The sequence below is a fragment of the Cervus elaphus genome, chromosome 6 (genome assembly GCF_910594005.1).
Source record: "Cervus elaphus chromosome 6, mCerEla1.1, whole genome shotgun sequence".
Classification (NCBI taxonomy): Eukaryota; Metazoa; Chordata; class Mammalia; order Artiodactyla; family Cervidae; genus Cervus; species Cervus elaphus.
The window spans coordinates 6,536,741-6,590,050 of NC_057820.1; the positions used below are offsets into that span (position 1 = coordinate 6,536,741).

General features: G+C 44.3%; 2 protein-coding genes across 3 annotated transcripts in view; both read right to left on the reverse strand.

Moving 5' to 3' along the window:
- Positions 1–4,562: 4,562 nt before the first annotated feature.
- Positions 4,563–35,127, reverse strand: BST1 (bone marrow stromal cell antigen 1). Of its 2 annotated transcripts, none has more exons than XM_043906148.1 (9): positions 34,766–35,127; positions 33,344–33,470; positions 30,484–30,619; positions 24,932–25,014; positions 20,723–20,799; positions 20,098–20,190; positions 18,261–18,347; positions 14,067–14,126; positions 4,563–5,729 (listed from the first exon to the last, which is right to left on the reverse strand). In XM_043906148.1, exons 1-9 carry the CDS (start codon positions 35,110–35,112, stop codon positions 5,630–5,632), a joined length of 1,110 nt encoding a protein of 369 aa, XP_043762083.1. In that variant the 5' UTR covers positions 35,113–35,127; the 3' UTR covers positions 4,563–5,629. The 2 variants fall into 2 exon arrangements, with proteins under 2 accessions (XP_043762083.1, XP_043762084.1); XM_043906149.1 differs by lacking the exon at positions 4,563–5,729 and adding an exon at positions 9,075–9,216.
- A 12,337-nt stretch (positions 35,128–47,464) lies between these two features.
- The window catches only part of FAM200B (family with sequence similarity 200 member B), a 7,743-nt gene continuing 1,897 nt past the window's right edge, over positions 47,465–53,310 (reverse strand). The window contains 3 exon segments of the mRNA XM_043906150.1: positions 47,465–47,686; positions 47,689–48,290; positions 48,292–51,770. Coding sequence (XP_043762085.1) covers positions 47,607–47,686; positions 47,689–48,290; positions 48,292–49,580 — 1,971 coding nt within the window. The 5' untranslated portion in view covers positions 49,581–51,770 and the 3' untranslated portion in view covers positions 47,465–47,606.

The window sequence follows — 53,310 nt, forward strand, 5'->3', positions numbered from 1 at the left end:
TTCACTTAAGAAGAGATGGTGGTTCAAAGCACAAGCAGATGAAGTGTAAAGTGATGGATTTAACACTGTGGTCCACCACCTCAGGTTAGAAAGAAAGCGTACAGCAAGAGGCAGCAGGAAGTTGCCTAGGCCAGACAAGGCAGTCCATCCAACACCGACCATGTTGGCGAGAGCTGCCGTTTCACATGAGAATCCCCTCCTTCATCACCGAGACACCTCATAAGGAGGGGATTCTAGAGGAGAAAGGATACAGGTATATGAATGTCTAAGTCCCTACACTGTTTACCTGAAACTATCATAACATTGTTAACCAGCTGTACCCCAATTCAAAATAAAAGGTTAAAAAATAACAACAATAACAACCTCATAAGCTTCCCAAATGTGCAGACGTGGTGAGCCAAGGCATCCCTCCCCTTCGCCTTTGGCTGGAGAGGGCTTCAGTTAGAGTTGGGAGCTTGTCAGTCAGGATTCTCAGCTGCAAACAACAGAATCCACTCCAGCTTAAGCAGAAAGCACTCATATTAATAGAGTCTCCAGGAAAGCCAGGGAATGGAGCTTCCAGACTATGCCACCCTGGTGGTGGTGATGGTTTGGCCGCTAGGTAGTGTCCGACTCTTTGAGACTCCAAGGACTGTAGCTTGCCAGGCTCCTCTGTCCATGGGATTCTCCAGGCAAGAATACTGGAGTGGGTTGCCAATTCCCTCTCCAGGGGATCTTCCCGACCCAGGAATCAAACCCAGGTCTCCTGCATTGCAGGCAGATTCTTTCCCAACTGAACTACCATGGAAGCAACCTGGAGCCACACCCAAATTAGCAATGTCTATCCCTCCAGCAGAGCCATTGAGCTCAGTCACAGCAACCTGCATCACCTGAGACACCAGTATCGCCCCACCCTTGATGCCTTTCCCCTCTAATCAGGCTAAATCTCCAGCCACATCTCCACGTTCACCTCTCTTTCCCCTGAAGAACAGTCTCATGCATGAGTACCTGGCCAGTGAGTACAAGTCACGTGTCTGCACCCTGGCTTCAAGGGAGACTGGGAAACCCTGCTACTAGCTTCTTTCTTGGGGACGTGGGACTTAGAAGGTAAAAAATTTCCCAGGCACATGAAATATGATCAGGAGGTGCCAACAGGGGTGTTTTCAGCTCCCATTAAACACTGGAATGTATATGTTCAGTCACTCAGTCGTGTCCGACTCTTTGCAACCTCATGGACTGTAGCCTGCCAGGCTCCTCTGTCCATGGATTCTCCAGGCAAGAATGCTGCAGTGGGTTGCCATTTTCTACTCCAAGCCCTGGAAGCCTGTAGCCAAGTCTGCTTTGCTTTCCAAGACTGAATACGGTCAGAGCCTCTATCACCTGTTTCTTACATATTAACAGGGCCACTTTAGACAGACCAAGACCCGCTCTGTCTCGGAATGCTTTCCTTCCACTCAGGACCAGCTACATAATTCGCAGGTCCCAGTGAAAAATTAAAGTGCTGAGTTCCTTATCCAAAAATTAAGGATTTAAAGACAGAGCCGTTAGACTAAGCATGGGCCTCTCTGAGCATGCGTCCTTGTGTAACTGCGTGGATCACAATGTCTGTCTTTCCTTCTGGTTGACCAGATTTATGTTGTTTGGACACTTGTCTAACCTACTGTTGCTGGACATGGTGAGAAGAGGTGGTAACTCAAGTGATAATCCTCAGTACTAAGATAACTGGTAAGGTCTGGTTCCATCTGGAAACCTACCAGAGCTCATTGGGTAGGGAAGCGAGGTATCATAAAATTCAGGGACCTACACAAAGAAGGACAAAGGATGAATGCCAAAGCTGAACTAGGAACAAAAGTCGCTTTGGCAAGCTTGCTCTCTTCATAATGCTGTACTTCTTGTCACGGGATGTGGGTTGTTATGGTGAGTGAACTGGGACAGAAGTGTGAAACACTACACAGAAGGTTTTCTTTCTTCCTTCTTTCTTTCTTTCCTTTTGTCTCTTTCTTCTATAAAACTTTGGTCAGATGTATTCTCTGGAGCTAAAGTAAGACATCCATAACCTGGTATTTCATGACAAAGGATACATGCATTCAACATTTCTATAAAAAGAAAAAAACACCCCAAGATTCAACCATCCATACCAGGCTTCTCCAAAACCCACGGAGCCTCAGCTATGGAAAGCAAGAAAACACCTTGATGCTGGTAATTCCACACGCTCACCTGCAAACCTGGAAGGATTCGAGCTGTAAGTCTAATTCCCACCTACAGGGCTCAGGTGGTCTGAATAGTGGTCCAACAATGTCTGCTCTGGGAAGGAGTGATAGAAGGCGTGTTACCCTGAAAAGTGTCCTTAAGTGTGCTGAGGTGAGGAGGACAGATGCAAGTGTAGAAAAAAGGGGAGCCCAGTTTAAGACAAGAGAGATTATTTCTCGTGTCAAAGTATAAGGGAGAAGCAAAAACATAAACAGTAGGTGGAATGTAGGGCTGGAGATCTAAGAAGACTAAGAAAGTGGAAACAAGAAGGGAGAGTGAGTTCAGAGGTTTCTGGAACAGAATCCAAGATTTTGGTTTGTTTGTTTTGCTTTTTAACATTCCTGGGGACTCATTTAGTGCAGCAGATGGGAAGGCACACCAACTCGAGTCAGTCCACCTAGCTGTAACACTTCCCCTCCATGACTAGCTGGGCGACCTTGAAAAAAGTGATTTAACCTTATCAAGCCTTGATTTTTCCATCTGCAAAGATTAGACAGTAATGGGGATGAGATACTATGAGAGAGTAATGAGGAGAGTAGTGAGAATTATATGAATTATTAAAGTAGATAACAATTGTGAGGCTATCACAGCTAATGCCATGGCAGGCAGCCTAGATTAGGAGTAGGCCTGGTTTCCCAGGGTAACATAATAATCAGGCCTCCTGGAGCCAGCCAATCAACATATGCCTAGCCAGAGAAAAGGGAACCTATCAGGGGAAAGCTGAAAGCCCCACGTTGGGCCAACAAAAATCACCTTGCAACTGTGTAACCAATCAGCTTGCGCCAACTACCCACTGTGTAACCAATCCGATTGCACCAACTACCTGCTGCTTATTTTGAGCTAATAAATACCCGAGAGAACTGGGGCTCTTGGCCTTTCGTCCTCACACACCTGGTGAGGGCGGGAGGCCCTGGCTCCAGTCAGTAATAAATTCCCCTATTGCGAGTTGCATTGTTTCGAGGAGTCTTCTTTCCCGACCGGGGACTCGGACTACGGGCAGAACAACAATGACTGGTTTTTGGTAAGAATTCAAGAAATACTAGGCATGGTGATGGTGGTGATATTGAAGCTTACGAAGACGGTGATGATGATGGTGATAAAGCTGACTGATATTGATCGTCAAGGAACCTGGCCTCTCCTGAACCCTGGAGAGAGCACAATGGGGAGGGGTGGATGAGGGTGTGGACCCCACGAGAGAGGGGTAGTGGTGGGCGATGAGGAGGAGCCAGGGGAGAAAGAGACGGGCAGCACAGGGAGCTGACTAGGAGACCTGCGATCATTGCCAGTGAGACAGGCCCGGGGCAGCATCTCAGCTGCTCTCTAGAGACGCACGAGGTTGAACTGTAAACACATGTTATACACCATGACCGTCAGACTCTGGGCAAGGGTTTACAAAAAACTGGAGTGGAGTCAGGAGGAAGAGAGAGCCCTGCTCTCAGATGAGCACATTCGAGGACCAGCTCTGCCTGCGATGGGCAGTTCTTTTTCTCTCCGCAGGGTTACAGGAAATGACAGAAAGTGAAAGCTCCCGTTACCACTTGCGGGCACCGGGGCATCAAATTACGCTGGTTCTCACATCTGAACCTCCCACACCCGATCTCTGCGAAAAAAATAAGGAGCAAGAACAGAGAAGTGTTCGTGACAACTTCTGGTTTTGTTTTCCTCTTCTGGAAATGTGTTTTGCGTTAAATGACCAGACACACAAGCGGGTTTATTTTTCTTTTCCTGATTAGAAAAGGGATGTGAGCTTATTAGAGAAAATTTGGAAAACACAAAAGGTCAAAGGTCAAGAATAGGAATCACTGAAAAGACCATTCTGCAGCGGTTACTGCTCTGCATTTGGGCTTCTTTTCGATCCTTGGGTCGGGAAGATCCTCTGGAGAAGGAAATGGCAACCCACTCCAGTGTTCTTGCGTGGAGAATTCCACGGACAGAGGAGCCTGACAGGCTACAGTCCATGGGGTTGCAAAGAGTCAGACACGACTGAGCGACTAACGCTTCCTTTCGTTCATCTTGCTGTTCGGTTCCTAAGTCGTGCCTATTTGTGACCACGGACTGCAGACACCAGGCTCCCCTGCCTCTCACCATCTCCAGGAGTTTGCTCAAATTCATGTCGAGGCGGTGACGCCATCCAACCATCTCATCCTCCGTCGCCCCCTTCTCCTCCTGCCTTCAATCTTTCCCAGCATCAGGGTCTTTTCCAGTGAGTCGGCTCTTTGCATCAGGTGGCCAAAGTATTGGAGCTTCAGCTTCTGCATCAGTCCTTCTAGTGAATATTCAGGATTGATTGGTCTGATTCACTCATTTAAGTATGAATAGGTAATACACAGACATTGATGTGTTACATTTGTATTTTATTTGACAAATGGATCATATGAGAAACAATTTTATGTCCTACGTCTTACACTTATCATTGACATTTTTTATATGGCATGAAATGTTCTTTGAAAATAATTTATATACAATGAAATGACTCCTTTGCAGGCAATTCTGAAAAAAACTGGAAGGAGAGTTGACAAACACATAGATTCCTGTTACCACCACCACCACAGGCAAGACCCAGAACCATCTGTCACTCCCACTAAAGCCCCTGCAGGGCTCCTTTTTAGTTAGTGCCCTCTCAGGTCTTAACGCTGAGGCTGAAAAGTACTCCATTCCTATAATTTTGTTTTTTTCAGAATGTCCTGTAAATAGAATTATATAGTACGTAGCCTTTTGGTCTGGCTTCTTTCGCTTGGCACAATGCAATTGAGACTCACTCACACAGCTTCATTTATCCATAGCTGGTCACTTTTACTGCTGCGTAGTATTCCACCGTACCAAGGTTAGCACCTCCATTCACTGGATGAAGGACAGCTGGACTGATAAGTGTAACTTTTCTTATTTGAATGATAGCCCATCCTACAGATATAGTAAACCATATGCAAAGAGTTCCCTATTATTAGAATTTTTAGTTCCCCCTCATTATAAATAACCATTAAATGGACATCTTCATACATAGCTCTTTGCCTGCCAAACATCTTTGAATATGAAGATTCAACAAACAGGCAGTATGCCCTGCTGGTGGTATAAGAATATATGAAAATATGTACACAGTTGTACTAAAATTTTCTTAAAATGTTTGCTTACGTAAAAGACAGTCTGTGTCTCAGTGCGTTGTATTATGAAAATAAGAAAATAATAACTAACTTTGTTCTAATGCAGTTGTTTTTAACCAGCTAAATAGAACTAGATATTGCTGAAATCCTGAGCATGTATATCACTCACAATCATTTCAGAACATTGCTCTCCCAGCAGGAAGCTTCTTTAGACAACGGAACCACTTGATGTATACAGAACAAGGATGACTGGGCAAGGGCAGGTCTGCGGGCCACTTAGGGCAGCAAAACTGAGTTTCTAGTTACATCTGAGCAACTGAAGTGAACACTGCTAAGAGAGGAAAGATGAAGTAGGCACCTTGTTCTGCATAAAAGGCTTCCCTTTGAGTAGATGCTGCTGCCCTGCAAATTAAAAAGAAAACAGAAAAAAAAAAAAGTCAGTATTGATGGGTGACACCTACTTTTGAAAATACACGTGCACCCTACAGGAAACTCTAAATAGTACAGAAAGGGACTGCCCCGGTGGTCCAGTGGTTAAGAATCCGCCTGCCAGCGCAGGGGACACAGGTTGGATCCCTGCTCCGGGAAGATCCCACATGCCGTGGGGCAGCTATGACCGTGAGCCACAACCACTGAAGCCTGAGCGCCACAGCTGGAGAGTGATCCCCCTTCTCCACAACTAGGGAAAGCCCACGCACAGCAGGAAGACCCAGCAGAGCCAAAAATAATAAACAAATTCAAGATAAATAAATAGCACAGAAATTCACAAAGTGAAAAGTAAAAGCTCCTTTGTTGTTCAGTCCCTAAGTCATGTCCGACTCTTTGCGACCCCATGGACTGGGGCCCGCCAGGCTCCTCTGTCCAGCGGATTCTCCAGGCAAGAATCCTGGAGTGGGTTGCCATGCCCTCCTCCAGGGGATCTTCCCCACCCAGGCCTCCCTATTCCCACTTTGCATAGAGATAATTCTTGATAGTTTGAGCTGTCCTCTCAGGACACTCCCACATGCATGCACATATATTAACACATCCTTTCATCTAAGCACAAATGGAATCTACAGTTTGCTTCTTCACCCAACACGACATCTTGGACATGCTTCCATACTGGTACCTATGGAAGTACTCATCCTTCCTCCTGGGTGAATTCTGACTGTACGGATGCACCATAAAGTTACCCAAGTTCAGTAATATCTACTGATGGGTATTACTCCATTAGAGTTTAACTGGTGATGAAAAACCAGTTATGACGTAAAGACATTGAGAGAGGCTCTGGCCAAAATCAGGATTGTGGCCATAGTGATTAGGATCTGACCTCCAGATTTTTAAAAACAGAACTAATGAATTCCTTGAAAGCAATCAAAGATAACGTTTTTAAAATTATGAGACAATCTGACGTCTTTATTCCCTGGCTCTACTACTAGTGGCTTACTGTTGCTTACTCCACGTGAGGGCTGACCACCCCTTTTTCCGCTGAAGGAATCTCCAGCAGTCCACAAAAGAGTACTATGGCTCCGCCTGCTGGACATTTTCTATAACTGCAACCTGATTCAGTTCCTCTTCTAGACTTCGTTCATTCAAAACTGATTAGTTTTTGCTTTTAAATAATTAACCTATTAAGACAGAGATAAACTTATTCTTACTTTTTAAGAAAATAAAATAATACAGAACTAAGCACAGTAGTAGTGGGTCTCCTGTCACCTTTTCCCAGTTCTCACTCCCTTCCCTAGAAGGAATAATCACTGTTAGTTTATCATCTCAGATCCATTTCTACCATTTACATTCTATATCATGCACAAACAGAAATATAGTTTTGTTTTCTTTCACTTTACATGTTTGGGTCCACGTTCTCCGCACTGACTTGTCACACGTTTAGCTTAAGCTTTTCAGGCCAAAGTGGGGTTGTGCTTGAGGACAGCATTTATGCAGAGGGAAAAACACATTACTTGCAGTTACTTTGGTTTTAAAAATTAATTCTAGCTATTAAATTAATAAATTCAAAATCTTGACTTTCCCATACACTTTTTCTATTTAATTTATGAATAGTCTTGTTCTAATTTAAAAGCCAAATGAACTCTGATAATAACTTCTAAGGGGACTTCAAAAATTATTCTAATTCCCAGGACATTTTAAGCTCAAGTTATTTTAGGTTAGATTATTTTAAACTTACATTTTAAAATATTACATTTTCTTTATAAAATATTGTTAAGTGACTTCAAGTGAGCATAATCTTCTCAAATACTTGATGCTAGTAAATTTAACAAATGTATAAACTTTAATCTTAATTCTCTTAAACATTCCAGTACTGATTTAAAGAAGGGGGGAGCCTGGCATGCTGCAGTCCATGGGGCCACAAAGAGTCAGAGACAACTTAGCAAATGAAAAGAAACAACGACTGATTTAAAAAAGTAAAAGTCTCTTATAACTTTCAACTAAAAATCCTAGGTCTACGCCCAGGTGGGATGCATGAGACAAGTGCTCAGGGCTGGTGCACTGGGAAGACCCAGAGGGATGGGATGGAGAGGGAGGTGGGAGGGGGGATCAGGATGGGGAACACGTGTAAATCCATGGCTGATTCATGTCAGTGTATGGCAAAAACCACTACAATATTGTAAAGTAATTAGCCTCCAACTAATAAAAATAAATGAAAAAAAAGGGAAAAAAAAATCAGTTATTTAAAAGTTAAATTTATATTGATATCGCAGGGCTATTCCAAGAGTTATTCTTACATGCCAAATCCTCTAAAATGTTATAAATAAGTTAAATATCAGAAAAATACAGATTGTTACTAAACTTACCACAAAAGTAATATAAGTTGGCTTTATATCAACAACTGCTCGTTAGATTCTGAATTTCTTCAGATGAAAAGTCCTTTTCTCCACTATTCCTAAGCAAGTGAAATTTGCTCTCCTACCTCTGTGACCTAGGGCCAGGCCAGAGTAGGGGAATACATTTTGAACAGTAAACTGGGGCCAAGATGAGAAATCTGATTTTCTCCTTCAAACCCTGCCTGACACAGCACGCCCTTATGTCAGTAACACGAATATGTCTGCTTCCTCGTAGCCTCACCAATCCTGCAGATTATCCACTATCCACTGAATTTTTGGCCATTAACTTATAAGTCAATAAGATTGTTTACTCCACATTTCTTACTTTAGTTGTTTGTGAGAATTTTTCCGTATTGTTACACGGTTTTCCACCACCCCCAGCTTTATGGAGGTATAACTGACATAAACCATCTACTCTTTCTCTAACTTGTTTTTTAAACAGACGCCCGCGTGTGTTACAGACTTTGCTGCAGCACCTCTACTGCGCCCATGCGCCCAGGGCGCGTGCTCCTCGGCAAGAAGAGCCCCACAGCAAGTCCTGCTCGCCGCAACCAGAGCAGCCCAGGCGCAGTGACAAAGACCCAGTGCAGCCAAGAAGCTGGTTAATTAATTAAAAATATATTTTTAAAGTGCACCACTGGGAAGATCCCCTGGAGAAGGAAATGGTAACCCACTCCAGCACTCTTGCCTGGGAAATCCCAAGGACAGAGAAGCCTGGTGGGCTACAGTCCATGGGGCTGAGGACAGCTGGACACGGGCTGTCTGTGCTAGGATTCCAGTCTCTGCTTCCGTGACCACAAGGCCTTCGGCTCCTCTTGAACCAAGCCTCCTCTGACTCCCTCTTGTCAGGACACTTACATTACACACAAGGCCCACCGGGACAGTTCAGAACTATCTCCCCATCTCCAGATCCTTACGTTCTTACATCTGCAAAGCCCCTTTTGTAACATAAAGTAAAATCCACTCATTCCAGGGATTAGGACCTACACATCTTTAGATGCATGACTCGGCCCAACACAGTGCGTAGATTCAGGAGTCCAGTTTGGGATGCGCTGCCTTTGAGATAGCTATTAAGCAGAGAAAGGAGGGTGGATTTCATTCTCAGGAGAGGAAAGTGAAGACCCAGGCCCTCGTTTATTCTTTCCCTTCCTGTGAGAGGCCTCAAAAACACGCATGCCTAATTCCCAGGGAGTGACGAGCAGAGCACTGCAGGGTGGGCCTTAACCTCGCCAGCCACGCCAGGGACACGTGCAGGTTCTGATCATGTGAAACTCCTGTTTCCTCCATTGCCGTTCCATTCACGGTAGTGTGTATACAACTCAATCCCAATTTCCCCATTCATTCCCCCCGCCTTCCCCCACCATGTCCACACACGTCCATTCTCTGCATCTGTGTCTCTAATCCTGCCCTGCAAAGGGGTTCATCTGTACTGTTTTTCTAGATTCCACAATATATGCACTAAAATACGATATTTGTTTTTCTCTTTTTGACTTATGGTCAAGAAGTACATGAAAACATGCTCAACATCACTGATTGTTAGAGAAATGCAGATCAAAACTACAATGAGGTATCACTTCACACCAGTCAGAAGGGCCATCATCAAAAAACCTACAAACAATAAATGCTGGCAAGGGTGTGGAGAAAAGGGAACCCTCTTGCACTGTTGGTGGGAATGCAAACGAGTACAGCCACTATGGAAGATGGTATGAAGATTCCTTTAAAAACTAGGAATAAAACTACCAGATGATCCAGCAAGCCCACTATTGGGCACATACCACAATTCTAAAAGACACATGCAACCCAATGGTCACTACAGCACTATTTACAATAGCTAGGCCATGGAAGCAACCTAGACACCCATTGACAGATGAATAGAAAAAGAAGTTCTGTTACATATATACAATAAAATATTACTCAGTCATGAAAAAGAAGGCATTTGAGTCAGTTCTAATGAGGTGGATGAACCTAGAGCCTATTACACAGAGTGAAGTAAGTCAGAAAGAGAAAAATGACTATCATATATTAACACATATGTATGAAATTTAGAAAGATGGTACTGAGGAACCTATTTGCAGGACAGCATGGATATGCAGACACAGTGAAGAGACTTGTGGTATGACAAAACCCACTGAAAAAATAAATAAATAAATAAAGACTATAAATAAAAAAAAAAAAAAAGGAAGGAAAAAAAAAAAAAAGAGACTTGTGGACACAGCAGGGAAGGGGAGGGGGGACGAACCGGGAGGGTGGCACGGAAACAGATGCATCAGCAGAGGTAAGACAGACAGCCAGCAGGAACTTACTATATGAGGAGCTCACATCCGGGGCTCTGCGACCACCTGGAGGTGTGCGATGGGGTGGGAGGTGGGACGGAGGCTCAAGAGGGCGGGGACATACGTATATCTATGGCTGATTCACACTGACGTACGGCAGGAATCAACGCAATATTGTAAAGCAATTATCTTCCAATTAAAAATAAGTAACTTTTCTGAAAAGGCAAGTAAATAAATGAAAATAAGACCGAATAAAAAACAAACAGATGAACAAACTCACATCTGTGTCTGGTAACATAGGTGTGTACTGAGATGTTTGGGCAGAAATGGACCAAAATGCTGACAGAAATTACTTAGAGGAAATGGGAGTAGAGGAAAAGAAATCATCTTGTCCATTAGCAGATGAATGGATAAGGAAGTTGTGGTACATATACACAATGGAATATTACTCAGCTATAAAAAAAGAATGCATTTGAGTCAGTTCCAGTGAGGTGGATGAAACTGGAGCCTATTATACAGAGTGAAGTAAGTCAGAAAGAGAAACACCAATACAATATATTAATGCATACATATGGAATTTAGAAAGACGGCAACGACAACCCTGTATTCAAGACAGCAAGAGACACAGATGTAAAGAACAGACTTTTGGACTCTGGGAGAAGGCGAGGGTGGGACAATATGGGAGAAGAGCACTGAAACATGTGTATTACCATATGTAAAATAGATGCCCAGTGCAAGTTCATGGCATGAAGGAGGGCACTCAAAGCTGGTGCTCTGGGACAACCCAGAGGGATGGGGTGCGGAGGGAGGTGGGAGGCAGGTCAGGACACCTGTACACCCACGGCTGATTCATGTTGATGTATGGCAAAATGACCACAATATTGTAATTAGCCTCCAATTAAAATAAATTGTGAGAGTTGGACTGTGAAGAATGCTGAGCGCCAAAGAATTGATGCTTTTGAACTGTGGTGTTGGAGATGACTCTTGAGAGTCTCTTGGACTGCAAGGAGATCCAACCAGTCCATCCTAAAGGAAATCAGTCCTGGGTGTTCACTGGAAAGACTGATGCTGAGGCTGAAACTCCAATACTTTGGCCACCTCATGCGAAGAGTTGACTCATTGAAAAAGACCCTGATGCTGGGAGGGATTGGGGGCAGGAGGAGAAGGAGATGACACAGGATGAGATGGCTGGATGGCATCACCAACTCAATGGACATGAGTTTGGGTGGACTCCAGGAGTTGGTGATGGACAGGGAGGCCTGGCGTGCTGCGATTCATGGGGTTGGAAAGAGTCAGACACGACTAAGCAACTGAACTGAACTGAAAATAAATTAATTTTAAAAAAAGAAATCATCATCTTCACTGTTAATAATAGACTTCCCTGGTGGCTCAGACGGTAAAGCGGGAGATCCGGGTTCGATCCCTAGGTCGGGAAGATCTCCTGGAGAAGGAAATGGCAACCCACTCCAGTATTCTTGCCTGGGAAATCCCATGGACAGAGGGGCCTCTCAGACTGCAATCCATGGGGTTGCAAAGAGTCGGACACGACAGAGCGACTTCACTTTCACTTTTGGAAGCGGTCTACTTGGCCACCCATGGGTAATGGGCTAAATCATGATATGTGCCACTGCTATATTTAAAGTGGAACCAAAAAAAAAAAAAAGTGGAACCAACAAAGACCTGCTGAATAGCACATGGAACTCTACTCAGCTTTATGTGGCAGCCGGGATGGGAGGGGGGCTTGGGGGAGAATGGATACATGCATCTGTGAGGTCGAGTCCCTTTGGTGTCCCCCCGAAACTATCACAACGTTGTTAATAGGCTATACTCCAAACAAAGAGAGAGTATCTCCCGTGTTAAAAAGAAAAAAAAGAATCATGACATACATACAATAGAATACTACAGGAAGGGGGATGACATTAAGATACCAATATGTGAAAACAGCAAGCTGCAGGGTCCTGTGTCTACCATCATTTGTATGAAATGAAAAAGAGAAACGTGTCTGTATCTGTGTGTTTGTGTGTTCTAACAAACACAGAATATTCTAGAAGGGCACAAAAGAAACTAGAAACAGTAATTGCCTCTGGGTAAGGAAATTGGGCTTCCCAGCTGGCGCAGTGGTAAAGAATCCGGCTGCCGATGCAAGAGACGCAAGCGATGCGGGTTCCATGCCTGGGTCAGGAAGCTCCCCTGGAGAAGGAAATAGCAACCCACTCCAGTATTCTTGCCTGGGAAATCCCATGGACAGAGGAGCCTGGTGGGCTACATAGGGTCGTGAAGAGTCGGACCCAACTGAGCACACACACCCACACACAGAAACTGAGTAACCAGAAACAGAGGAAGAAAGAGTTTTCACTTTTTCTGCCCTTTTGTAATTTTGAATTTCATCCTATGCACATGCATCATCGTTTCAAAAAGTCTAATATTTTTTGTGTGTGTGTATTTTTTTTAAATTTTTTCATTTATTTTTATTAGTTGAAGGCTAATTACTTTACAAATTGTAGTGGTTTTTGCCATACATTGACATGAATCAATATGATTTTAAAACATATCAGGATTAAGAAACGTGAAACTTTGTCAAGGGAAACCTCACCCCTAAAATGGAGTCAGGAGGCCAGAAGGGGGCGCTCTCAGGCAGGGCCAGGCACAACAATTACAGAAGAATTGTCAACTACAGACCTCAAAAGAAGAACCATGGACAGGAGCAAAACAGTTAGAGGCCACAGCAGGAAAGACGTGCACACCGTCTTCTGTAAGGAACTGACTACCCCGGCAACTCAGCCAAAGAGAGACTGTCATCACCTTTTCTCTGACGGACCCTCATTCAAAACACCCCTTCCCAGCTTCCTCCTTCTCTATAAAATAACACCCCTCTCCTTCATTTGCTGGGCCTCCCTTGCGGCTCAGCTGGTAAAGAATCCGCCTGCAATGTGGGAGACCTGGGTTCGATCCCTGGGTTGGGAAGATCCCCTGGAGAAGGGAAAGGCTACCACTCTAGTATTGCCTGTAGTTTTTGCTATAGCTTGCTTGTCCCAAACTGCAATTCTTCTACTAGTCCCAAATAAATGCACTTTCTTTAAAAAAAAAAAAAAAAAAGGTTTTTTTGGTGTGGACCATTTTTCAAGTCTTTATTGAATTTGTTATAACATTGCTTCGGTTGCACGTTTTGGTTTTTAAGCCACGAAGCAAGGGGGGACTCTTAACCCCCCAGCCAAGGATCGAACCCACACCTTTTGCATTGGAAGCCAAAGTCTTAACCACTGGACCACCAGGGAGGTCCCCCCAAATAAACCCACTTTTGCTGGTAAAATAGCTTTCATTTCTGAGGTCCACAGAAGTAAATATTAAAAGGTGGTCCTGCCACCCCAGGTCCAGCCTTCGTGCTGCAGCTGGTGCAGCCGGACTGGACTTGCTCCCATGGGACATGCGGGGGTCAGCTGAGCTGCACGGATGCTCAGCAAACCTTCACTGACCCAGCAGCGCAGAGATGGACAGCAGGGCAGTGCACAAGTTCCAACCTTACTCTGCAGCCGGGCATTTCAGGGAGTGGGCATAAAATGACACTGTGATCCACCAGCGTCCTTTGAATAGCAAGGGCTGGCTATCTTCAGGAAGCAAGGAAGTTAGGTTAAACATTTACTTACGAACTTAAGGCACAGTCAGGATGAGTGCTGTGTTCCAGACACTGTAAGAGCTTCACTGGTCTGCAAAATGAAAAGAAGTAATATTTAAGGGATGAGTCAAGTGACTTTCCTTCATCATACGTTTATGAGGAACCTGCAACGTACTGGAGATACAAAGTCTCTGACCTTGAAGGACACAGTTTCTTTTCAAAAATATTAGCTGGCATTTGTTGAGCACTTACTATGTACCAGAAAATCTGATTATGTATTAAATATCTCACATAGATGATGTCATTCCCTCCTTACAACAACTGACCAAAGCAGGTACTAAGGAGATCAAACCAATCAATCCTAAAGCAAATTAATCCTGAATATTCACTGGAAGGACTGATGCTGAAGCTGAAGCTCCAATGCTTTGACCACCTGATACGAAGAGCCAACTCATTGGAAAAGACCCTGATGCTGGGAAAGACTGCAGGCAGGAGGAGAAGAGGGTGGCAGGGGATGAGATAGTTAGACAGCATCACAGACTCAGGGGATATGAATTTGTGCGAACTTTGGGAGATGGTGATGGACAGGGAAGCCTGGCGTGGTGCAGTCCGTGGGGCTGCAAAGAGTCCAACACACCTGAGCAGCTGGACTGCAACAAATTGTTATCTGCGATCTACAGCCGAGAAGGCCGTCCAGGGGAACGTGCCCAAGTTCTTCTCACAGTGTGAGTTGAGGAGCTGAACTTGAACCTCCCCTCCAAAGCCTGGGCATGGACCACTTCTGTAAAGACGTACAACTTTGCTTGGAAAATCTGTCGATAAGAACTTTAGGCAGAAGGTTGAACTTGAAGCATGTGGGTGATGGCTCGTGCCTCAGCTTCAGGGAAGAAAGCTAACTGCTTGCACCGTATGGCTGAAGGAGGAAACAGAACAGGCTCTATCTTGAAAGCAGGACTCCATCCTGGGCCGGACTGTGGACTTGGAGCTCTATGCCCTGAATCTATGGAAATGAGAGACCAACTGGAAAACCAGGCCCCCAGAAGGAAGAGCCCCAGGGCTCTCCGTCACCTAGAAGAATACCCTGATTGTCTGCCTAACGGAATAGAACCATACATTCTATTATGCTTATTGGGTATGACCACAGGCCTATAGATAATTGTCCACTGTTAACTAACTAGACTTAAGGCACATGAATCACGGGTTAACTTTGATTGTATCTTTCTTTTCCTTTGTTCAGACGAGCTTCAGGGAATTTGGGGAGGTGGGTCTGTGCACGTACACTTAGGGTGTGTAAGGTTTTCACAGAACTGGTCGGGGTCCCTGGCTGAGAGGAGACCCTGCCTGGGGCCCGCGGTGTAATAACTGCACTCCACCGTCTGCACCGTCCTCCTGAGTGAGTTTGTTTCCCAGACCGCGTGGCTACCACCAGGCGAGAGGATGTGGGTTCCAGGAGAGCCAGGAGGAAGGGAACAGTAGCGGTGAAGACGGGAGCCTGGTGGCAGTGAGAGGCAGCGAGGAGAGGCTGTCAGCCATCACAGGGCGCCTGGACGGCACTTGGGAAGAACAGGAATGCATTCTGTCTATGGCATGCTACGTGACCCACCCCAGGACTCTCTAGGCCTCAGTGGACACCGTTCAGATACATTTTACTTTTTAAACAAGAGTAGTCTATTATTGGATTTCCCTGGCAGGCCACTGGTTGCAAATCCGCCTGCCAATGCAGGGGGCATGGGTTCGATCCCTGGTCTCAGAAGATTCCACATGGTGCAGGGCTACTAAGCCAGAGCACCCCAACTGCTGAGCCTGCGCTCTGGAGCCCGTGTTTGACAAAGGAAGCCCCAGCACCGCAACTAGAGAGCAATGCCCTGCTGGCTGCAACGAGAGAAAGCCGCCTCACAGCAGCAAAGATCCAGCACTGCCAAAAAATAATTAATAATTTTTAAAAAGTAGCTTGGTATTGCTGTCATGCCTCCCCGCTTCTCCCACCAGAATGCACTGAGTTTCACGGAGTGTGGGTCAATACAGTGCAAAGCAGAAAACAGGAGACGAGAGGCTGTGAACAAAGACCTTGCCGAAATCTGCAAGACTTGGGGAGAAAGTTCGACCACCGTGGCACAGAGGTCAGTGTCCCCTGAAATTTAACGGGCAGGGGATTCTCACTTACATCTGAGCTTGAGTCTGATCTGTTAACCCTGGTTGTTCACCCTGTGTTAAGCCTGTTGTTATCTCCTCCGAGCTCCCAGGAGCAATAAAACCCCAAAACACAGACAGCCCACGGGTGGTACAGAAATGCTAAGCCAGGCATGCAAGGGCAGAGCCTGGGGCCAGCTTTGGTGGGGCAACGTGACTCAGGAAAAGCAGGTTGAGACCTTGAGGCTCACAGCTGTGAGTTGGAAGGCAACCCTGGGCCCCTACTTGACCTGATGACTTGTAAAAAGACAGCCTCCTCAGGGAAGTCCCTGGGCCAAAGCAAAAGGTCATAACTGTGGGATTTTTAGCCATGCTTTTTTTTTTCCCCTATCCCTGAGCTATTTTAAATCAGAATTGCCTTTTATTTAATTTACAAAAAGCTGATGCTGTAAGAAAGGAGGAATATTAGAGTAGAAAGAAAAGGGGAAGCTTCAGGGTCACACAGTGATGGGTTCAAAACTCAGCTGTGTCAGGGAGTGGTGACCTTGGGAAACTCGCTTAACCTCTCTGATCTTTCATTTACCCATTCATGAAAAGGGGATATTTATAGAAAGCAGATATGTATTTATATAAAACAGACAAAACGAATCTATGATCTTACAAGTCCAGAGTGGTTCCTACTACAGGCAGATGGGGAGCCTGAAAGGGAGACCAAGGAGAGACCGGAGATGCTGGTAACACTCTGCCTCTTAATCCCGGTACACGTGTACAGTGACCTGGGGAAAATTCATCCAACTGGATCCTTACAGTTTCTGCTTTTTTCTGAACACAGATTATATTTCCAAAACAAGAGTATGTGCTTTGCATTGTGTTCAAAACAGGGTGATGACAACACCTAATTAACTTCAGAGTCTTCTGAGAGCGTTAGCAATAATAGACGAGGAAAACAGTCCAGCTTCAAGCTGTGGGAAAAGAATAGGCCTGTTCTCCTGGGGGGAGGCCTGAGGAGGGGGAGACCCACACTTCTGGGGGCTTTGCTCAGGTGGGAAGGTCACCAGGTCCCTTTTGAGAAGGCCAGAGGGCGGCAGGGCCAGCTGGACAGTCACCGGCGCTGGTAAAGGCTGCAGATGTAACGCGCACCCTGCCGCACTCACAAACCTTTGGGAAAGCCCCTGAGTCACTGAAGTGTTGGACTCCAACCCCTGGGGAAACAAACAGGACTGCAAACTCAGGTGCTGATACATAGGAGAAGCAGGAAGCAATAGGTAAGGAATTCCCAGGCCGGGTGAGGGCTTTCAGTCGTCCCAGAATTTGAGCCAAACTTACTTACATTTCCAAGAATCAGGAGTACCTTGAAATGATCTCTGACTACATGTATATGAAGTACCTGGCCCATAAAGTCCGTGATAAATGGTAGCTATGATGACTTTTCAGTTGGTCCACAGCCACCAAGCATCTCTCTGTAAGTATCTCAAACTCCCCTTAACACAAATCACAGGTAGTGTGGCATCCAGAGAAGCAAGGGTCACAGTCCCGGGGGGAGGTGACTCCCCATGCAGGGAAGCGAGTGAGGAGGAAACCAGACACTCACAAATGATAAAGGGCTGCGGTCCATCCTGTAAGCATCCTTAAAAACAGCTGTGGACAGTGGGGTGGGGCGGGGGGCGGGTCAGGGGGAACTCTAGCCGGAAAGCACCACCAGCACCCAGATCCAGCGACAACAGGAAGGCACAGTTCCGTGGCCTCTGGGGCTGACCTCTGAAACACTTTTCCAACAGCCCCCTGCTTCTTCTTTCAATCTACGCACTGATAACCGTTGCCGAAGGTGAAGCTCCAATACTCTGGCCACCTGATGTGAAGAGCCGACTCTTTGGAAAAGACCCTGATGCTGGGAAAGATGGAAGGCAAACAGAGAAGGGTGCGGCAGAGGATGAGAGGGTTAGACAGTGCCACAGACTTGAGGGGCGTGCATCTGAACAAGCTCCAGGAGACAGTGAAGGACACGGAAGCCTGGCCTGCTGCAGTCAGTCCATGGGGCTGCAAAGCGTCTGACACGACTGAGTGACCGAACAACGGATTACAATCCGCCACCTACGGGTAGTCATTGATACAGCTGTACTGGAAACCCATCTTGTCCAGCCTCTCTTCCAGGAGCTTCACGCTGCCTTCTCCACAGGATTCCCTGAAACGCAAACACAGACACACACACATAAAAGAAGCTGTTTCCGTGTTAATGAAAAGTTATCCTGGCCACGCGCTACTGAGATCTACTCCTCCCTGGAGAAATACGTGGCAGATTCTCTGAACCCAGCCGTGTTGCGGGCACTCGAGCCGCCGCTCCCACGTGGAGATGCTCTGAACCTTCAGTCCAGTCCAGTTCAGTTCAGTTCAGTTCAGTTCAGTTCAGTTCAGTTCAGTCGCTCAGTCGTGTCCGATTCTTTGCGATCCCATGAATCGCAGCACGCCAGACCTCCCTGTCCATCACAAACTCCCGGCGTTTACTCAAACTCATGCCCATCGAGTCGGTGATGCCATCCAGCCGTCTCATCCTCTGTCGTCCCCTTCTCCTCCTGCCCCCAATCCCTCCCAGCATCAGGGTCTTTTCCAATGTGTCAACTCTTCGCATGAGGTGGCCAAAGTATTGGAGTTTCAGCTTCAGCATCAGCCCTTCCAATGGACACCAGGTCCTTCAGGATGGACTGGTTGGATCTCCTTGCAGTCCAAGGGACTCTCAAGAGTCTTCTCCAACACCACAGTTCAAAAGCATCCATTTTTCGGTGCTCAGCTTTCTTCCAAAGCCTGCGACTCACGCACATCCATCCCCAGGCCCGCGCCAGCGCATGCGCGGTGGACTGCAGGGCGCAGCCCAGCCGCAGCGTACACGCCGCGCTGGGCTCGGGCTCCGAGCAAGCTGACTGCCCCCTTATCCAACCCACAGTGAATTAAGTCAATCTTCAGATGGAAATAGAAAATACATACAAAGTCAAAAAATATTAGAAAACTCAAATAAACAAAAGGGGGGCCTAAATCTCACATCACTGGCGATAACCGCTGCTAACATGATGATGTACATCACTTTAGACTTTTTAAACCTATTTATTCCGATGAGACTGAAAACGGAACAATCCATTTCTGCTGCTCAATGCGTGTTTAATCTGCGTTTGCCCAGGTCTGTGTGTCCACGTATGTACCTCTTTGCCATTATTTTTTTAAATTCCTGCTTGGGCTCCTTTTTACAGTCGGACCATAATTCATAAAAAGCAGTCCCCTGTTGTTAAAGGTTCAGCCCTACATTTCAGTGTCATTGACACTACATGGATACATGTACATGTATGGCTGAGCCCCTTCGCTGTTCAGCTGAAACTATCACAACACGTAATCGGCTATGTACCCCAATACAAAATAAAAAGTTTAAAAAAAAAAAGGATGACTTCAAGCTTGCACTGATATCTGAGCTGATGCAACCATTGAGCCAGTGGTTTCCCAGAAAAGTATGGATCTTAAAAGCTTTCTCAGCCAGTTATCTGAGACCCAGTTATGAAATTGGTTGTTCTCTGAAAAGAATGTCTTCATTACATAGTCCATGAGTCCATTCTGAGAACTCCTGGTGAGGTTTTCGGACTTCCAATGACAGAGAGAAAAAACTGGCTTTGTCTCACACCAATGCATGAGGCCCTCTCCTATCCGACACTGCCCTGGTCACTCAGAAAGCCTAAGAGGAGTCTCTGGATAAAGGAGGCTTTCTCTCTGGGCTCCGGACTGACTCGTGGCATTTCCAGAAAGTCAAGCCTTTGCCTTTCTCTGCCCACCACACTATAAACAGAGAAGACAGTGGCTTCCCCAGAAACATACATGTAACTCAGACCAGATCATATCACATCCAAGAAAAGCATGTTTGTACCATGACCATCACCGGTAGCACTATAACTTACACCTTGGGTCCTCTGATTTCATGCATCACCCAGATCTCAATTCGTGTGATTTTATCCTTCTGTAGGTAGGGAATTTCAAAATCTGCAAAAAAACTGAGAAACATGTTTTGTCAAGTCCTAAAGCAATATGACACTGTTCCTATATCATTGTTAGTTGATTTACACATTACTTTTAACACTCTTGGGGGTTGTTGTTGTTGGTGATTTTGTTGCTACATCTTGCAACCTCATGCACTGTAGCCCACCAGGCTCCTGTGTCCATGGGATTCTCCAGGCAAGAATACTGGAGTGGATTGCCATTTCCTTCTCCAGGGGATCTTCCTGACTCAAGGATCAAACCTGCGTCTCCTTCATTGGCAGGTGGATTTTTTACCACAGAGCCGCTAAGGAAGCCCTTTGGGGGTTACTTTTTAGCTTTAATTTTTAGGTTACTTATTGCATTCATGCATTCAGCTGTTAGTGGTATAAAGGTATGGACATGGCTCTGATGTCCAGGTCATTCAATGGTTGTGCTCCAGCTGAACTTACAAAAGCACTAGGTTGGAATATGGGGATGATCCTCTTAAGCCTCAATTAAAAGACATCTTGGCATCTTTGTCATATATGCTAGGGCTCGAATTCTTACCCTTTTACAGGATAGGCTCCTGCTGGCTCTGAGCCATTTAGCATGATGTTGATCACCCCAGAACTATCTCTTGCATACTGCAAAAAAGAAACAAACATTTTGAGTTAGCCAAGACACCATTTTTCACCTATGAAATAGTCAACCGTTTTTTTCAATTGACAATCCTCAATACTGACGAGGGTGTGATAAATATGGTATTCCACAGAGCTAGAAGGGATGTAAATGGGCATATCTTGGGAAGCAAATTGCTTTGAAATGTGCAAACCTCATGCCTGTGATCTACCATCATAAAACAATACAGGACTTCCCTGCTGGTCCAGTGTTAAGAATCTGCCTGCAGATACAGGGGACATGGGTCCTGGTCTGGGAAGATCCCACAGGCCACCGAGCAACTAAGTCCATGAGCCCCAACTACTGAACCCACGCTCTAGAGCCTGGGCTCTGCAGTAAGAGAAACCACTGCAAAGAGAACTCCCACACCGCCACTAAAGAAAAGCCCCTTCAAGCAGCAACAAAGACCCAGCAGAGTCAAAATAAATAAAGAACTATTTTTTAAAAAATAAAATAATGCAAAAACACTATCAGATTCCAACCCTGGATCAACCAGTGTACACTATCTTATGCTGCTGCCATTACAAACAGCCTCACAAATCCCAGTGGCTTTAAACAAGAAAGGTTTATTTCATGCATATGTTACATGTGTATCACCGGTTTTCGGATTTGGGGTTTGGGTTTTCCTACATATGCTCCTGCTCTGGGACCCAACTTGAAGTCTCCATATCTGCAGATGTGGATAGTTTATCAGTGAAGGGAGAGAAAAAGTGGCAAGCCACAGACCAGTTCTTCAAGCCTTGCCCAGTGGCTCAGTGATAAAGAATCTGCCTGTAATGGGGAAGCCACAGAAGATTCATGTTTGATCCTGGAGGCGGGAAGATGCCCTGGAGGAGGAAATGGCAACCCACTCCAGTATCCTTGCCTGGAGAATCCCATGGACAGAAGAGCCTAGCGGGTACAGTCCGTGGGGTCGCAAAAAATCGGACACAGCTGAAGAGACTTGGCACGCACCCAGGCACCCAGAAGTCACGCAGTCACTCCTACTCACATCCTATTAGCCAGTGCAAGTCTCACAGAAGTAACTTCAAGAGACAGAATGAATGCAAAACACATGCCCGGAAGATGAGCCAGAAATACTCAGGAAACATCAGGAAGGATCCCCTGGAGCACAGAGAGTTATTCCACAGCACGGTTTGTAACCAATCTGAAACAGTCAGCCAGAGGGAAGGGTAAGTTCATCATGGCGCTCACACGTCTGAAATACGACCCAGCCGCCAGTAAAAGCCTACAGAAGGTTGGCCATAGCCCCAGAAGCGCTTACACCCAGAGCAAAGTGTGAGACAGATGGACAGGGCATGGCTTGCGCTCAACTCCGTTCAAAATGAATGGGCGGGGATTTCCCTGGTGGTCCAGCGGCTAAGCCTCTTGCGCCGTCAGTGCAGGGGGCCAGGGTTCGATCCCGGGTCCGGGACCTGGCTCCCGTGTGCTGCAACTTGAAAATATCCTGCCTGTCACAACTGAGACTCAGGGGAGTCAAATAAATAAAGAAAAACACGAAGATGAATGGGCAGAAGTGTGGGAATGAGTCAACCCCCGAAATTCCGAAGGCAGAGACAGGGCCAGAGAAATTCCCCAATCTGCTGCTCAGCACACTACTGGAGCATATGATTTCCCTGATAAAATGCTTCTTCCAGATGAAGGTGGAGCAGGGCGGGGCCGTCGCGCAGATCTGAGATACGCAAGGCTGGGCTTGTTCTCTGGCAGTGTTAAGTTGTAAGCGTTGGTTGCTCAGCCGTGTCAACTCTGTGATTCCATGGACTGTAGCCTGCCCGGCTGCTCTGTCCATGGAACTCTCCAGGCAAGAACACTGGAGTGGGTTGCCATTTCCTTCTCCAGGGGATCTTCCTGACTCGGGGGTCGAACCCTGGTCTCCTGCATCACAGGTGGATTCTTTACCGTCTGAGCCACCAGGAGAGCCTGGCCGCCCAATACCGGCCACAACACTGCTCCATGCCACCACGCCTGTCTCAGACTGCTTCCAAATATGCGAACATTCGAGGTTAAACCTGCAGATGCCAAGGTCTGACGACCAACGATTTGCTCTTAGGTAGCAGGAATGTGAATGATTAGTTTTTTTCTTTATATATTTTATAATTTGTCATTCTTTATCATGAGCAGCTATTAAACTAGTGATAATTTTTTTTTCATTAAAACAAAGCATGCCAGGACTTCCTTGGTGGTCCAGTGGTTAAGACAGCATTCTTCCATTGCAGGGGGCACAGGTTCAATACCTGGTCGGGGAACTAGGGTCCTGAATGCCGCATGACACAGTCAAAAAAAAAGAAAAAGGCAGATACAGTGAGGCTGTATGAAGTCATGGTCTCCGGTTGCTGCACTTATTAGCTCAGTAATTAGTCTGATTAAGTTTATTGGCCTCGTTTCCCTATCTGTAAAACAAGGGTAGTAAGAGTCTCTACTCATAGGAGTGCTGTGATGATCAAATTATTTAAAATGATATTACTATTTATGGCATATTTCTCTGCCATGGTTCAGATCCTCTCCTCATCAGTATATCAATGTTATACTATCTCTTTTCATGTTCAGACTCCCCAGCATGTTCTGAGGATAATGTGAGGATTATCTGAGGATAATTGTAAAATGTCTGTGTGTGTGTTAGTCACTCAGTCATGTCCCACTCTTTGCAACCCCATGGACGGCAGCCCGCCAGGCTCCTCTGTCCATGGGATTCTCCAGGCAAGAACACTAGGGTTGCCAATTCCTTCTCCAGCCATAAAGGGTGAGCATGGTTATGAGACTCCCATTTTAAATCAGAGGTGGCTTGGAGCACACTTTGAAATGGGGAAGGTCCACTGGGTAGCACGTGGGTTTCTCTGCATACGATGCTGACGTCACCCCTGCGTGGTCATTAGGACCCCACGTTCAGGTGATGATGTGGCCACACGCAGTCCCCCACTCCTCAATGAGGGGCTCAGGCAGCCCACCCCTTGGAGTCTGCACTCCAGGCAGAACCTGTGGGGAGTGAGCACAGACCGAGGGCTCCCCGAAGCTGGCAGGAGAGAGAGGAAGAAGAACTCCTTTGTCGGGAGCCACCCTCTGCTTAGTTCCAAACTCTCCCTGTAGCGGAAGATTTGACCAAAGTGCCTCTTGCCCTGATTAACAGTGGCCCTGGTAGACACCTGGTGATCCAGGATAGGAAATGAGACCAAAAGGGACATAGATAATCCTGAAAGGGGCTCGGTGGCAGGACCGGACATCACCAGACTCCTAGCCAATGCAGCTAACAGTTGACTGATCTTTGTCGGGCATTGATCTAAAAATGTCACCCTCTTATTTGGAATCTTTGGTCTAATGCTGGTGACAGCAAATGTAAGCTGCAGTCACTGGTGTTTTCTAGCTATTGATCACTATCGAATCTGCTTATGATATTCTCTAAGAAACAGACTGGCCTTTAGGGGACCATGGGACCTCCCTGGTGATTCAGACGGTAAAGTGTCTGCCTACAATGTGGGAGACCCGGGTTCGATCCCTGGGTCGGGAAGATCTGCTGTAGAAGGAAATGGCAACCCACTCCAGTACTCTTGCCTGGAAAATCCCATGGGTGGAGGAGCCTAATAGGCTACAGTCCATGGGGTCGCAAAGAGTCGGACATGACTGAGCGACTTCACTTTCACTTTCTGCGCCTCGAGTTTATCTCTGGTCTCCTATCATCTCCTTCCCCAAGAATATCAGCCTTCTGGATGCTTCTGACCCCACATATAAATCTCAGGCATCCCAGGTTCTCCCATAAAGCAGGGGTTACACCACTTCACATCACAACCAACATCACATTGGTTTGAAATACTAACAACCGCGACACAACAGTAATAATAACGACTGTTTAAGATCCCCATCTGAAGCTACCATTCAGAATATTTTCTCTGCCCCAGGCACTGCATTAAGCATTTCAGCTTCTTAAATCCTCACGCCTTTATGGAGCAGAGAGGCTGAATCAGAACGTGGCAGAAAGTGAGACTCGTGGAAATTAAGGAATGAGGCGATGGCCCATTCCTCCTCAGTGATGCCTCTGAACACTCCGGCCCCCTCTTCCCAGGTTCCACACCTGCTCTGCCACCCAGCAGCGCATCCTAGGATTACCTGGACGGATGCGCTTCTCCAGAAAGAATCCACAGGGTTGTTTTCACAATCTTCTGATGTTGGACAGGATTGGTAGTCGAGTCCTACAGGGAAAACAGACAGACACATTTCATTTCAAGGATTATAACAGGAAGGGGAAAAAAAAAAAAAAACAGGAAGGGATTTATTGAAAATATTTGCTGGGTCCACTATAGGTACACATATAAAGATTTTTTTTAATGTGGATTTTTTTTTAATCTTTATTGAATTTGTTACACTATTGCTTCTGGTTTACATTTTGGCTTTACGGCCAAAAGGCACGTGGGATCTTGAGCCTTCCCCAGCCAGGGCTCAAGCCCACATCCCCTGCATTGGAAGGTAAAATCTTAACCACTGGGCCACCAGGGAAGTCCCTCCACAAAATATATTGAACTGCTTTCTATAGAATGTGTATGGGCTTACAATTCATAGCTCTGTCTACCTAGACCACAAGAAGCCTGGTGAGGAACATCCAACCCCTGATAAGAAGATATTTGTCATTCTGCTCCACACAAATGTGAAGAAGGTGGAGAATTGAACAGTTGGGGTATTTCTCTGCTGGGGCTCTAGTCAGTGGTGCATATACTGATGTGGGTGTGTGTGCTCAGTCACTCAGTGGTGTCTGACTCTTTGTGACCCCATGGATTGTAGCCTGCCAGTCTCCTTTGTCCATGGAATTTTCCAGGCAAGAATACTAGAGTGTGTTACCATTTCCTACTCCAACATATATATATATATATATATCCAAAAGTTATATAATATTATAAATTATACACATACTAAAATTATAAATATTTTAAATGTATATGCATAACATGTATATATATATATATATATATATATATATATTTTTTTTTTTTGCTTTATTGGGAGAAATGTCTTCTGCAAGTAGCACAAGTCTTGGAAGTAAATACAAGAAAAACAGACCAAGAAAATAACAGTCCTTAGCCAGAAAGCAGAAATTTTATAACATTTAAAATATTCAAAATGTTAAAATGTACCACATTTAAAAATTTTAAGTGTGAAATTCAGCAGCTATAAAATGGGATTTGTCCCCCATTTACTCTATTAAAAAAAAAAAAAGGAGAAAGTGCTCACTGACAATTCATTCCAGGGAGAACCAAGCAGGGCACCGTGTGAACATCTTGAAGGGAAAGGCACGGCGTTTCCTCATCCCCTCTGGGTGCACCAGCATCTTAAGGTGCTCACCAATTTGGAGGCTTCCCGAACCCCATCAGACAGGGGTCTTTATGGAGATTTCATGATGTAGGTGTCACTGAGTCAATCGTGGGTGATTAGCCCAATCTCCAGTCCTGCTCCCCTTCCCAGAGGACAGAGGATGGGGTTGAAAGTTCCAGCTTTCTAATGATGCCTCTGTGTTTTTGGCAAGCAGCCCCCAGCAAAAGTTACTTAGCAGCTCCCAACCACTGTCATCGCATTACCATACAAGACACTCATCACTCCTGAAGCCAAGGTTTTCAAGAGCCTTGCCAGAAACCAGGGGACCAAGACCAAATATTCATTTCTATTATACCACAGTCTCCCTCTCTTCCATCTAGTCAAAGCTATGGCTTTTCCAGTCGTCATGTACAGATGAGAGAGTTAGACCATAAAGAAGGCTGAGTGCCGAAGAATTGATGCTTTCAAACTGTGGTGCTGGAGAAGACTCTTGAGAGTCCCTTGGACTGCAAGGAGATCACACCAGTCAATCCTAAAGAAAATTAACCCCGAATATTCATTGGAAGGACTGATGCTGAAGCTGAAGCTCCAATACCTTAGCCACCTGATGCAAAGAGCCAACTCATTAGAAAAGAACCTGATGCTGGGAAAGATCGAAGGCAGAAGGAGGAGAGAGCAGCAGAGGATGAGATGGTTGGATGGCATCACTGACTCAATGGACATGAATTTGAGCAAACTCCGGGAGATGGCGAAGGACAGGGAAGCCTGACGTGCTGCAGTCCATGGGGTCGAAAAGAATAGGACACGACTGAGTGACTCAGTAACAGCTCCCTCTCTTCAGTGTTTCCATCACGCTCCCCCTTCAGCCTCCCCCACCCTCTGCAGGATAATCAAACTGCAGCCTCCTGATCACAGTCCACTGGAAGAATGGCCACAGACATTTGATCTGTACCCTGCCATGCTTCCCATTTCACTCAAAGTGAAAGCCAGTGTCCTGAGCCATCATGCCCTTTATTCCCCTAGCCTAGTAGCTGACGACTTGCCTCTTCACTCACTGCCTGCCTTTCTGTTCCTTGAATCTGCCAGACAGACTCCCATCTCAGGGCCTTTGCACTTACAGTTCCCTGCATGAGGAAATGTTCTTCATCTCCTTCAGGCCTCTACTCAAATACCAGCCTCTCAGTGAGGCCTTTTCTGGGCCCAAGTAAAACTGCATGTCCCTTTCCCCACCAGCCAGCACTCCCTACCCTCTTTTCCCTGTTTCATTTCTCTCCATAGCCTTCAATTGTTTGGCAGACTATAAATTATCACTTGCCTATTTATGATCTTATCTTCACCCCTGTAAGGGTGAGGTGTTATTTTGCTGGTTTTATTCTGTCTTGTGTTCCTAGTGCTTAGAAGAGCAAACACTGGCGTGGAGCAAGTACTCTACGAACTTCATGGATGGATGAATGAATGGAGGACAAACAGAACTGAGCTTAGGTTAACATTTCTTTTAAATTTTCTTGAGAAATCTTATTGGCGTATAGTTTCCTTAACGATGTTGTGTTAGTTTCTGCAGCAAAGTGAACCAGCTATGTGTGTGTGAGTGGCTCAGTCGCGTCTGACTCTTTGTGACCCCAAGGACTGTAGGAAGTAGGCTCCTCTGTCCATGGGATTTCCCAGGCAAGAATACTGGAGTGGGTTGCTGTTTCCTTCTCTAGGGAATGTTCCCAACCCAGGAATTGAACCTGGGCCTCCTACATTGCAGGTGAATTCTTTACTAAATCAGCTACATGTATACATATATCTACGCTCTTGGATTTCGTTCCATTGGGGTCACCAGAGAGCACTGAGCAGAGGTCCCTGAGCTATACAGTATGTTCCCGTTAGTTGTCTATTTTATACACAGTAAGCTAACTCTTATATATAGTAAGTTAACCCATAAGTTATACACAGTAAGTTAACCCATCAGTAAGGACTGATGCTGAAGCTGAAACTCAAATACTTTGGCCACCTGATGTGAAGAACTGACTCCTTGGAAAAAAAACCCTGATGCTGGGAAAGACTGAAGGCGAGAGGAGAAGGGGACGACAGAGGATGAGATGGTTGGATGGCATCACCAACTCGATGGACATGAGTTTGAGCAAGCTCTGGGAGCTGGTGACAGACAGGGAGGCCTGGGGTGATGTAGTCCATGGGGTCGTGAAGAGTCAGGCATGACTAAGCAACTGAACTGAACTGAAGTTAACTTTTAAAGTGACTCCAATACCCAGGGAGGAAGAATCTCCAGTCTTCACGAAGGGACCACCTCCCTGCACCCACTTCCTTGCTGGCCTTGGTCCTGCTCAGTGTATAAGATTCACAGAGAGCTAAGAGCCTCTGGGAAGCTTTTGGAGTCTCTGATCCATGCTGGTGTCTCTCTCTGCTTACTCCTGAGTGGCCAGTCCTTCCTGCCTCAGAGCACATCTCTCTGGACTAAATGCCCCGCCCCTGCGTACCACCAAGGCTACAACCTCCCACCGACCACCAAGGCTACAAGCTCCCTGAGGGCAGAGACCACTGTATTGCCAGCAGGAGTCAATGAATAAGAAGTATCTGCATTACCATCAGGTTGGCTTCTGTGACTTTAACTTTCATTGCGATTTCTCCAACTACAAGTTGGCACTTGCCATCCACCTCTACAAGGATAAATCATGAGCCACTGCAGTTGCTGCCCTTCAACACCTCTTGAAAAGAGTTTAGGGTGGAGATCAAAAATGAGGCGCTCTGTGCTCTGGGAAAAACCGGCAGAACAGGTCTTCAGACAGATATTTTCAAGAGATTTTACGAACCCAATTCTTGCATCTCCTCGTACCTAGAAAAGCACTAAAATCCTTTGTGGTGATGTCTGCTCCTTGTGACTAGCAGCCAGTCTTTGCTAAAGTGAGTGCCTGACTGTACACACCCCCTTCACCAAAATCATACGTAACACTGACCTTCCCCACTGCCTCTTTAGAGCAGTTTCTCAGCGCTATCTGAAATGCTGTCTCCCAGACTATAGTCTTCATGCTGCCCTACAGGAAACTGACTTGCCGCTCTAACACTGTGCATTTTCTTTTTCAGTTGACAATTTGAATCTCAAAATATCTGCTAGTGGTCTGGAGTGGTTTCAGAACCAGTGGGAAGAGGGGTGAATCTTGGCCCCAGTTCCTCAAGTCATTTAACTGCCTTCAGCTTCAGTTTACCTCTCTGAGTATAGTGAGATAGAGTCACGCAGGACTGAAATCAGACGGTCTAACTTTGCTGCTAACAATGCTGCGCACTCCCGAGCTAGCGTCTCAGCCTTGCTGTGCCTCAGTCTCCTCGTTTGTCAGAACAGGAATCAGGAGAGGACTATCCCACGGGGCCATTGCAGGGATTCAATGAGTTAATACAGTAACTCCCCTACTACAAAGCTTCAAGTTGCGAACTTTCAAAGATGTGGGTGTGCATCTGGTTCCAGCAAGGAGCCAGAACCTGCACCGTCAACAACGGGCGCGAGTGAATCTCAGCTCGCCCTCTGTCTCCGACTGTTGACAACCTTTCAGCTCTACCATCTCCCACTTCCTCCCCCTCCTCTGGTCAGTAACTCTTCTTGCCTGTTCACTGGATGCCAGCCCCTGTATGCCAGCTGTTGTCCTGTACTTTTCAAGGTACTGTAGTATAAGGTTAAAAATGTTTTCTTTATTCTTGTGTTTGTTTTTTATGTATTGTTTGTGTGAAAAGTACAGTGCTATGTAGCTGATTGTGTTAGTCGGGTACCTAGCTTACCTTATTGGACTTACGAACACACTCTTGAAATGCAACTCGTTCATATGTAGGGAACATACTGCATATGTAAAGTGCTTAGAACAGCACCTAGCAAAGATGGATGCTCTCTATTACTGTTATTAATTATTATGATGATGACGACCACTTTACCTGGGAGGGAGGATTTGAGGGCAATCAGATGAGATAAATGCATATGAAAGCATTTAACAAAAACGGCAAGTGCATTGAAAGTCACTCAGTCGTATCCGACTCTTTGCAATCTCATGGATTATACAGTCCATGGAATTCTCCAGGCCAGAATACTGGAGTGGGTAGCCTTTCCCTTCTCCAGGGGATCTTCCTGACCCAGGGATCAAACCCAGGTCTCCTGCACGACAGGTGCATTCTTTACCAGCTGAGCCACCAGGGAAGCCCAAGAATACTGGTGTGGGCAGCCTGTCCCTTCTCCAGCAGATCTTCCCAACCCAGGAATAGAACCAGGGTCCCCTGCATTACAGGCAGTTTCTTTACCAGCTGAGCCACCAGGGAAGCCCCACAGTAGATAGGAACACTGACTTTTCCTGTGATACATGCAGAAGTCTCACCTGAGGCATTTGTCTGTCGACACCAGTTCAAGAAATCTCCGAGCCTGCCGTACAGAACGTTGCAGAGCGGCACAACGCGGTGGCCGTTCTCTGCGTAGCTGGTGACGAGGAGGTGGTTGTTTTCCCAGAACAGGGACTGAGGAAAAATCAACACAAAATGAAAACATTAAAAAAATCACAACAGATTCCTTCAGGCACAGCATCATGAAGACAACTCAGGACAATCAGTTCTCATTCAACTGAGACTTGCCTTATGACAGGCAAATATTGTCTTTGTCTTTACTGACCCCCTTGGGGAGGGCTGCCCACTCTCTTCTGTTTATTGCAGGTGCGTGTTAGTTGCTTGGTCGTGTCTGACTCTTCGTGACCCTATGGGCTGTAGCCCGCCAGGCTCCTCTGTCCATCGGATTCTCCAGGCAAGAATACTGTAGTGGATTGCCATTTCTTTCTCCAGGGGAATTTCCCTATCCAGGAATTGAATCCAGGTCCCCCACACTGCAGGCAGATACTTTACCGACTGAGCTACGTGGGAAGCCCAACCCAGGGATCAAATCTGGGTCTTCCACATGGCAGACTCTTTACCATCTGAGCCACCAGCAAACATCTTTATTGCAAGGGTATCATGCAAATGCTAATGAAATATTTTCCCAGCAGTGACAAAAAGTAGATAGGTATTCCCTGATGGCTTAGATGGTGGCTCAGACGATGGTAATGCAAGAGATCTGGGTTCAATCCCTGGGTCAGGAAGATCCCCTGGAGAAGTGATTGGCTACCTACTCTAGTATTCTTGACTGGAGAACCCGTGGACAGAGGAGCCTGGTGGGCTATAGTCCATGGGGTCGCAAAGAGTTGGACGTGGCTGAGTGATTAATGCACACCAGCTCTCTTCCCTTTATTGCAAGGGTAACATGTAAATGTTAAGAAATATTTTCCCAGCAGTAAAAACAAAGTAGATAAGTAGATACATATATATAGGCTTCCCTGGTGGGCCAGTGGTAAAGAATCCGCCTGCCAATGCAAAAGACACAGTTCAATCCCTGGGTTGGGAAGATTCCCCTGGAGGAGGAAATGGTAACCCACTCCAATATTCTTGCCTGGGAAATCCCATGGACAGAGGAGCCTGGTGGGCTACAGTCCATGGGGTCACAAAGATTTGGACATGACTTAGTGACTAAGCGTGCGCGCACACACACACACACACACGTACTTACATTTTCTAGTACTTAAAAAATGATAGATTTTTTTAAAATCAAGGGACCTGGGTTTGAATCTTGGGTCTGTAACACCCTAAATGTGTGATCATGAACACGCTAAGTCATCTCCCTGTGCCTCAGTTTCCACACATGGAAAATGGGGAGTATGAACCCTTTCTCTTCTCTCACAGTTGTGACTAAGATGACGTATAATCACAGATGGATTCCTAAAGGGTAAGGTGCCTCAAAAACACATTGCTTTTAGATTATACTTTATAGTTTTCTCCTATAAAGTTACAGTGTTTTCAGACACTAATAACACAAATGACAATATTCCCCTCATCACGCCATCATATCCTTAGTATCCCAACCAGGGTCTCGGTCTAGACTGGATGGTACCCAAGGGCAGACTGTGTTCCCTATTGCATCTGAAACCCTGAGAACAATGCCTGGTACATAAGAGTAGCTCAGTGTTCATGAGTCTCAAAGTCTATGAGAAAGGAGAACAAATATAGCTGCTCCCAGGCACTCCCCTGAGCCTTCCCAGGTGATGCTAGTGGTAAAGAACCCAGCTGCCAATGCACCTAAGAGATGCAGGCTCCATCCCTGGGTCAGGAAGATCCCCTAGAGAAGGCATGACAACCCACTCCAGTGTTCTTGCCTGGAGAATCCCATGGACAGAGGAAGCTGGTGGGCTACAGTCCATGGGGTCACAAAGAGTCAGCCATGACCGAAGCGACTTAGCACGCATGCATGCAGGCACTTTTCTGGCCGTCCCATGGCTACGACGCTGCACTTCTATTGCAGGGGTTGCAGGTTTGATTCCTAGTCAGGGAACTGAGACCCTTCATGCTGCACAGTGCAGCCAAAAAGAAAGAAAAAACAGTAACAGCTCCTCTTTTCACTGACAGAATGACTGCAAGATTCAAATGGCAGCATATATTCAAAAAGCATGTTTTCAGCCTATTATACATTTGAACCTCCCAGTTCCATTCACCTGACTCTACCTAAAATAAAAAAACAAAAAAACAGTCAGATGTTTTCATTTGTAAACATCAGTACTACATGACTTTACAATGAAAAAAATCAAGTTTTTATGTCAAAAATAAATATGCCCTTCATTAAGAAAAAAAGAATTTATGTCAGAGAAATAAAAATGGTATCTAGCATTCTCTAAATTCAAGGAGTTGTTCTAAACAAGCAGTTTACAAGGATGTTTTCATTTACTTCCACTGTATTAGGGATTCAAGTGCAGACAGGATACACACATGTAAACCACTTGTGTACATGTTAACCAGTTTCTTAAAGAAACTGGTCCTGAATGGACATCATCTTAAGGCCTGATGAGAGGAGGGACTGGTCTCCTGGAAGAATATTGAGAGGGGGTGTTTCTGAAGTCTTCAAGGTTCAAGCCTCTGGGGTAGATTAGGATGGAGACTATTCAGAACTGGCCAGGTGTAGCGGTCCCGCAGGAAATGTGTGGTGACACCCTGATGTTCTAGTGGTTCCTACACTGAATTCTTGACTTAAGAAAGCTCCTTCTGCCCACGACAGGGAGGGGACGCAGGGGCACGAGTGAAGACAGAGTCGCCTTCCCACCAGCCGACTGGCACTCCTTGGGAGTTGGCTGCTTGATGAAGCAGAGCAGAGTCCGAAGGCAGGGTTACCTTGTCTCTGGGAATGGAGTGTCTGGAGAGGTTAATAAAAAGGTCATAATCCGAGGGGCGCACAGAACAGGGATCCTTATCCAGCACCACTTTAAAGGCTTCCCAGATGGCTGTGCAGTTCTTGTCCCTGCAGAAAAGCACATGTTTGTTTGGGGTTTTTTTGGTTTTTGTTTTTTTTTTTTAAAGACTACATTCCAGTGTGATACATTTCCTCTTCTCTCTCCAAGTTTTTTTATGAGCGATTTTGTCAAATATCAGCACTGCAGAAGTGGGCATACAAAAAAGACAGGAAATTGCCATGACTCATGCGTTGACCCCAGTTCAGAAGAGGAAGAAAAATAACTTTGGTGATGGATTTAGAAATCTGACAGTGGAAGTGTCTTTCAGAGGTGCCACATACATCTCGTGGAACTTAGAACAGGCTCACAGAGATGGCAGAAAATGCAGGTAGCTAGAAGGAGACAATTCTGATAAATCACATGGGCTCCTGGCTTTAGGTGCCCCTTCACTTAGACACAGGTCCATCTTGCGCTTGGAGGCCAGGTGAGATCAGGCGGACAGGCAGGACCTCATGTTAATAAAATCAGGAGTGAGGACCAAGTGTGGAAAAATTCCACCTCCCACTAAGGCAGGAAGCATGACCTACAGAGCCTGCAGCAACTCCTAAGTCCCGCCTGGCTTTCCAAAAACACTTTCCACCCTTTTCCTACCTTGGTATTTCTCATGCTGGGCAGTGAATAACATGGGTGTTCCCTGTGTTACTCTCTGTTCTTTTTTATTTGCCTAAAATGCGTCTCAATAAAAACAAATGGCACAAGAAAGGGGCCTTGTGAAAACTGAAAAGGTGTCTCCCAAGAAGGAACAAAAATTACTACGAACCACAGTGCTGGCAAGAGAGACTCAGACTTTTAAACGGCCTGTAAATGAGGAGATGTGAAATGTGAACTCCCAAAGGAGTCGGGCTCCGGGAATTCCAGCTGGAGACCACGTTCCTGGGTCTGAGCATTCTGCTTAAATTTTAAGCTGGTTGCGATCCAAACACACCGCTGCCTCATCCTCATCCACCAGCCCCCAAACACACCCTCCTCTTCATCTTTACACACACACACACACACACACACACACACACACACACACACACACACACACGACTCACCTCCAGACCCCAACAGCGCACTCAGGCACCCAGTAGATTCCCCACCTCCTCCCTCTTCACCCCACACCCCTCCCCATTTGTCTCACCCCCTCCCCCCTTTGTCCCACCCCTCCCCCCTGTATCCCACCCCTCCCCCCTTTATCCCACCCCTGCCCCTTTATCCCACCCCTCCCCCCTTTATCCCACCCCTCCCCCTGTGTCCCACCCCCTACCCCTTTCCCCCACCCCCCTCCCCCTCCGGTTCCCCAGCCCCCTGCCGCGCTCACCGCAGCTCCGGGTTCTGCAGCACGGTCTGCTCGGCGCAGCGGCCCAGGAAGATGCTCTGCAGGTGCGGGGTGGTACCCGGCCCGCTCCAGCGCGCGCCCGCGGCGCCGGCGACCGGGGGCCACCGCAGATGCAGCAGCAGCAGCAGCAGCGCCGGCCGCGGGCGGCCCCCGCGTGCGCTCCCCGGGCCAGCCATCGCTGGCTCTTCGGGCGACTCTGCTCCGGGACCCGCCCCTCCCCTCCCAGCCCGGTTGAGCGGCCCCCGCGCCGCGCTCTTAGCCCAATCGGCACCCGCGCTCACTTCCTGTCCCCCCCTTTCTGCTTCAGCTCCGGGACCGAGTTGGGACATCACCCCGGGCAGGACTACTGCCCTCAGCTAACCGTGGCCAGAGTCCACCGGGAGGGAGCTCCCAGGAAGCAAGCAGGTTGGAGAAGGGGTGGGACGAGTTCAGTCCCCCAAGGGAAGATTTTTCCAAGTTTCACACCGACAGCTTTCAAAGACGTCCTCTTTCTCGACGGCCCAATAATAAGTGAATGATATTTGCTTTCAGGAAATAATTATTATTTATTACAAAGTGCCAAGCGCTCTGAGTGCATATTTTTCATTGCCTTATCACAATGCCTCTCTGGGCTATATTTATCACTCCCATTCACAGGTGAGTAGCTTCAGGGAAATTAAGTAACTTGTCCAATGTTACAGACTCCTTTCCAGATAGGTGCAGAATTCCTGAGATATCAGTGCAGGGAGCTAAGATTAGCAGAACTCCACGTGGAGGGCCAAGTCCTCAGTCCCTCGGTGATGATAGCTTTGAACGGAGTGTCTGGCAGACATGTAATAAACGTGGGAGGTCTGTGAGAGGTAGGGTGGGAGGATTCTAGAATTTACATTATTAAATTTAGATTTAATAAATTTAACTTTTAATGTAAATAATTTACATTATTAAATTTACATTTAATAATTTACAGCATTTACATTATTAAAGTTTTATTTTAATCTCTTTTTTTTGTTTTTGAAGTTTTAATCAAAACCCTCATTCTCCTGTCCAGTCCCTTCCTAACTGAACTCCACTTTCCAGAAATAAGCATTTAAAATTTTTTCAGCAGGTTTTTTTTTATTCCCCTGGTATTGACTTCCACATTTCCAAATAATAAACCTATATGCTGTTCTTGATGTTTCCGTCTTGGATAGTATCTTTGACTTCCCACTGTGGAAAAGGAAATTTGAACTTTAACTCCACATATCCTCAAAAGGCAGCCTTAGGACTTCCCTGGAGGTTCAGCAGCTAAGACTTCATGCTCCCAATGCAGGGAACCTGGGTTTGATCCCTGGTCAGGGAACTAGATCCCACAAGCTGCAACTAAAAGTTTGCATGCCACAGCTAAAGATCTCCCACGCTGCAACTAAAGATCTCTCATGCTGCAATAAAGACCTACTGCAGCCAAATACACTGGGAGGAAAAATACAGCCTTCTGTATCTTTCTTTAGGCAAGTCTTTTTTTTTTTTATTTTTAAGATTTATTTATTTTTATTATGGCTTCCCTTGTAGCTCAGTCGGTAAAGAATCTGCCTGCAGTGCAGGAAACCCAGGTTCAATCCTTGGAGAAGGAAATGGCAACCCACCCCAGCATCCTTGCCTAGAAAATCTCATGGACACAGGAACCTGGTGGGCTGTAGTCCATGGGGTTGCAAAGAGTCGGGCACGACTGAGCGACTAACACTTACGTACCTACTGTTACGGCTACACTGGGTCTTGGTTGCTGCCTGCAGTCTTTCTCCCACCATTCCCCACCACTGGCTTATTTGTTTACTTGGTGTAATATGTACACTTATGATTATGGTCAAATTCTCTACCAGACTTTTAAATCCCTCAATGCATTTTAAAGCATCAGTCAATATTTCAGGTGTCTCATGCTCTCTTTCTTTTTGCTTCTTGGAAACATCCTTTCTTGTCCAGTTTACTGTCCCAATCTGAGCTCACTGCTCTCAAGTTGCTGCATAGTTGTCTTGCAGTGGTCCAGGAAGATGCTGGTTCTCCTCTGTCTTGAGTTGATGTCCTGTTTCCTAGATCTCCTGTCTTCTTTCTTGTTCTTTAGATCGCATCTTCCAATAGCATCTTCAGAAGATGCCATAGGGGCTAAATTTTTTGACTTTTGCATAATAATGTAAAATGGCATTATTCTACCCTCACACTTCACTGAGAGTTTGGTTGGAGAGAATTTTAAGTTGAAAATCATTTTCCCTCAAAATTTTGAAGGTAGTGCGCCATTGTTTTCTGATGTCTATATTATTGTTGAAAGAGCCAAGGCCATTTTCCTAATCCTGTTTATTTGACTTTCTCTCTGGAAGTCTTTAGGATAAATCTCAAGAGTATGAAATTTCAGAGATGAACTTGAGAGCAAGCCATTTCCATTCATTGTGCTGACAGCTCTAGGAAGGATGTTTCCAAGAAAAAAAAAAAAACAAAAACAGAGAAAACGACAGACAGTGCGAAAGAAATCACCTGAAGTATTGACTAATGCTTCTGAATGCATTGAGAGATTTATACATCTTGCAGATAATTTAACCATGATTACAAATGTATGTGTTAACAGAATACGAACCAAATAAACTTGGGAGAAGGGAGACAATTATTATCTCTCAGTTAAGTAAGTTTACAAGAAAAAAACATAATCACAGAATACTCTAAGCTCAGCTATGAATAATATTCATGAGACACAATAATGTAAATGCTGACTACTGCTTTAACACTTACATCCAGAAATTAGAAAGAATTCAACAACTCAAAAATAATAAAAACCACCCAAATTTTAAAATGGTATCTGCTTTTAAAATATGAGCAGACAGCTCACCAAGGAAGATATTCTACTACTAGGTATTTGCCAAAGGAAAAAATGAAAATATGTCTGGAGTAACAGGCAAATTTGGCCATGGAGTACAAAGTGAAGCAGGGCAAAGGCTAACAGGGTTTTACCAAGAGAATGCACTGGTCATAGCAAACACCCTCTCCCAACAACACAAGAGAAGACTCTGTGCATGGACACCACCAGATGTCAAAATCAGATTGATTGTATTCTTTGAAGCCAAAGATGGAGAAACTCTATAAAGTCAGGAAAAACAAGACCAGGAGCTGACTGTGGCTCAGATTATGAACTCCTTATTCCAAAATTCAGACTTAAATTGAAGAAAGCAGGGAAAACCACTAGACCATTCAGGTATGACCTAAATCAAATCCCTTATGATTATACAGTGGAAGTGACAAATAGATTCAAAGGATTAGATCTGATAGACAAGAGTGCCTGATGAACTATGGATGGAAGTTCCTGACATGATACACGAGGCAGTGATCAAGACCAGCCCCAAGAAAAAAAAATGTAAAAAGGAAAAGTGGTTGTCTGAGGAGGCCTTACGAATAGTTGAGAAAAGAAGAGAAGCTAAAGGCAAGGGAGATAAGGAAATATATACCCATTTGAATGCAGAGTTCCAAAGAATAGCAAGGAGAGATAAGAAAGCCTTACTCAGTGATCAATGCAAAGAAATAAAAGAAAACACTAGAATGAGAAAAACTAGAGATCTCTTCAAGAAAATTAGAGATACCAAGGGAACATTTCATGCAAAGATGGGCTCAATAAAGGACAGAAATGGTATGGATATAAAAGAAGCAAAAGATATTAAGAAGAGGTGGCAAGAATACACAGAAGAACTATGCAAAAAAGATCTTCATGAGCCAGAAAACCACAATAGTGTGATCACTCATCTAGAACCAGACATCCTGGAATGTGAAGTCAAGTGGGCCTAAGGAAGAATCACTATGAACAAAGCTAGTGGAGGTGATAGAATTCCAGCTGAGCTATTTCAAATCCTAAAAGATGATGATGTGGAAGTGCTGCACTCAATATGTCAGCAAATTTTTAAAAGTTAGCAGTGGCCACAGGACTGGAAAAGATCAGTGTTCATTCCAATCCCAAAGAAAGGCAATGCCAAAGAATGTTCAAACAAACATACAATTGTACTCATCTCACATGCTAGCAAAGTAACGCTCAAAAGTCTCCAAGCCAGGTTTCAACAGTATGTGAACCATGAACTTCCAGATGTTCAAGCTGGTTTTAGAAAAGGCAGAGGAACCAGAGATCAAATTGCCAACATGCACTGGATCATCAAAAAAGCAAGAGGGTTCCAGAAAAACATCTATTTCTGCTTTATTGACTACGCCAAAGCCTCTGACTGTGTGGATCACAATAAACTGTGGAAAATTCTTCAAGAGATGGGAATATCAGACCATGTGACCTGCCGCCTGAAAAATCTGTATGCAGGTTAAGAAGCAACAGTTAGAACTGGACATGTAACAACAGACTGGTTCCAAATTGGGAAAGGAGTATGTCAAGGCTGTATATTGTCACCTTGCTTACTTAACTTATATGCAGAGTACATCAGAAGCACAAGCTGGAATCAAGATTGCCAGGAGAAATATCAATAACCTCAGATATGTGGATGACACCACCCTTATGGCAGAAAGTGAAGAGGAACTAAAAAGCCTCTTGATGAAAGTGAAGGAGGAGAGTGGAAAAAGTTGGTTTAAAGCTCAACATTCAAAAAACTAAGATCATGGCATCTGGTCCCATCACTTCATGGGAAATAGATGGGGAAACAGTGGAAACAGTGTCAGACTTTATTTTTTGGGCTTCAAAATCACTGCAGATGGTGATTGCAGCCATGAAAATAAAAGACGCCTGCTCCTTGGAAGCAAAGTTATGACCAACCTAGACAGTGTATTAAAAAGCCGAGACACTACTTTGGCAACAAAAGTCCATCTGGTCAAAGCTATGGTTTTTCCAATAGTCATGTATGGATGTGAGAGTTGGACTATAAAGAAAGTTGAGCACTGAAGAATTGACGCTTTTGAACTGTGGTGTTAGAGAAGACACTTGCGAGTCCCTTGGACAACAAAGAGATCCAACCAGTCCATCCTAAAGGAGATCAGTCCTGGGTGTTCATTGGAAAGACTGATGTTGAAGCTGAAACTTCAATACTTTGGCCCCCTGATGCGAAGAGCCAACTCATTGGAAAAGACCCTGATGGTGGGAGGGATTGAGGGCAGGAGGAGAAGGGGATGAAAGAGGATGAGACGGTTGGATGGCATCACCGACTCAATGAACATGAGTTTGAGTAGGTTCCAGGAGTTGGTGATGGATAGGGAAGACTGGTTTGCCGCAGCCATGGGGTCGCAGTCAGACACGACTGAGCGACTGAACTGAACTGAAAGATTTATACATGAAATATGCATAGCAGCTTAATTCATAGTAGTCCCTAAACACCACAGATACCCAACGAGAAAAGAATAAGCAAATTGTGATGTAGTCTACAATAAAATACAACTAAATGACACAAAGGAGCAAACAATGAAGAATCTAAAAATATACATATGCTTAATGAAAGAAGCTAAACATAACAGAATACATACTTTATCATTCTCCTTATATGAAGTTCTAGAAGAAAGAAGAGAATGCTGATATACAGAATTGGGAGAAAAGAGATTTCAGATGGAACCAATTGCCTGAGCAAAGGCAGAACAATGGGAAAGCATGGGGCTTCTCTAGAAAAGGTGAGATTTTATTTTCACTGATAAGTAGTGTGCAGGTTGAGATCTGACTAAAAAAGTTAGGGTCATATCTTTTTTTTTTTTTGGCCCTACCTCAAGGCTTGCAGAATCTATTTCCCTGACCAGGAATTGGACCCGTGCCCTTAGAAGTGAAAGCATGGAGTCCTAACCACTGGACCACCAGGGACTTTCCAGGGTCATATTTTATATCTTAAAGATCTTGGACACAGTACTAATTTGAACTTTGTCCTCTTGAACAACAAATGCTTTCAGTAATTCCTGAACTTCCCTATTGAAAATTTTGTCTTTTTTGCTGGTTGAAGTTTTTGGTTGCTGGAGGATGAAGCAAGAGAGAGAATGGATTTGAAGGTTTGAATGTTTCATAATGTCCTCTCAATGAATTTTTTTTTTCAATGAATGTTTTAAATACTTGTCCTCAGTCATTCAGTCACATCCAGCTCTTTTGTGACCCCATAAACTGTAGCCTGCCAGGCCCCTCTGTCCATGGAATTTCCCAGGCAAGAATACTGAAGCTGGTTGCCATTTCCTACTCCAGGGGATCTTCCTGATCTAAGAGTTGGGATGGAAGTCATGTCTCTTCTGTCTCCTCCATTGGCCAGCAGATTCTCTACCACCAGTGCCACCTGGGAAGCCCCTTTAAATGCTTATCATTGTCTTATTTGTTCCTTGTGTATATTTTCAGTTGTGGTCAACTGAGTAATGGTCCCACAGAGATGTCCCTGTCTTAGTCCTGTGGAACCTATGACTACATCAGCTTACACGGTAAAAGGGACTTTGCAGATGTGGTTAAATTAGGGATCCTGAGATGGAGGGATTATAATGGATCATCTGGATGGGTCCAATAGATTCATAAGTGAAGACAATCGTAGAGAGAAGGCAATGTGGTGATGGAAGCAGAGAGATATTTGAAGGTGCTTTGCTGCTGGCTTTGAAGATGTAGGAAGGTGCTGTGAGACAGCAAATGAAGGAAGACCCTAAAAGCTTGAAAACTCAAGGAAACAGATTCTTCCCTGGGGTCTCCAGAAGGAACAAACTCTGCTGACACCTTGACTTTAGTCCAATGAGATGATCATTGGACTTCTGTCTCCAAAAGATAATAAATCCATGTCGTTTTAAGCCATTCAGATGGTGGTCATTTGTTACCGCAGCAAGAGGAAGTGAGTAGAGGTTTTGGTCTCTGAAGTGTCTGTCTTTCTGCCTCCCTTTGTCTTCAGATCCAAGACTAAGCTTGGGAGGGACATCATGAGCATTTACCTCTGGATAATCTTGGCCAGAGTCTGCCAGGAGCATTCCCCAAAGAAGAAGTGGAATTGGAGAAGGAGTGTGGTGAGTTCAATCATTGGAAGAAAGATTTTTTTCTGGCTCCAAACTCTGCCAACTCTACTGTAACAAATGCTAAAAATATGAAAGTGGTTCGGAAGTGGGTAACAGGTAGAAGCTGGAAGAATTTTGAGGAACATGATAGAAAATCCTAGATTGCCGTTAACACACAGTTAGTAGAAATGTGGGTTTGGGGGACTTCCCTGGTGGTCCAGTGGTTAAGACCTCAAGCTGCCACTGCAGAGGCATGAGTTTGAACCCTGCTCAGGGAACTAAGATCCCGTATGCCATGTGACACAGCCAAAAAAAAAAAAAAAAGAAATATCAGTGTCTGCTGATAAAGTCTCAGGAGGAAAAGAGGAATATGTTTTTGGAAATTGGAAGCAAGGGGGTTCTTTTATATAATAGTAATACTGTGTCCTATAAATTATACAGAAAACAGAACTTGTAAGCAACAAATTTGGGTATTTGGTTGAGATTTCCCAGAGAAGTTTTGAAGGTGTGACCTGGTTTCTCCTTGTTGCCTTTGGTAAAATGTGAAAGAAAAAGGTGGAGAGAACTGTTACAAAAAGTTAGCAGAATTTTATTTGGGAAAGTCTTAGACTATGCAGATTGCAAATAATGCTGGAGTTAAGAGATTCACTGTTAGGAAAGGATGCTCTGGAGAGTTAGCCAATGATGTGGTTGGTGAGGTATTGTCTTTTTTTTTTTTTAATTCAAAATTTAACTGTGGTAAAATACACATTAAAGTTATCATCTTAACCATTTTAAGTGTGGATAGACTTTTGCTAGTGCTTGGGAAGTACATTGTACAGGAGACAGGGATCAAGACCATCCCCATGGAAAAGAAATGCAAAAAGGCAAAATGGTTGTCTGAGGAGGCCTTACAAATACCTGTGAAAAGAAGAGAAGGGAAAAGCAAAGGAGAAAAGGAGAGATTTTCCCATTTGAATGCAGAGTTCTAAAGAATAGCAAGGAGAGATAAGAAAGCCTTCCTCAGAGATCAATGCAAAGAAATAGAGGAAAACAACAGAATGGGAAAGACTAGAGATCTCTTCAAGAAAATTAGAGATACCAAGGGAATATTTCATGCAAAGATGGGCACAATAAAGGACGGAAATGGTATGGACCTAACAGAAGCAGAAAATATTAAGAAGAGGTGGCAAGAATACACAGAAGAACCATAAAAAAAAAAGATCTTCACGACCCAGATAATCACGATGGTGAGATCACTCACCTAGAAGCCAGACATCCTGGAATGTGAAGTCAAGTGGGCCTTAGAAAGCATCACTATGAACAAAGCTAGTAGAGGTGATGGAATTCCAGTTGAGCTATTTCAAATCCTGAAAGATGATGATGTGGAAGTGCTGCACTCAATATGTCAGCAAATTTGGAAAAGTCAGCAGTGGCCACAGGACTGGAAAATGTCAGTGTTCATTCCAATTCCAAAGAAAGGCAATGCCAAAGAATACTCAAACTACTGCATAATCGCACTCATCTCACACGCTAGGTAAAGTAATGCTCAAAATTCTCCAAGCCAGGCCTCAGCAATACATGAACCGTGAACTTCCAGATGTTCAAGCTGGTTTTAGAAAAGGCAGAGGAACCAGAGATCAAATTGCCAACATGCACTGGATCATTGAAAAAGCAAGAGAGTTCCAGAAAAACATCTATTTCTGCTTTATTAACTATGCCAAAGCCTTTGACTGTGTGGATCACAATAAACTGTGGAAAATTCTGAAAGAGATGGGAATACCAGACCACCTTACCTGCCTCTTGAGAAACCTATATGCAGGTCAGGAAGCAACAGTTAGAACTTGACATGGACCAACAGACTAGTTCCAATAGAAAAGGAGTATATCAAGGCTGTATATTGTCACCCTGCTTATTTAACTTATATGCAGAGTACACCATGAGAAGTGCTGGGCTGGAAGAAGCACAAGCTGGAATCAAGATTGCCAGGAGAAACATCAGTAACCTCAGATATGCGGATGACACCACCCTTATGGCAGAGAGTGAAGAGGAACTAAAAAGCCTCTTGCTGAAAGTGAAAGATGAGAGTGAAAAAGTTGACTTAAAGCTCAACATTCAAAAAACTAAGATCATGGCATCTGGTCCCATCACTTCATGGCAAATAGATGGGGAAACAGTGGAAACAGTGGCTGACTTTATTTTTTGGGGCTCCCAAATCACTGCAGATGGTGATTGCAGCCATGAAATTAAAAGACGCTTACTCCTTAGAAGGAAAGTTATGACCAACCTAGATAGCATATTAAAAAGCAGAGACATTACTTTGCCAACAAAATTCCATCTAGTCAAGGCTATGGTTTTTCCAGTGGTCATGCATGGATGTGAAAGTTGGAATGTGAAGAAAGTTGAGCGCCGAAAAATTGATGCTTTTGAACTGTGGTGTTGGAGAAGACTCTTGAGAGTCCCTTGGCCTGCAAGGAGATCCAACCAGTCCATCCTAAAGGAGATCAGTCCTGGGTGTTCATTGGAAGGACTGATGCTGAAGCTGAAACTCCAGTACTTTGGCCACCTCATGCGAAGGGTTGACTCATTGGAAAAGCCCCTCATGCTGGGAGGGATTGGGGGCAGGAGAAGATGGGGACGACAGAGGATGAGATGGCTGGATGGCATCACCGAGTCGATGGACATGAGTTTGAGTAAACTCCGGGAGTTGGTGATGGACAGGGAGGCCTGGTGTGCTGCAATTCATGGGGTCGCAAAGAGTCAGACACGACTGAGCGACTGAACTGAACTGAACTGGGAAGTACAGAAGGTTAGCAGATTCAAGTCCATAGAGGGTTCTTTGAAGGGTTCTATGACTCAGAAGCCAGAAACAAAAATGAAGTGGTTCAGGAAATATCTGTGGAGTAGCCTCTTCTGACAGAGTGAGTTTATCACCCACAACATTTATGAGACTGCTGTACCAACAGAAATATAGTCAGGTTGGATGAAAAGGGCCAAGGGACAAAGTTGTAAATGCTGCCAGATTCCCAAAATTCTACAGACAGAAAACAGGCAGTGGACAACAGAGCTGTATTACTCTTCATAAGATGATTTCAAGGGTGGAGAGCTCCAGAGAGTGGAATCAGGAGTCCAGGGGGCAGAGGCGTGAGCCATGAAGTTATTTCTATGCTTCTAATGGAGTTTGCCTAGGTGGACTTTACAGGTGATCAACTGACTCTTTTCTTTCATTCTCTCCCTTATTGAATGAGGAAGGATCTGTTACCCTATGCCTGTCCCACCATTCTATTTTTGGAACACAAACTTACTTTCTAATTTCACAGGTCCACAGATTTTGCTCCAGGATAGGTTATACCCAGAAGTGCACCCATACATAATTTAGATGATGAGATATGAGATTTGAGTTGATGCTGTAATGGTCTGAGATTTTGGGAAGCCCCTGTAATAGGTGAACGTATTTTTCATGTGGGACGTATAAGAGTCTGTGAGGACTGGGGGTGGACTGTGATAGGCTGAATAATGGTTCCCACTAAAGATGGCCAAGTCTTAATCCTTGAAACCTGTGAGTATGTTGTCACACACGGTAAAAGGGATTTTGTAGAAGTGACATTGTTGTTCCGTCGCTAAGTTGTGTCTGGCTCTTTGTGACCCCGTGAACTGCAGAGGTGACATGTTGGTCATAAAGATAAAAGACCTTTGGGTCAGAGATACAACTTATTACTTATAGCAAGAAAAAAAAAAGGGGGGGCGGGGAGCCAGATCAGCGCTGTGGGGTCGCTGCCTATGCTCCAGTTCCTGCAGGTGTTAGCTTTTCAGGGTCCTCGGTCCCTGGGATTTTCCAGACAATAGTACTGGAGTGGGTTGCCATTTCCTTCTCCAGGGTATCTTCCTGACGGAGGGATCGAACCCAGGTCTCCCTCATTGTAGACAGACGCTTTACCGTCTGAGCCATCAGGGAAGTAGGTGTTAGCTTTTCATGCAGTGCTTGCACCACAGGAAACGGGTTTGAAGGGGCTACTGGTACATCTTCCTACCCTTCTCCACAAAGAGATTACTCATTATTACTCTTGGAAGGCAAGCAAATGTCTCCAGGGAAGTAAGAAGACTTGACCTTTACTTCCCAGGGATGTTCCTTGGGAAGAAGGATGTTTCTAGTCTCACCATCCTGGAATATTCCCTTACACGCATATTCTTAATTTAAATCCAAATACTTCTATTCAGAGGATTCAGATTGTGCAGAAATGTGAACTATTCATGGAGAATTGTCTTCCAACTTAAAGCACCCAAAAGGGATATGTCTATTACTTTTAACAGAATAGAAAAATCTAAAAAATCTCCAAAGATTACAACAATGCTAGGAGAGGCTGCAAAGAAACAGGTGGGGAGGGGAGTCAGGAAATACGAGAGGCAGAAGTTGAAAGCAGTTTGAGGAAGACCTGTTAAGCAATTAAGTTGCTTCATTTTCAGCAACGATGTGAGGAAGCAACATCAAATCAGTGCTGCTTGGGAACACTTCTAATCCGACAAAGCTCCAATTTTACAAAAAATTTTGGTCACACCTTGCGGCATTTGGGACCTTAGTCCCCTGAAGTGAAGTGAAAGTCACTCAGTTGTGTCTGACTCTTTGAGACCCCATGGACTATACAGTCCATGGAATTCTCCAGGCCAGAATACTGGAGTGGGTAGCCTTTCCCTTCTCCAGGGGATCTTCCCAACCCAGGGATCAAACCCAGGTCTCCCACATTGCAGGCAGATGCTGAACCACAAGGTTAGTCCCCTGACCAGGGGTTGAACCAGAACCCCCTGCACTGGAAGGTGAAGTCTTAACCACTGGATCACCAGGTAGGTCCCCCCAAATCAGATATTTAAATGTAAAAAAGGACAAAGAAATTTGCCATACATTAGTTATTCCAGGGAATATGACCTCAAGTTACAAGTGATAGGTATCACGGATTCATTTGTGCCTCAGCTGATGTAAATGGAATATCTACTTACTATGTATCATGCAAGATGGGACACAATTTCTGCTCCTATGGAGCATGCATTCCAAGGTGGCAGACTGACAGAACCAGTAATCAAATAAATACAAATATTAAAAATTACATACCACCAAGAAAGCAAAGAAATAGAAGGAAGAATAATAAAAAAATGTTCCAAACTAAGGTGATTAGGAAGGACTTCTTTAAAGAGGCAATCTTTAAATTCAATCTATTCTCAAAACAGAAGTCAGAGGGAGTTTTTGAAAACCTAATTCACACCACGTCTCTCCTGCACAGAACCCAATTGCTCTCCATGTCACTGACAAAACCCAGAGGCCCTATAATGGTCCAGTCCTTCATGATTTGCTTCTCAAATACTTCCCTGACCTTTCTTATTACTTTCTATAGCACTTGTTGCACTGCACATGTGCTTAGTCATGTCCCAACTCTTTGTGACCCCAGGGACTGTAACCCATCAGCTTCCTCTGTCCATGTAATTCTCTAGGCAAGAATACTGGAGTGGGTTGCCATGCCCTCCTCCAGGGCATCTTCCCACCCCAGGGATCAAACCCATGTCTCTTTGTCTCCTGCATTGCAGGGGGATTTTTTACCATTGAGTCACTGAGGAAGTCCATTCCTATAGCACTTATTATCTGCTAAATATTATAAAGGTTGTATTTATTACATTTATCATCTTTCTCTCCTTGCCAGAACTAAAGCTCCACTGGAGAATGATCTTTTGTTTTCTTCATTTCATATCCCAAATGTCTCTACAAGAGTGCATGTCCACTAATCAAAATTCATTAGATTTCTGTTCAATGGACATAAAATTATGATTTTATTAGTATTTAAATATAACAAAAATAAAACATAGGTTACCACATACACTGCTATATTAACATTTAAATACAACACAGGAAAGGATCACAATATATGAAACGCAAACAAAAACCGGGTCAAAACGATTTAACGTGGGGAGTGTCCTGCCTGCACATGAGCTCGTTCCAGTTTGGAACACAGGAGGAGAGTGCTACCACATTTCTGCTGCACCACTGAATCCATTCCTTTCCTTTGTTTTTAACTGGGTTAAGACCGAAAACCCCAGTTCACACAAACTAGTTGTCGTGAATGGTAATAGTAGCAGGACGCTCTTTCAACTTAGCAAAGGAAAGTCTTCCTTTATCTTAATCCAAAATGCTGATAAACTTAATGCTTCATAATCATTCTTCATTGTGAATGAAGAACTGAGCTGCAATAATTCATTCTCTTCTTCAGGCACCAGGTCTAACTCAGTTATTGATTCTGGGTTTCGAAAAGCAAATGGATCTTTTACCCAACAATTTTGTCTTAGTGTTTCAAATTTCTCTTCTGGGAAGAAATCGTTAAAAGTTTGAGAGAGAGACGTGAGACGCAACAGTATCTCTAGTTTTATTTCCTCCAAAATGTTCTCATTAATAACATTCTCTTCAATGTGCTGCAAAAATCTTGGAAACATGTAATAGCTAGGATGGTTGCTTTTCAGTCTCGCTTGCCACAACAATAATGTCTTTCGGAATCCTTGGATCCGTTCCATCAGTTGGAATACATCATTGTTTTTCCACTGTAGTTTTAAACTGAGTTCATTAAGGATGCCAAAAATATGTTAAATATGCCAGTTTCATTACCCAAATATCATCCTCAAAAATAGTTGCCAAATGAGATTTCTTTTCAGTGAGAAAAATGTGGATCTCGTTCCTGAGTTCATAAACCCTGCTTAGTACTTTCCCTTGAGATAACCAGCGGCCTTTGGTGTGATACAGTAAGTGGGTATAGTTAGCTCCAATCTCTGAACAGAAGGTTTCAAGCAGTCGGCTGTTTAGTGAGCTTCCTTTAATAAAATTAACAACTTTCACCGCATTTTTCAATACTTCCATGAGATTTTGTGGGATCTCTCTGGACACTAACACTTCACAATGTATAAAACAGTGATTCCACGTGGCACTACTCACCTCGAGCAACTTTTTAATTACTCTGCTCTGTTTCCCAGTTATGTTTGCTGTTCCGTCACTTGTGATTCCTTTGCAGTTTTTCCAGTTTAAGTTATAGTGACCAACAATGCACTTTTCCAATTCTGTGAAAATATCTAATTCACTTAGGCATGAGGTTAAGTTTAAACAACACAAAAAATCCTCCATGAAATCACCTTGCCATGTGTATCTCACATAGACTAAAAGTTCTGTGCAGCTTCCAATATCAGTGCTTTCATCAAACTGAACTGCAAAGTCTATTCCTGAGTGTACTCGAGTAGTAAGCGTGGCCTCTAAATGCTCAGCAATTGTACAAATGCGAAGAGCTATCCTGCTATCATTAGGAATAGTTTTTAATTTATCTGCAGATTTATCATCAAAAATTGTACACACCATATCCAGGCATGCTGGAAGAATAATTTTTTCTGCAGCTGTGTAAGCCATTTTCTCTTTTGCTACACGATATGCAACCAAGTACGATGATAATAAGGCTTTCTCACTGACAGCAGAATAGCTACAAAATGGTGTTGGTGACTTTACATCTTTTTTCTTCCTTTGAAAATATTCAAGAGGCTTATCAATAAGTTCAGCATGCTGTGTTTCTAAGTGCCTTTTTAATTTTGAAGGTTTTAAGCTTTCGTTTGCAAGAATATTACTGCAAATAACACACTGAGGTCTGTCACTTTCAAAGGGTTTTTCACATTTGATAAAACCATATTTTAAATAATCTTCATTATAACATCTTACACTGACTTTTTTCCTTTTGAAATGTGGTTCAAATGCAGTTGATGTTTGCAGATTAGAGTCAATATTTTTCTCATAATTGTCACTGGTCACACTTCCAGATCCAGAGGTAGAACTTGAACATGCTTTTGCATATTTTGCTTCATTATTCCTCTTTCTTTTAAAAAAGAAATGATCCATTTTAAAAGCAATTTTGAATGTTACAATTGCCACTAACTCAAATATGTATGTATGTGTGTATACCTATTTATAGCCTAGATAACATCTTTCCAAAACATTTAATTCACAACTGAATCTCAGTTGAACATCTCAGATTTTATATCCAGTTGCAAGTTATAATATACAACTATGCTGCACATCAGCCGTTTTGTTATGAAAACCAAACATCAATGGACAAATTATTGAAAAACGGTTTCTTAAGCAATCAATGGACACTATATTCATCATATCCCCTCCAACAAATATCTTTTCACATATTGAAACTGACCTTAGTATTCCCTGCAAGGTGCACAATTCTGGCAAAAGGATTTATGCAAAGCACTCTGATATTTCATTTTTTTTAAATGTTCATCATGACTCACAAAATTGATTTCCTTGGGTCCCACACATAACATGAAAAATACTGACACAGAGACATTTTCTTCTGTTGTGTTGGCAGCCTGACTACGTCTGCTTGATGATCAAAGAAACTAGCTGATCTGCTCAACTGTTGGCTGACACTGGAACTTCCTTGAAGTGGTGGGTATATATCTCAGATTTTTATTCCTGATACTTTCTGATGGGAAGCATATTTTTTAAGATGGCAAATTATGCTTTGATCTAGTAAGGTTCCAACAAGGTTTTCCATGGCTAGGTCAACTATATGGCTGGAGCTGGTGATATATCTTTAGAGCTTTCTTGGAATGCACCCTTAACCTGGGAATAAGACCAGAAATATGACATTAAACATTACAAGACAGAGGAGTACTGTTCCCGGCTCTAGTGACCTTTACAAGATCCAAGGTCATGAATGTTGAAGCAAAAAGCTATAGTTCTCCTCACCACCATGTTATACAGGTTTAGGCCCATTTCTAAAAGGCAGAACACTTCAACCAAGACTGGGAGAGAGAAAAAATGATGTGAGACCTGGGGGTCAGTACCAGCAGATGCAGAGTACACTGCCAAAGCCGAACACAGCAGACCATGGAGAAGCACAGCTCATTCACTAACTGTTATTTCCTCTTGGCTCACTTTGACTGTGCCCATCTACAAAGTACTTACTGCGTCGCTTTCTTCAACTTGGGATATTTGGGTCTTATCAGCATAATACAGCACTTCCTTACAAACCTCTCCATTAAGTGATGCCACTTTGTGTGTGTGTTTGGGGTGGGGATAAGAATGGAATGGAAGAAGGGTAAAGTCTTCCATTTGTGCTCAGTCACGTCTGCCTCTTTGCAATCCCAGGACTGTAGCCCATCAACTTCCTCTGTCAATGGCATTTTCCAGGCAAGAACACTGGAGTGGGTTGCCATTTCCTCCTCCAGGGGATCTTCCGAACCCAGGGTTTGAACCGAGGTCTTCTGAATTGGCAGGTGGATTCTTTACTGCTGAGCCATCAGGGAAGCCCACGAATGATCTGCATGCCATCAGTTTTCATCAGCCTGTCACCACTGCATTTATTCTGGTCTAATCTTTTAAAAATCATGCCATATTTGAAAGAGGCATCATGTTTTGACCTTGAAACAAGAAAGATGCTGCCAGAGGGAGGCGGCCTTGGCGACAGTCTTCTGTAAGACTTCATTAAATTGTATTTAACAGTAAACTTGAAGGGGACTTATAGTATATCATGTATAATACATTTTTTTTAATGTAATAAACTTAGCAACTTTAGGTTCACAGCAAAACTGAGCAAAAGGTAGAGATTTTTTCCCACATAGCCCTGCCCCCACATCCACAGTCTTCCCCATTATCAACATCCCTCACCAGAGTAGTGGTACATGTTATAGGTGATAAAGCCACACCAACACATCGCCATCACCCAAAGTCCATCACTTACATTAAGGCTCACTCTTGGGGTTGTACATCCTATGAGTTATGACAAATGAATAATGGCATGTATCCATCACATGGCATCACACAGAGTATTTTCACTGCCCTAAAAACCCTGTGTCTCTGTCTATTTATCCTTCCCTTCCTTCCTACCCCCACTGATCTCTAGTAGTCACTGATTTTTTTAACCAGCTCAGCTTCACAGTTTTGCTTTTTCCAGGATGCCATACTGTCGGAATTACATGTATACAGACTTCTCAGGTTGGCTTCTTTCACTTGGTAATATTCATTTAAAGGTCCTCCAGGTAGTTTCATGACTTAATAGCTCATGTCTTCTTAGCACTGAAAAATATTTGGTTATAAGTTTATTTATACATTCACCTACTGAAAGACAGCTTAGCTGCTCCCAAATTTTGGCAATTTGTGAATAAAGCTGCTATAAACATGGGCTGCCAGTATTTTTGTGTACAACAGTTTTCCACTCCTTTGGGTAAACACTAAGGAACCTGACTGCTGCACTGTTTGTAAACATGCATTTTTAACAAGGATGCTCATTTTTAAAAAGTCAGCCATTGGAAAAGACCCTGATGTTGGGAAAGACTGAGGGTAGGAGAAGAGGGCAGGAGAGGATGAGATGGTTGGATGGCACTACTGACTCAATGGACATGAGTTTGAGCAAACTCAGGGAGATAGTGAAGGACAGGGGAGCCTGGTGTGCTGCAGTCCATGGGGTTGCAGTGTCCGACACGACTTAGCAACCTACGGGAGAGAGAATTCAGGGTCTGGTAGATGCTTCTGACTTAGTCTTCCTTAGATGTCTCCCCAAAGATGACATGTTCAAAATATCTTACCCTCCTCTGAGAAAGAGGCAAAGCTTTTCTTTGGAGGAGGAATGAGTTTCTGGCAGATGCCGCCCAGATGGAGGCAAAGTATGGGGGACAGCATCAACATATTAAACCAGAACTAAACTGCTGGAAAAGCAACTGCATCTGGATCTCTTTGATGAATAAGAAGAGCAATAATGCTCTTTAATCGGCTGTGCATTTAGCTTAGCCATTCTTTAGGAGAGGCTTTCAAGAGTTAAGGTGACCAAATACTTGTAGCTGAAAGTATCTTATATACCACAGTGTACTAATAGAGGCATGGGATACAGTTTCAGGTTAGTGACTTTCCACTAATGAATCTTTTTATCTACCTGTTCCTAGAACAGTGTTTGTCACATGGTAGGTTCTCAATAAATGCATTTGAAAGGTTAAATCAGAGAATGAATGACACCTGTAGTAAACTGTACCATGGACATTCTATTTTTATTAGTCAGTGAAAAATAAGTTACCAAACTATATTTGAACAATTTGGTGATATGTAAGACAAAGATTAGTGAGACCTTTAAAACTGGATTGACAATATTCTATTTCAAAATAAATTGCTTATAAAAACATAAATGTAAACTATATTTAGATTCATCTTAAAAAGTCAAACACGTCACTCTACCTGAAAATAAGAAACAGATTTTTAAAAAACGAATCTCTCATTTATATTATTATGGGTATGAGTAATTCTTTTAGACAAAAACTACTGTCTTTAAATCATTCTGTTCTTTTATATTTTTACCATTCTCATTTCAACCCAATCCTCTTTGAAAATCAAAGTGTTAGTTGCTCAGTTGTGTACAACTCTTTGTGACTCTCATGGATTGTAGCCCACCAGGCTCCTCTGCTCATGGAATTCTCCAGGCAAGATTTCTGGAGTGAGCTGTCATTCCCTCCTCCAGAGGATCTTCCCGACCCAGGGATTGAACCTGGGTCTCCTGCCTTGCAGGCGGATTCTTTACTGTCTGAACCACCAGGGAAGACCCAAAGAGATTACAGAATGATATGAGCTT

Coding starts and splice junctions, on each gene's coding strand:
- BST1 (XM_043906148.1), bottom strand. CDS start 35,112: ATGTCCCAACTCGGTCCCGGAGCTGAAGCAGAAAGGGGGGGACAGGAA. Junction 33,471..34,765: donor CTGCAGAACCCGGAGCTGCG/GTGAGCGCGGCA, acceptor GCTTTTCTGCAG/GGACAAGAACTGCACAGCCA. Junction 30,620..33,343: donor ACTCCATTCCCAGAGACAAG/GTAACCCTGCCT, acceptor ATTTTTCCTCAG/TCCCTGTTCTGGGAAAACAA.